Genomic DNA, 72,089 nt, shown 5'->3' with positions numbered 1-72,089 from the left:
ATCCCCATGAATTCAGATGTGAGAGGGGGTGGCGCCAGCATCCTTCGGAGCCCCCAGGCATACGTGTCTGCTGGGGACATGAGGCCGTAGGGGAACTAGTCACATGGTGATCGTGGCAGGGACAATGGGGTCCCTCCAGAGAATCAGTGAAATATAGTAAATAGCGAGTAAATAACAAAGCATATGTTCTCATAGTTGGGATTGAGCCTTGCGTGGGCTCAGAGCAAAGCACAGGCGCCTCATCATTGAAGTCGCCGGGTGTCCCAGAGCTGATGGAGGGTGCCCCTCTGGTGGGCATCGGAATGCGTGCCTCCTTGCGGAGGTGAAGCATGCCGAGCCGATTGGTGATGAAGTCCCGGCTTCCAAAGAGGAAGGCCTAAGATGGCTCAAAGACAGGTGGAACCAACATCCCAATAGGTGGGTGTGGGAAACTCTAGTGAGCCGAAGTGAGTCGTATCGCTCGAGCCCACCATGGCAAAGGTGGCAGAAAGGTTGGCCATCCGATGACCAAAAGCATGAACATACGGTGTCCTCCCCACGGACGGCGCCAACTGTCGGTGCAGAAAGTGACCAACACATAAATATTTGTAGTTTTGCTATACATTGTGATCGGATGTGGCCTAGTACTCAATGACATAGGGTTTATACTAGTTCAGGCAATGTGCCCTATGTCTAGTTTGAGTTGGTAGGTGACTTTATTCCTGAGCCCAGGTGCTTGAAGTTTGCTATGGGGTTACAAATGAGAGGGAGAAAGATGGGGGGTGCAAGAGGCCCGATCAGACTCTGGGCCGAAGGGCCAAGTGAGACGGGAGCTCCTATGTGTGCTAAGTATTTGAGCGTGTGCTCTTGTTGGAGTTGTCATCTGTGTATCTATGAGATTGATCCTCTTCTATTGAGAGAGAGCGCATCCCCTTTTATAGATGAAGGGGACAACCTTACAAGCGAGAGAGAGTACATCTACTAAGTCTTGTTGCCCACGCCGTTGGGTATGAGATGATGATAGGCGCCCATAATACTATTTATGTCAGACGCATGTGGGAGGTTTTTACCGCATTCACCATGTATGGCAAATGATGGTGCCCATAAAACTATTGATGCCCAGAGGCATGTGGGAGGTCGTACCGTGTTTGCCTGGTATGGGGATTGATGGCACCCATAACACTGTAGGGTAAAACGTCAGTGCCCACAACACTATTTGGGTCCTGACATGCCTAGAAGGTTGGAGGCACCCTTCTGACATGTCCTATCAGTACTACAGGTGTACATGGTACAGTCCTTGGTATTGTGGTTGACTTGAGCGCCCTACCTTACTTGCTCCATCTATTTCCTAGGTCCTCACCGAGCAGGCATCCTCGATCGGTTGGTCCCAGTTAGCTCCAACTATGCTAGTTGGAGAAGAGCTATAAGTAGAGGTTCGGTGCATCCTCGGTCGGAGAGGCGGGTCAGAGTCAAAAGCGGTGTTTGGCCAGGCCTTCTAGTCAGAGAGGTGGGTTAGAGTCAGAAGTGAGTGACGTTTCTCCTTGGCCAGGCCTTTCGGTCAGAGAGGCGGTCGGAGTCAGAAGCGAGCGCTGTTCCTTCTTGGCTAGGCCTTCCATTCATAGAGGTGGGCCAGAGTCAGAAGCAGGTGCTGATCCTCTTGGCCAGGCCTTCTAGTTGGAGATTGGATCGCCCTTCTGGCCTATCATTAGGTATTTAGGATGGCCCAAGAGTTGTGCGTCATTCACAACATCGTCTGCTAGACCGAGCTTTTGCTGGGAAGCAGGTCCATGAGGGACCCTAGGTTTATGAACCCAATAGGGTGGATATCCCATACCTAGGGCATTTTCCTCTCATGCTGGATCCCACCATCCGCATCATACGGTTCAAGAAGGTCCTCATCAACATTGGGAGTGCCCTCAATCTCCTCTTCGCTAGAGCTGTAACTGAGTTAGGCCTCACAAAGGACGATTTCAACCCTATTGATTCTCCATTCTAGGGGATTGTACCTAGCAGAGCATCCCAACCTTTGGGGTAGATCACCTTGCTAGTCCAGTTTGGCACCACCGACCACTTCCGTACTAAGTACGTGAACTTCTTCATGGCAGATTTCGACACCACCTACCATGCCATCCTTGGCCAACCAGCTCTCACAAAGTTCATGGCCGTGCCTCATCATGTCTACCTGGTGTTGAAGATCCTAAAGGAACATGGCATTCTCACCCTACGTGCCAATGTCTCCACTGCCTATGACTGTGAAAGAGGACTCGCCATCGTTGATGTGATGGATCTCTTGGCTAGAATGGAGGCTTGCATCACCAACTCCAAGAAGGTCCTAGCGGAGGAGCGGGTGATCCCGACTTAGGAGCCACCTCGGTCTACGACTAAGTCCAAAGACACAAAGGAGGTTGAGCTCAAGATCAGTGACAAAAGCAAGATAGCTCGAATTGGGGCCCATCTCGACCCCAAATAGGAAGACTTGCTCATCAGCTTCCTCCATAGAAACATCAATGTGTTTGCATGGAAACCTGCTGACATGCCTAGCGTTCCTTGGGACCTGATCGAGCACTTCTTAAATGTCTCGCCGACCGCCAAACCAATCAAGCAAAAGCTTCGATGATTCATGCAAGACAAAAAGGAGGCTATTAGGGTAGAAATAACTTGGCTATTAGCAGTTAGCTTTATTGAAGAGGTGTATCACCCAGAGTGCCTCACCAATCTGGTCCTTGTACAAAAAAAGAATAATAAATGGAGAATGTGCGTTGATTACACTGATCTCAACAAACACTGCCCTAAAGACCCCTTTGGCTTACCTCATGTTAACGAGGTCATAGATTCAACAGCCGGTTGTGATCTCTTGTGCTTTCTCGATTACTATTCTGGTTATCACCAGATCTCCTTAAAGGAGGAAGACCAGATCAAAATTTCGTTCATCACACCCTTCGGTGCCTATTGCTACACCACCATGTCCTTTGGGCTAAAAAAACACTAGCGCCACCTACTAGAGGGCTATCCAGCGATGCCTCTAGGACCAAATCAGGAAGAATATCGAGGTCTACATTGACGATGTGGTAGTTAAGTCTAAGACTACCGACAACCTCATCGCCGACCTCGAAGAAATTTTCTAAAACCCGAAGAAATTCCAATGGAAGCTGAATCCCACTAAGTGCATATTTGGTGTTCCATCTGGTATACTCCTAGGCAACATCATTAGTAGCCATGGCATCGAAGCAAACCCAAAGAAGATAGAAGCGGTTACCAAGATGAAACCGCCGACCTGCGTGAAGGATATCCTAAAGCTAATGGGATGCATGGTGGCTTTAAGTTGTTTCATATCCCGATTAGGCGAAAAGGGTTTGCCATTCTTCAAGCTACTCAAAGCTTTGGAGAAGTTTACCTAGATGCCTAAAGCCAACAAGGCCTTTGCCAAGCTCTAGCAATTCCTCACAATGCCTCCAGTCATGGTGGCACCACAAGCTGGTGAAACTTTATTGATCTACATTACTGCAACCAACCGTATCATCAGTACTGCCATCGTCGTTGAATGAGAAGAAGCCAGGCACGCCTATAAAGTTCAATGCCCTATCTACTTCATTAGCAAAGTCCTCAACAAGTCTAAGGCTCAGTATCCTCAGGTCTAGAAGTTGTTGTATGCTATCCTTATTATGTCCAGGAAGCTCCGTCATTACTTTGAGACATATCAAGTAGCTATGATTACTGAGTATCCACTGGGCGACATCCTCCATAATAAGGAAGCCAATGGCCACATCATTGAATGGGCGGTAGATCTTGGCATGTACTCCATTGATTTCAGGGGCCGCCAGATGATAAAGTCTCAAGTGCTCGTCGATTTCATCGTCGAATGGACCAGCATGCAAGCTCCTATCTCAGCCAACTAACCTAAGCACTAGGTCATGTACTTCGATAGCTCCCTCAACCTTGAAGTTGCTAGGGCAAGTATCTTTTTTATTTCTCCATTAGGGGATTACCTCTGATATATCCTCCGAATTCATTTTCTAGCATCCAATAACACCGCCGAGTACGAAGCTTGTCTCCATGGTCTCCGTATTGCCATCGAACTTGGCGTTAAATGCCTCTTGGTATATGGTGACTTCGCACTAGTCATTAATCAGGTCAACAAAGATTGGTCTTGTACCAGTGACAACATGGATGCTTATTGCTTGGAAATCAGAAAGTTGGAGGACAAATTCTATGGTATTGAATACCACCACATCGTATGAGATCAGAACCAAGCAATCGATCAGCTATCCAAGCTAGGGTCAACCAGAGCCGAGGTCCTGGCTAGTGCCTTCATCTAGGATCTTCAAACACCATCCATTAAGTAGGAGCAAGAAGTTCATGAATCTTCCCCTGTTGAGCAATTGGTCCTGGCAATTCCCGCGCTGAGCAGTGATTGGCGAGAGCCTTTTATCAAGTACTTAACACTGTAGATGTATCGGCTAACTAGACCGAGATGGAACGCCTAATTCACCGCAGCAAGCATTATGTGCTAGTCGATGGCAAGCTAATGCAGAAGAATACAAAGGAGGAATTGCTTTAGAAGTGCATATCTCAGGAAGAAGGAGTGGCATTGCTTCAAGAAATCCATGCTGTATCCTATGGCAACCACGTAACCTCTAGAAGTCTGGTCGGCAAAGCTTTCCAAGAAGGTTTCTATTGGCCATAAGCAGTCTCAGATGCCGAAACGCTTGTCCGACAGTGTGAGGGATGCCAATTTTTCACCAAACAGATCCACATTCTAGCTCAGGCTCTACAGACGATTCCCACCTCTTGGCCATTCACATGCTAGGGACTGGACATGATTGGGCCATTCAAGAACGCCCCTGGTAGATTCCAATGGGTTTATGTCGCTATTGACAAATTCTCCAAGTGGATCGAGTACATGCCGCTCGTCCAGTCTACAGCAAAGAAAGCAGCGGAGCTCTTCAACGACATCATCCATAGGTTTGGGCTACCAAACAGTATCATCACTGACCTTAGTTCTACATTTACTGATAGTGACTTCTAGGATTTCTACGAGGATCAGTGCATATCCATTAAGTATATATTTGTCATGCACCCTAGGGCTAATGGCCAGGTTGAGCGAGCGAACGACATGATTTTAGACGCCCTAAAGAAGAGGTTATATGAGAAGGATCAGAAACATCTAGGCAATTGGCTCAAAGAACTACCAGCTGTGGTCTAGGGACTATGGACCCAACCTAGTCGCAACACTGGAGTCTCCCCCTATTTCTTGGTGTTCAGATCAGAGGCCATGTTACTCGCTGATGTCGCTTTCCGAGCACCAAGGATAGAGAACTATGATGAAGAGAACAACGATCACGCATGACAAGATGATGTCGACCAACTTGAGGAAGAATGCTTGGTCACATGTGTTTGGATGGCCAAGTACCTAGACAATCTGCGTAAATACTTCAACCGCAATATCCAGGAGCGATCCTTCGTGATCGACGACATGGTACTTCGTAGGAAATAGAAGACCGATGGGATGCACAAGCTATCTTCACCTTGGGAGGGTCCATACATTGTCAAGGCTGTGACCCGACGTAGATCCTATAGACTCTACGATCAAGATGGCATAGACATCCCTAACTCCTAGCACATCGAACACCTCAGACATTTCTATCCTTGAGATGTCCTACTAAGATATGTACCCCTTATGTATTTATGTATTTCAATAATGATTTTCTCCATGATGTTTTCTCCATTTATTGTTTTCTCCATAATTTTCCTCCAATTATCTTTTGTTTTTCTCCATGCCAAACATATTTAAGATGATGCTTTGTATCACCATTCGATTCACCGACCAGCCATGTTCTCATTCGCGTTATCCAGAAGTTGTCCTGTTCTCGATTTAGCACCTAAACATGCATGGGCAGTAGCGCTCTATGTCATGGGCGGTCGGTAGTGGCTCCTCAGTGATGCCTATATTCCTAAGTGTGCACAGGAGCTAAGCTCTTTACACCATGGGGTGTGGGACAACCGGGGCTGATAACAAGATAAAGGACTAATAATGCATCGTTAATATTAAATATTAACACTTTATACATACTAAACACTAAAGTTTCATTTATAACTGCTCAGCATAATGCCGACAAACTTGTTACATTCTAAGTTTTCATGGTTCATTGCCAGCATCATCGAACAGATCCATGTCATCTGCCAATTTGATTGCCGAATCAGACACCTCCTCCTCCAGCGTGGTGATTTGCTCGTCGCTCAGATTTTGGGCAAAGCCACCATCGATTTGTTTGAGCTTCACCAAGGGGTAGACTAACCGGACAACCGCCAGTGCATGGACCATGGTAGAACAAGCAACGCCATAAGCATAGTGCTTAAAGTTCTCCAGCTCTGACTTGCACCTCTCCACGATGATGTCCGACCGTGGCGCTCTGTTGGGCTCCGACACTTCTTGGTCGATGAGATCCAGCACAGATTTTATCCTGTTGGAGATGGTCTTCAACTTTTCTTTACTTGCCACCAGCTAGAGCTTGAAGTCATGAAACTGCGCCTGACTATTGGTTTGGATCACTACAGACAAGGGCAACCATCTTAAACACGTTTCTCATAGCAAGAGGGCTATTGACATAAGGAATAACTTATGGTTCAGTTCTTCGACGAGTTGTTCTTTCGCTATCAGAGCTTCATCTCTTTCTTTCTCTGCTAGCACTTTGGCTTCATGTGGTAGCAGAGCTTAGGTCTCTGCCTCCACCTTGGCATCACGTGCCAGGCATGCTTTGGTCTCTGCCAGCTTCTTTGCTTCATCAAGCTCTACACCAATGAAAGATTACTACCAGCATGGGAGAATTGAGGATATGAAAGCAATACACCATGGGGCTTAAGGCCTTACTTTTCTCCTGGTCTATGCCATCACCTAGCTGATTCATTAGCTCCTAGTTCTCTGCCTCCAGTCCCATCTTTTCTGCTTGCAACTTATCCCGATCGGCGTACGCTTCAGCCAACATCTTCTCTAGAGTCTCCATAGACTCACACAACCTTTGGTTCTCAGCAATTGACGAAGCTACCCGCTTCAGCTAGCGTGCGTGGTTCTCAAAGATCTTCATTAGCTCCTGCAACAAACAATAGTTAACTGGTGTAATCTCCAACTTCAATTGGTCGTGCAGACTAACTTACTTCAATCCGGCTAGACACTAATGCTAGTGCCGCCCTGAGCTCCTTCACTTGCTCGCTCGCCTCCTCGTCCTCCACCACCACAATCGTATCTCCGTGGCACATGAAGGTCCATAAAAGTTGAGGAGGAGGATACCGGGTATTTGGCGCTTCACGCTCAATTTCTTCAATCACCTCGGGGGACTCCCTCACCTACCTTAGCGCCCGGTCAGCTTGTGGTCGGACACAGGGGCCAAGATCTATTACTGGCGTCTAAGCCTAGGGACTGGCCCTTGGCTCTGGGTGACTGGTTGGCTCAGTGTTTGGGGACTTCGGCTCGGGGACTAGACTGGTTTTTGAGTATTTCTTGTGTTTCTTCTGGCTGTCCTGCCCCAGCACCCTAAGCACCAGCAGTCATGGCACTTGACTTAGCATCCTACTGAGCCTCACCGATGTCGATTGGGTGAAGTTCCTCGGTCGACGCTTCCCTACAACATGATGTCGTATCATCAATACTTCCACTTTGGTTATGCTTGGACTAAGTCTGGGGTAGAGACACTTACTCGTTGGATCGCCTGCATGTAACTCTGAATGGCCAGAGCCTATTGGAGCTCCCCTGTCCTTCAGTTGCCGACACGAATCTTGAGAACACCAGAGGCAGCTAGTTCACCTCCAGCGCATCTGACCTTGCTGCGGTGGTTCTCTCGGCCGAAGCCCCTCATCTAGGCATGGGGACTTCGCCTCGAGTGGATCTCTAGTTGGCTACGCCTTGGGCTAGCCAGTTGGAGGCTCTGGTGGTCAGTGTTGGGGTGGTCATCCATGTAGCTCGTTGCTGCAGTATCTCGCCTATGTCTTCATCATCATCCGACCAGTCCGCGATGACTTGTTGGCGTGCTAAAGGATCTCAAATCGAGATTCCACCCCTCTTGCGTGGTGGCGGAGTGTTCAGTTTTTTCTTCTTCTTCACCGGCTCTGCTCGGGCTAGTTGTTTCCTGTGTGATGGTTGCCAATGCCTAGGAGTTTCCATCACCATGTCTTTGGATGAGGACGACGAGATGTTCTCTGAAGGAGGACCGAACGAAGCTTGGGTTGCATGAGCATCTACGCCCTTCGGCCAGGTCCCATCCGGCATGTCGGAGACATACATAGCACGGTCCTATCCACAAGTTTTCAAGAAGACATTTCAACATCAACAAGATTTGACATTACAAGGACTGCCAATGGTATACTCTTACCAGTGGCGGTGGATTCGTGATGTTGTATGCCACTTGTTGCCCCGTGTTGCTTAGTTTGGTGTTACTTGAAAAGAGCTCTAGGAGGCGAATATAGGTGTTGCCCTTATTTATCTTCTTAGGGGCTTTCCGAGCGGTATCTTCATCACCTATATATTCATACGTGGGGTGGAACCTCTCCTTGCTCGGCTGGATCCGGTGTACGATGAAGTCGATGGCTACACCAACTCCATCAAGATTGTTACGCATCTGACCTAGAATTTGCAGAAGCTCATCAACCTGGGTAATCACTGAACTGGTTGGTCTTGCCAACCAGTTTGTGCTTGGCACTGCTAAATGGTCTATGTCGGCCGGCAGGCTCGGTTCAGCATTTTGAATATAGAACCACTTAGCATTCCATCCCTTCAATGACGTGTTGAGAGGCACTTTATGTATTCCTTCACCATGCCATCCCTCAGCTACAGATAAACTCTACCGACAACTTTGGGGGACCCAGATCCAAGGAAGGGTTTGAGGTAGAAGAAATAGCCAAAGAGGTTGAACTGCGAAGCGATTCCGATGAATGCTTCGCATAGATTGATGAAGATGGAGATATGAAGAATGCTATTGGGATGGAGATGGCAAAGGTTAATGTCGTAATAGCCAAGAAGCTTCTGCAGGAAAGGATACACAAGAATCCCAAATCCATGAAAGAAATAAGCCTTGAATACAACAAGTTCATTGGTATCAGGGGTTGGGAACGGTTCACCTGCAGCTAGGCACTATCCTACGGTTACTTGATCATGAAGGATGCCTTCGAACACCATTTTTTCTAGGGTCTCCCGAGTGATGGTAGATCTGACCCACTCTTGGTCATGGCAGACCTCGCTGGTACTCTCCGCCGCCTCCCTCCCAGACTTCTTTGGGCTTGAGAGGCTATATTTCTTCCCACCCTTTGCCACGGATCAGATCTGATTTGATTGAGGAGGCGCTGCAGTTGTAATGTGACTGTAGCAGGTGTGCGAAGGTGAAGCGCCAAGTATTTTATGGTTGCAAGGAAGAGGATACACTAGGAGGAATGAGGGAAGTGCGCCGTGGTGGGTGGATTCATATGGTTTGACCCCGACCCTTCACCTTCAGGGTTTTTGGGAAACCGTGCTAACTTTGCCGCGTCGTTCACACCCCTCCAACTTCTCCATCAATGGTTATTAGGCCGGTTTAATGGGTCTCCAGGCATACTGAACGACTGAGCCTGTTTTGTTGGTCTACTTCTTCAATTTTGCCCTAATATAGTGCTAAGCACTCTCCAAATTTTGTCACAGTTAAGTGCTAAGTACTTCCCATGTTCGCCACGGTATAGTGCTAAACACTCTCTATTTTCTCCACGGTTTAAGTGCTAAACACTCTCCATGTTCACCATGGTATAGTGCTAAGCACTCTCTAAATTTCACCACGGTTAAGTGCTAAGCACTCTCCAAATTTTGCCACGGTTAAGTGCTAAGCACTCTCAATGTTCGCCATGGTATAGTGCTAAGCACTCTCTATGTTCTCCAATGGTAAAAGTGCTAAGAACTCTTCATTTTTTTCTCTATTTTTAAATGCTCAGCACTCTCCAAATTTTACTCCAATGTCCAGTGCTAAGCATGGGGATTTTGTCCTTTTCACTTGTTTCTTTGATCCTGCTACAAGATATTGCTCTATCTTACAGCAGGTTCGGGGACTAAGTGTGTACACTTCACCTAGCAGTGAGTGTACTGTTTTTCCTCTTACTGGTCTTCAGCTAAGCTGGGGGTTGGTTGTGTGCTCGGCTAAGCTGGGACTCAATTATTCTAAATAACTAATCATTGTACTTCTTTGATCCTGGCACCAGGTGCATTCTTCACCTATTGTCAAGCTCGGGGACTATAATGTATACATTGCACCTTGCAGTGCTTGTATCAAATTTAACGGTTGGTTAAGTTCTTGTTTTTTCCTCAGTCATTGATATTCTTTGATCCTGATACCAGGTGTCTTCTTCACCTACTGTCAGGCTCGGAGACTACAATGTATACATTGGACCTTGCGGCACATGTATCAATACTAGCATCCTCTTTGACTAAGTCATGGATGATGATCATCTGACTTCATCAACGAAGCCTAAGTGTGTACACTTCACCTAAGGTGGAGAATTTTTTAAATTTTAAACTTGAGCTCCTTACATCCTTCTAGCAAGCCTTACTTGAGTATGTTCGAGGCCTGTTGACCAGTTAAACTGGTCGGCACTTCATTTTGTTGATCGGATTACCAGTTCAACTGGTCGGATTACCAATCAAACTGGTCGACACTTCATTTTATTGATTGAATTACCAGTTAAACTAGTTGGATTACCAGTCAAACTGGTTGGCACTTCATTTTGTTGATTGGATTACCAGTTAAACTGGTCAGATTGCTAGATTAACTGTCTAACTCCAAGTTAAACTGCTCGGACCTGCTTAAGACGGTGTTGCTCAGCGGATACAAGGCGCTCGGGGACTAGTTGTGGGGGTATAACCCTAGGTACCCACGACAATGGACATGGGCCGCACCACCAGGGGAGGTCCCACCCATAAGATCAAGGCCTATGGTGCTCGGCTCTGGTCGGCATGCACCATAAGGCAATCAGAAGATATCTTGGCGATGAAGGAAGATCTGTTCGGATATGATAGATATTGTATTCCTTGTAAATACTTACCATATAACCGAATAGAAACAATGGAGTAAAGATTATTGAATATCAAAGGAGTATCTATCAGTCAACATACCATCATAGCTGGAGCAAGGGGTAAAGGTAATGATAGGAATTAAGCAAAATGACACTCAGGGGATAGATCACTAAGATATTGTGAACTAGTTAACTCAAGAAAACAACGGGTAAGATAGATTCCTATGATATTCTTATTACAGGATCAAAGTATATATATATACCCGACTATTGCTAAGACTAACTCTACTCTTATGCACTTTGGGACACCGCTAGACGGTAGAGCACCACAAAGGATAACTCTACTGAAGCAACAACGGTCCTACAATTTAAGAACCTACTCACATGGGGTGGATTACAGAGGATAGATGGGGCTGTCACCTCCCGCTGCAACCACGCGATTAGGGAATATGGTGCACTCACAGGCAAGCATCGTATAAGCACCATGCTTACACGAGGCTCGGCTACTTAGCCTAACCGGTAAACTAGTAGACTAAGCGCTCTACAAACCCATACACAAAAGTAATGATAATCTTAACTAAGTGAGATATATATTCAAAGTAAGCATAGCCATGTAGATAAGAATATGATAAATTGATAATAAGTCTTACAAGATGTAAAAGTGAAGATACAAGGCTTTGTCGAGTCTCCAAGACTAGATCCGGAATTTGAGCATGAGCCCAAATCGACCCTTACTCCCGAGATACTAATCTACTACATTGAAGAGTTTTAGACCTATTCCTCCTGATGTGTGTTGATTTGAATGAGAGATGAATTAGGGTTTCCAAGATGGCCTCAGGGAGGGGGGGTAGGGGCTGCTATATATAGCAGCAACCATTAATTCTGAGCCCTTGGATCAAACCGACTTAAAACAACAGTGTAGATTTGATCTTTAAGGCGGTGGAGAACCGACGTACGAAGGAGAGGCTGACAGGCGGGATCTATAGGCCGGCCGACCTAGGGCTTGGGCTGGCTGGCCCACTACCTACACCATTTGTCCCAATCTTCGGTGAGTTGTCTTTTGGATGCTTCTAGAGTCTTCCTAAGTCGGTTTCGTCGTAGATAAACGTGATTTGATTTGACGATTGGGTCCACCTTGCTCATTTTCTGTATAAATCCTCCTGCGTTCTCAGATTCACAAAAACTTGTGGAATTTATTAGTTTAAACCCCTAGACCTATGTTTGATGATGAAATTAAATATATATGCAGGTTATATTGATAGTTTATAATTGATGTTAATGACCGTCAACACAAACTTTTTCATTTCAATTCAATTAGGGTCTTAAATTTGTATTACAATATTTACTAGTGAATATAAAAGGAATGTATGTGGTTGTTAATCACAACTGACTTTGAGGTGCAGTGGTTAAGGAAGAAACGTGCGAGGCCTGAGATCGTGAGTTTGATTCTGGCAACCGCACGTGCGCGAAAAATCATGGTGCCCGAGGTTATGAGTTCGATCCCGGCAACCACATGCCTGCAAAAAATGGCAAACTTATGTTTTGCGATCATAGGTTGGCTAGCGGGTCTCTTCTGGATTTTCCTTTTGCTATTTTCAGAGCCGATTTACAAATTTTGGAAAATGTGTTACAATGACGATTTGTATAAGCATGGTGTCAGTTTAGATCGATTTACACTGGCAGTGTCTTTAAGGAAACCACTAGTTACACGAGCAGTTCTTAAGTGATACCAGTGGAATGCGCTGATTTTTAGTTGCCTTTCACACTAGCGGTTCGAAAAACACCGGTACAAACCGAAAAATACCGCACTAGAAACCTTTTTTTTACTGGTGATCCATATAATTCATAGAATATCTTCTTAATAGGAAATGAAATGCGAACACTCATAAATCGTGAGTATGCATTTATTGGGCAGGCAAATCCCTTTTGTTAATAAGCAATAGTTACTTTGGGTGGTATTCAAAAGTGTATTTGGGTTGACTACGTAAGAGCATCTCCAAGGGTAACATATTTTTTCTTCCTAAAACCATGATATTTTCTAACTCCTAAAAAAGTATTGGGAGGAATAAAGACAGTCATCTTCAAGAGTTTCTAATATTCCACTTCCAAAAAATCAAAAGCTCGGTCCCAGGAGTTGTGATGTTTTGCATTAGGAATCCTAAATTTGTTTCTATGGTCCTGTTCGGCTTACTGAATCTTGACTGAAATTGGCTGAAAAACACTGCTCTGGCTGAAATGTTGTGAGAGAAAAAATACTGTTCCGGCTGAAAAAAGAAGCCGAACAAGCCGAATATAGGGTAAGCCAATCAGGGCCTATATCTATTTAAGCTCTCTCACCAGATCTTTCTCTCTTGCGATTTGCTCACCTGGAACCCTGTATTTCCTCCTTTTCCTGTCCCCATGTGGAGACCACGGGAGAAAATGACGGCGCAAAAGGAGCGCGCCACGGGGAGGGCGGATACGCGCAACGGGCCGTCCGCGTATCTTTACGCGCATCGGGCCTTTTTTCTCAAGTGCTAAAAGATTAGGAGGTCATTTTAGGAGTTGTTGAAGATGTGTTTTTTTCATTCTTCCTAAAAAAAACAAAGATTGAGAAGGATTATCGGGTACTCTTGGAAATGCTCTAAGGCAACATATCAAACAATCCCCATATACGGGCGACGGTTAGTATCCATGTGCTTTCAGGTATATATTTACAATATATGCAGGCACATTCATTTTTGGTAAGACCATAATTCACAAGAAATGTTAGTATTAACTATTACTAAAGATATACCCGAAATACCATGATATAGTCAATTTCCTTTTATAAGACGTATTAGGATTCCGGGGTATCTTTACAAGCACACTTTTACGCACCAGTTCACACGCATCAAATTGTTACATTGAAATCAGTCTGTACTAAGATATACTCCTACGTGGAATGTGTAATCTATTGATATTACAATGATGTACTAATAACTATACATATGTATAATTTTAGTAATTATAGTTTAAATTTTACGGAGTTTGACCTTTCCAAATCATAATACGCTATGGATTTTGAAAGAGATGGAGTATTAGGCATGTCTAGAAGTACGTAAGGCAACAGTTCAAACAATAACCCTCGAAATGGGAAGCCAAGATCTTGAGCATATATCTCTCCAGACCATTTTCAATTTTTTGCTGCCGAGTGATTTATTGCATCCACTACTACAGGAATCAATTTGCGCAGCGTGGCCAAAATGGGCTCCGTGGCGGGCACCTCTTTTGCCCGCCACGGTTAACCGGTGGCCGGCCAGCGAGGCCGGCCACCGAGGCGCCCGCTACGGGAAAATGATTTACCGTGGCGGGCCACTTAATTGCCCGCCGCAGGAAATCGTTATTTACCGCGGCGGGCAGTATGAATCGTTCACCGCGGTTAATACGATTTACCGTGGCGGGCTCTTTAAACTGCCCGCCGCGGTAAAGAGTTGATTTACCGAGGCGGACGCTTTATCTTGCCCGCTGCGGTAAAGCCTGTACAAATACACAGCACCACCCCTTCATCTTCTCCACGGGTCTTCCTCTCTCAAACTCATGTGGGGAGGCTTTGCCCTAAAATTTGAGGAAACTTTTGATTTGAGTTGAAGGGCTTGGATTTGAGGGAGGAGGACATCATAAGAGGTTCATAAAGGCTCTCCCTCTCTCCTTCCATCCTCTCTCTATTTCCATCACCTAGAGTTCTCTCTAGATCTAGATCTAGATCTAGATCAATTTTAATGGAAAAAATGATGTCATGTATTTCTTTAACTTTAGATTCATCATAGATGCATGCTTCATCTTTCACATCGTCATTTTATCTCCTTTTCATGATTTTGGACGTAAAAATCATCAATTTCTCCTAATTCTTCTTTATTTAATGTTGATTGTGACGGATAATGTTCGCAGGTATGATGGATAGGTCAGAATGGATGTACCGGATCGATAGAGTGAATGATCCACGGTACCTCTTTGAATTAAGGAAGTTTATTGCTGCTGGTAAAGCTCACCGTGAGAGACTGAAGCGGATGACAACCATATGTTCATGTTCTCGTTGCAAGAACATGAAAGCCCACCGAGACAGCGAGGTGCAAACTCATTTGATCATGTATGGTTTCGTCGAGGGCTACACAGTCTAGACATTTCACGGCGAAAGAGTTGGTGCGAGTGGCGGTGCATCTGGAATGAGCTCTTCGACGCCGACGACGACAGCACCACCGGTGAATAAAGATCCTTCGGCAGCAGCTGCGCCAGCCGACAGTGACAACAATTGTCGTGATTACATCACGGTGGATGATCTAATGCAAGACATGGCCGACAAAGCCGGCGACGGTGGGGATGGTCAGGATACTGTGAGCCAACCCGAGGATGTGCAGCTTGTTGAAGATCTAGTCAAACACTTCGATGAAGACGACGTTGTGTTGGGTTGCCCAAAGTGGTTGGAGAATTTCAGAGAGTTGAAGCAGGCGGCAGTTGATCCTCTCTATAAGGACGGCGGCGATTGTCCGAAGGAGTGCACGGCGCTCCGTTTTAACCTCCATATGTTGATGTTGAAGGCTCGTCATGGTTGGTCTGACACTAGCTTCAATGAGTTGTTAAGCTACCTTGCCACCACGTACCCAACGGCTAACAAGGTGCCCACCAATACTTATCGGGCCAAGAAGCTGATCCGGCCAGTGGCGATGAAGCTTAGAAAGTTTGATGCATGCCCTAACCACTGCATCCTGTATCAGGGCAATGAGTATGAGAATTTGACGAGTTGTCCGCACTGCGGCTTTAGTCGGTACAAGAAAAATGCTGGTTGTCGCGTGGATGCAGAAGACGAGGGAGGCTTGCGGGGTGGTCGAAAGAAGAACAAGAAGGGGGCAAAGAAGAGCAGTGCGGCCAAACAGATCTCGGCTCAGCAGGACGATGAAGAAGAGGGTTACACGCACAGGAAAAGTCCAGCACCATCGGTGTGGTACCTGCCCGTGACCGATCGCCTACGTGCAATATTTGGGAACCCAGACAATGCCAAGCTCATGTCCTCGCATGCATCAGCTGACCGCCTAAAAGACGATGGCAAGCTACGGCACCCATCCGATGGCAAGCAGTGGAAGGATTTCGACGAGGCCTACCTAGAGTTTGGCAAGGAGCCCAGGCATGTTAGGTTCGCGCTGAGTATCGACGGGATGAACCCGTTCGATGAGCTTAGCAGCTCGCACAGCACTTGGCCCATCGTGCTCACCATGTACAACCTACCTCCCCATCTATGTTAGAAGCGTAGGTACCTTATGCTGACCATGCTTATCTCCGGACCGAAGCAGCCCGACAACGATATAGATGTGTTCCTGGAGCCGTTCATGGAGGAAATGAAGATACTATTTGATGTTGGGGTCCAGATGGTGGATGCATCCCACAAGGAGAAGTTCACACTAAAAGCAATCATCTTTGTCACCATCACCGATTACCCCGGTCTCTTCTCACTGTCGGGGCAGATCAAAGGGAAGACCGGCTGCGTAATTTGCATCGACGGGACCTGCTACACTTACCTTAAGGGATCCAATAAGATGGTGTACACAAGGCACAGACGGTTCCTCACCAAAAATCACAGGTATAGAAGAAGTATTATGAACAAATACTTTGACAATCAGGACGAGCCATAGCATGATCAACCGACGTAGATTAGTTGGGGGACAAAGGTGTATGAGATGGTCAAGGACATGGATCAGGTGGAGTTTGGAAAGAAGCAGCTGCTGCTTGATGAGGGGCCCAAGCAGACAAGGAAGCAAAAGTGGGACCATACGGAGGAAGTCCCTGCCGCCGTTCCTTTCAAGAAGAAGTCAATTTTCTTCAAGTACCTGTCGTATTGGAAAACACTGAGTACACCCCATGCCATCGACTGCATGCACCTAGAGAAAAATGTCTTCGAAAGCACGATCAGTGTCCTGCTGGACATCAAGGGCAAGACAAAGGATGGTATCAAGTCACGGACGGATCTTGTCAATCTGGGCATCAGGCTGGACCTTCACCCGGGACCACCTCAGAACGGTAAAGTCGATATCCCGGGTGCGGCCTGCAACCTAACGCAAGACGAGAGGACAACTTTTCTTAAGTTGCTTAGGGGTATCAAGGTGTCGACTGGTTTCTCTTCCAACATCAAGAGCCTGGTCTCCATGAAAGACCTCATAATGACCGGCTACAACTCACACGACTGCCACGTCATGCTGATGGTGTTCCTACCAATTGCGATTAGGGCTATCCGTCTAGAGTATGTGAAGATGGTCATCACACGAATGTCATACTTCTTTAACCGCATCACCTAGAAGGTCATTGATAAGGCTGAGCTGCCTGCCCTAAAGGAGTTCATCGCGGAGACCCTTTGCTAGCTCGAGATGTGCTTTCCACCATCTTACTTTGATATTATGCCACACCTAATGATGCATATGGTCGATCAGATCCATCAACTGGGCCCTATGTACCTACACCAGATGTGGACGTACGAGCGGTTCATGTCCGCCCTCAACAGATACGTCCATAACCACGCTTACCCGGAGGGCTCTATGATCGAGGCATACACAACGGAGGAGGTCATGAACTGGTGTATGAGGTACATAAAAGATGGGAGGGTGATTGGACTACCTATCCATCACCATGAAGGCAAAACCTCAGGGGTGGGGTGCACAGGCCAAAAAGTACGCACCGATGTGGCAAACCGAACGGTGCAAGAAGCTCATTACAACATCCTTCATCAGTTAGTGAGCATGGAGAAATACATTGAAAAGCACCTGGAAGAGATCCACGCCGCTAATGATGGACATCGCACGGAGGCATGGGTCCAGAACCATCACAAGAGCAATTTCATAGAGTGGCTCAAAGAGCAACACATACCCCTTGAAGGATGCCCTAATGAAGATACAGAGATCGTTAAGAGGCTTGTGTTAGGCCCATCCAGCCAAATCACCACGTGGCAAGGGTATGATGTCCAGGGCTACATGTTCCACATGAAAGACAAGGACAAGAAGAGCTCAGCATAGAACTGCGGTGTTCGATACGAGGGCGCAGAAGAGTCCATGGGCCAGAGGAGGCAATACTATGGGCAAGTCGAAGAAATATGGGAACTTGACTACGGCCAAAACCTACGCATAACCGTCTTCCGTTGCCAGTTGTGTGTTGTACCACATTGTACCTTCTCTAATTTTCATAGGTTGTGTACACCTTAGCTATGTAGATGATTTGAGTAATGTTATTATAACTGTTAACTTGATGTAATTGTCTATGTTCAATAAAAATGATTTTTATGAAAAAAAATAGATAAATAAAAAGACCTATGTCATTAGGAGATTAGTAGGGTTAAATTTATTCAGAGGTCAAGTGGACAAATCGGTTTGTTTGGAGTTGATCTATTTGAAATATGGCCAGCCCAATAGGAAAGTGGCCTAGACTTCTGATTCGACGGGCTAGGACGATGGATTAAAAGTAGGCCGCTTTTCTGAGCCCAGTAGATCTCATAGTCATGTCCTATCGGACGAATGCGGCCTCGATCACTGGCCGGATAGCAAGCACGAGGGTTTCTATTGTGGCGGGGTTGTCTACTGATTATGGCCCGACTCAATTCCAGTTGTGCGAGTAGTTGCTACTTCGATGCGCCTATGTTCGTGAGCGTAGTTAGTGTGCACAAATTGAAATTCTGCTGTCTTTTTAACAATCCCCTTTACAGGCTTATCTCCAACAGGGTTGAGTTGTTTCCATATTTAGCTGGAATTTGTGACCTATTTATACAGGGTTGTCTCCAACAGCATCGAATCTCAACATCATTGTCTACAAGAATAAAATTTGTAATTACATGCTGCCTATGATGCCAAAGAAATTTGTGACAAAATTCTGAGCATATGCCACTGCCTATGATGCACCTTGCCTTTAAACTAATCACATGCTAAATTTGTGAGAATTTTGAGATGAATTGGTCACTCTGCTGCAATTTCTAGTAGTATACTACTACTACTGCCTACTACTTTCTCTACTTAATCTATTCCTATACTGTCTGCTACTACTGTCCTCCTATACTACTCCTATACTACTGCTATACTACTGTTGTACACTACTACTAGTATACTACTACTAGTATACTACTTTCTAGTAGTATACTACTACTACTGCCTACTACTTTCTAGTAGTATACTACTACTACTGCCTACTACTTTCTAGTAGTATACTACTACTAGTATACTACTACTACTACTTCCTACTACTACTCCCTCCTCCTCTACTCCCTCCTCTACTGCCTACTCCTCTACTCCCTCCTCCTCTACTGCCTACTCCTCTACTCCCTCCTCCTCTACTGCCTACTCCTCTACTATGCTCTTGCTGACTAAATTGAGTAGTTCCTCTACTACCTACTCCTCTACTGCCCACTCCTCTACTATGCTCCTTTGGGGCCAAATTTTGAAACTATCTTGATGGCTTTTGTTTGGTATTTGCAATGATGATTCTACTCCCTCCTCCTCTACTGCCTACTCCTCTACTCCCTCCTCCTCTACTGCCTACTCCTCTACTCCCTCCTCCTCTACAAACAAAGAACAACAGAAGAAGCAAAGGCAAAGAGCGCTAAGTTCAGCGCACTCACAAAGAAGAACCTGCACCCCCACCACTTGGGCATGACTGGGTTTGCTAGTAAGAGGCCCTAGTGGCGGGAGGAAGAAAGGGCTAGAGCTATCACCGGGCTTCCTGATCCGTACGATGGTGTAGACTTGAGGGCTAAGGACTTCATCTATGCCCGCAAGCCGAAGAAGCTCAAGGAGGGCGCGAGCAAGTTCAATGAGGCCAAGTTCGAGGAGGTGGAGAGGGCTGTCATCGAGGTCGCTAAATCTAAGGACAACTTTGAGGTTCGCAGGGGCCAGGACTTGTCGACCCTGGCGCTAGGAACCCCTGAGCACCATGGCCGCATCCGTGGCATGTCGTCGAAGATGAGCTGGAACTCAGTGGAGTCATGGCAATCCGACGCTGCCACATACCGGTCAAGGTAGAGGTACAAGGAGGGCATCTTTTAGAAGGGCTATGATCAAGGCATGGCTGAAATGATCAGCCGGTCCATAAAAGAAGCCTTCACAAGCAATGACCCAGATATGGTGTTGATGAGGTCACTGATGCTTCGCCAGGCTGGCGTGGCCATGCCTCAAGTTCCACAAGGGCAGACACAAGGGCAACCACTACCAATGATTGAGGATCACCCAACGCACCCCGTCAACGACATCTGGGAACCCATGCGCGTCCACCTCACGATCCCATTCGGCAGGGCGAAAAAGTTGACCATGGGTGAGGGTTACATGCACCCCAAAGAAGATATCAAAGATTTCAACCAAGACCAGATCCCTGCCAACTATGCTGCCATGATACTTACATGGTATGCGACTGAATACGAAGAATTTGAAATGGAATATCCAACTGCAGAAGGGGTAATGATCCTTGGAGCTGCCTTGGGTTCCGAAGTCCTGTGGAATAAGGATGACATAGAGATCATTCTCTCGATGCCGACTTCTACGCTGATGACAACACTAGCATCACAACCATCCATTGCCGGATCTTGTCCCCCCGATGATCCGGATCATGGCGACGGCGATGACGAAGGCAATGGCGGGGATGACAAGGGAAGGAACTCACCTCGAGGCACAAGCCCTCACCCTTGTTCTCCTCCTCCAACAACAAGTCCACCTCCACCTCCTGGCAGTCCGTCTAAGGGCACGAGCAAAGGACCAGGAGGCACAAGCCCTCACCCTCGTTCTCCTCCTCGAACAACAAGTCCACCTCCACCTCCCGGCAGTTCGTCTAAGGGCATGAGCAAAGGACCGGGAGGCATGGAGGAACCGGGGGCAAAGACACCGCCTGCTGCTATTGCGAGCACAAGCCACTGTCCTCCACCGCCGGTGAAGACTAAAGGTGACCAAGGGCAGCTCACATACTCACTTGAGTTCGAAAGGTATGGTAGCGGCGAGCATAATTTGCTAATAACTTTTCTTTGCCATAATATGGTACTAACATTTCTATCCTAGGCCGAGATCACCTTTCCATCTATTTCCTAAATCAAATGACTGCCCCGGCCATTACGAGCATGGGAAGTTCATGATAACCAAGGCCCAACTCATCGACGAGGAAAGGTGGGAGACAAGGAGGTTTCATCTCTGGTACATGGAAGCGGCAAAAGCTGGCCTGCATGGTTTTCTAGTCAAGGTTGTGGCGGAGTACTTCCACTTGTCCAGCAACGATGTAGAACTCCCCATGGACTTCCACAACATGTATAGACTACTGTGGGAACAAGACCTTGACATCGCCCAAGTCACCTTGTTCTCTATGTAAGTGCTGAATTGTGAGTTTCACATATCACCTGCCTTTGAATCGGTCAAGACTACTTATATATACCACGATGGCTTGTCCTTGTAGGTTGATGGCCTATATATCCAAGGAACTAAAACTTGATGTTATCTATCTATCTCCAATGCATATTGCTCAAAGAATCATCATTGGTTACCACCTAGATGACAATCATCCAACCATGAAAGACTTAACCAAGCGATAGAGAGAGGCGCACAGGAAGAAACTGATGGACAATGAGAAGTTGAACATTTCAAGATACATACTAGGAGCAATGAAGAAGATCAGGGGAAATGGGTGTATCCTAGCTGCCTACCACTTTGGGTAAGTCGAAGACATGCCTGTAGATATAAGTGGGTAGCTAGCTAGTATTATTATTTCTTGTCGTAACCTGTATTTTGTTTCAATGGCGTAGCCAAGGCCTCAAGGGTCACTGGGTTGCATTTATCATCTACCCTCAGGATGGCAGGGCCTACGTATTTGATTCGTTGACAGTGCCAAACTTAAAAGGGTACAAGGCCTTTGAAGATTGCCTCAGAGTGTAAGTGATTGAACTGTCTTCTCATATGCGTTCTAATGCCCTGCCTAATACTAGTACATTTCGTATAGCGCTTATAAGGAGTACGTGAAGGATCCTGAATGCTATGATCGAAGAACAGAGAAATTTAAGGCTAAGCATAAGAACCACATCAAAATCAGACGCAACTTTCCGATAAGTATTTGAAAGGTTTAATTGTGCTTTCCGTTCATATGCGTTCTAATGCCTGTGTTGTAATGCTTGTGTATCAATCATGCAGTGTGCCAAACAACTGGTAGGATCACGAACCTATGGCTTCTACGCCTATGAGTTCCTGAGGGTGTGCAAGCAGTACAGTAGCAGTTGGAGGGTGCTCAAGAATGGATTGAACTAGTCGAGAGACATGCAGAGCACCCAACACAGCTTCAAGCAGACAAAGGCAGACATATGTAAGTTTATCTTAGACAAATGCGTGCTTGAAGGGGGCATGTTCTTCAATGAGAACAGCCCGCTAGCGATTTTACTGGAGTACGAGAGGCTGAGGAAATGGCCCACGATGATGCGTCCGCAGGATTACACCTTAGCGCATGTATAACGACTTTAATATATAAATATAATGAATTAACGATGACAAGAACTACTAAGTGAATGTATATATATGTATATTATCTCATGTGTAATGCCTGCATACTTTTTAAGTTTAATCTGTGAAATCTGGATGTGATTTGAATTTGAATTTATATGCCTGCTGTATTTTTTTTAATTCAGGAAATAATTTACTGAGGCGGGCAAATAATAAAGCCCGCCACGGCTAATGAACATAACCGCGGTGGGCCACAAAAGGTGTCTGCCACGGTAAAATAATTTTCCATGGCGAGCGGTGTAACGTGCCCACCGTGGTAAAAGTATATTTACCGCAGTGGGCACATTACACCGCCCGCCGTGGTAAATCGGTTAACTGCGGCGGGCAAAGCTGTCCGCCGTGGTTAAGCCACGATTTACCGTGGCCTCTAGGCCGTGGCGGATGACTTTGCCCGCCGCGGGAAACCAAAAACGCCTACCTCCAGTAAAGTTTGTATAGTAGTGATCCCTTAATTATACCATTGGCGATCCTCGATCACGTACATCTTCTAGTATAAATTGCTAGTAGGAGCTCACATCTGGAACGCAGCACAAGAACCTAAACTCATCTTCTTTCGCCGTCCCCTCCTGCCTAGACTCCACGATTGTCCATACTTGTTAGTGTTAATGTGTTCATCAAGAAGATGAGATGCGGGGTGCCATCCTCCTCATTTTCGTTGTCCTCCTGCTCAACTCCCCGGTGGGTTTGTGCAGCTATTTCAAGCGCATCTTCAGCTTTGGAGGCTCCATCATTGACACAGGCAACTTCATCAGCATAGTCGCTTTGACCCCGATAAAGGAGCTCCCATATGGCATGACCTACTTCAACCGCCCCACCGGCCGTGTCATAATCGACTTCTACGGTGAGTGTAATGCATCATATCCGTATGTCCATTACGCATGAACCTACACTGTTGCATTGGCTAGCTGCATGTGCATTGTTGATCTCAATCGCTGTGTTCATTATGTACACAAATGTGCATGCATGTGTCGTCATCTCAGCGCAAGCGCTGGGTGTGCCGCTGGTCCCGTCGAGCATACCGGAGGAGCACTACACCAGATTTGCACATCACTGTCGGCATCATCACTACTGGATTTATGAGAACCGGCAGTGATGTACTTTCATTGTCGGTTATGAGCTTGAAAATAAAAAAATGATTGGGGCTAGGCTAAAATCAGCAGTGAAGGACCACATCACTGCCGGTTTGTGGCTTGAACTGACAGTGTTTTGACGGGCACTCATCACTGCTGGTTTAAGCCAAGAGCCGACAGTGATTAGGCTTCATCACTGTCGGTTCTAGCCAAGAACCGACGGTGATAAGCCTACAACACAAAAAGGCTGTAGCCATCCTCTCCTTCCTCCTCTCTTCCACCCCGAGAACAGAGGCGCGCGTTTGGACCCTTTCCTCCATTGTTGCAGCTGCTCTTCACCATGAAGCTAGTGCTTAGATTTTGAAGAATGGCTTGATCTTTTTGCTTTAAGGTTAGTAACAAACATCCACTCCTTTGATTTTGTTGCTTAATTAGCTTCGTTTTGATGGCTACATTGCTTGATTCTCATTCTAGTTCTTTCTCCATTCTAGAGAGCACTTTTTCAATTGGACATTTGTGCAAGGCTTAAATTATGGTGAATCCATCATCTAAAAGGTTGGTGTCTATGAACATATTTAAATTCCTAGCTCATTATTCTATGGTGGTCAAGATCATCATTGTTAGTATGTGATGCTATAATTAGTTCTTAAAAGTATAGTAGAATAGTTGTTCTTCAATATTGTGCAATAATTGTTTTTTTTACTATGATTTTCAATTTACAGAGTCGGGGCTACCAATTTCAATTTTCCAATAATTAGTGTAAAATAATGTTTTCCAAAAATGGTACTTTCGAGCTGCAATTGTTGTTCATGAAGCTCGATTTCTTATTAATTCTTTGTAATTACTGTCTCAATATTTTTTTTGTGCAGAGATGGATCGAGAGTGGATGCATCTGTCCCAAACGGACAAGCGGTACATGCATGGCGTCAGCTAGTTTATCACTGATGCCAAAGCCTATGCTGGGAATGGGAACCCTATGTTCTGCCCATGCAAAGATTGCAAGAATCAAAGTAACTTTCGTCAAATTGAGCCTATACGATCGCACTTGATTACCAGGGGGTTCATGCCATACTATATGATATGGACTATGCATGGCGAGGTTGGTGTGAATGTTCTACAGGAAAACGATGATGATGTGGACATGCCTGACATAGCCATCCACGATGCTGACGAGGAACCTGGTGTCAACACGGAACCTATGGCCACAGTTAATAATGTGTTTAGGAACACGCTAGCTGATGACACTGAGGATAACGACGGCATTTCTCAGCTGCTACATAATGTAGAGACCAGATGTCTTAGTGAAAGACAGCTGAGAAAGCTAGAGAAAATGAGACAAGATGGCAAAACACCATTGTATAGGAATTGTCTAATGAGCAAATTGGAAGCCGACATCATGCTGTTAGAGTTCAAATCGACAAACGGATTGAGCAATAAAGGCTTTGATCAGTTGTTAGGTATAATAAGGAAAATGCTCCCAGAAAAAAATGAGTTGCCAGAAAAGATATACTTGGCCAAGCAAATGATCTGCCCCATTGGCCTTGAGGTTGAAAAAATCCACGCATGTTCTAATGATTGCATATTATACCGTGAAGAAAAATACAAAGACTTGGACAAGTGCCCCAAGTGTGAAGCTCCACGGTACAAGGAAGAGCCGTCAGATGAGGGTACCAAGACCAGAGGAGGTCCCGTAAAGGTCATTTGGTATTTCCCTATAGCTACCCGGGTGCATAGGTTTTTTGCATGTGCAAAGTCAGCCAAGTTGTTGCGCTGGCATGGCGAAGAGCGTAAGAAAGATAGAATGATGAGGCACCCCGCCGATGAGTATAACTAGAGGACTATCAATACTATGTTCTATAAGGACATCGGTGGAGAGGTAAGGCACATTTGGTTTGCTTTGAGCACAGATGGGATGAATCCTTTCGACCAGGTTAGAAGCAATTATAGCACCTGACCAGTGATGCTCTGTATATACAACCTTCCACCTTGGGTCTGTATGAAGCGGTCGTACATCCAGATGCCACTACTGATCCAAGGGCCAAGACAACTTGGGAATGACATTGATGTGTTTCTAGAACCAGTAATCGATGAACTAGTGGAGATGAACTAGTGGAGATGTGTGCTAGATATTTGGGACGAGTACAAAAAGGAGCATGTCACGATCAAGGGAGTACTTATCGCTACAATCACCAACCTGCTAGGTCGAGGTTCGTTGTTTGGAGAGAAGACAAAAGGCTATACTAGATGTGTCGAGTGCTTGGACGACACCGATGCGGTAAATCTACCAAATAACTCAAAGATAGTTTATATGGGACACCGTAGGTTCCTACCTAAGGATCACCCTTACCGTAGGAACATAAAAGATTTCAACGATACTATTGAGAAACGCTTAGCTCCAAAATATCGAGACGGGCCTACGATACTTCAAGAACTCAACAAACTAGAGGTTGTCCTTGGTAAGGGGGACAATGTAGTAGCAGCGCCTGATGAGAGCGTTTGGAAGAAAAAATTGGTTTTCTAGAAACTACCTTACTGGCCATTTCTGAGTGTACGCCACTGTCTTGATCCCATGCACATCACTAAAAACGTGTGCGCTAACACTCTTAAGACCTTGATGGACACCAGGGGGACATTGAAGGATTCACTAGCCACATGCCTGGACATGCAACACTTAGGAATCAGGAAGGAGCTGCATCCCATGGAGCTAGAGAATGGCCAATTTGAACTTCTGGTTGCGTCATGGACATTGAAGAAGGAAGGAAAGCGTGCGCTTATTTCTTTCTTCAATGAACTCAAAGTCCCAATGGGCTACTGTGCGAACCCAAAGAGGCTAGTGAACATGAGAGAACTCAAGTTCAACTATGGCCCTATGAAAGCCCATGACTATCATGTCATTATGACTCAGCTGCTCCCTATTGCCTTGTGTGGTATCCTCCCCCCAAAGGTTCGCGCCCCAATTATAAAGCTTTGCTTGTTCTTCAACGCGATCTCAAAAAAGGTCATTGATGTGTCCACGCTAGAGCAGCTGTAGCGGGACATAGCTGAAACTCTCGTTAGGCTTGAGATGCATTTCCCACCGACTTACTTTGATATCTCATTGCATCTGCTCATTCATCTTGTTGACCAAATTAGAGCCTTTGGCCCAATGTACTTACATCAGATGTTCCCTTTCGAAAGATTGATGAAAGTTTTCAGGAGGTATGTTAGGAACAAAATTTGGCTAGAAGGGGGCATGGTTGAAGGATGGTCAACGGAGGAGGCCATTGAGTTCTGCACATATTATCTGGACATCAAAAGAGTCGGAGTTCTAGAATCTCGGCATGAGGGAAGACTACGTGGCAAAGGAACAATCGGGGAGAAATCTGTTACAGTAGATGACCCTGTTTATTTCAGACAGACATAGTTCGCTGTTCTCCAGCAAGCAGAGGGTGTGATGCCATACATTGATGAGCACAGGCAATTGCTGCAAACTCTGTATTCAAGCAGGTCACAAGCTTGGCTGGATAAAAAACATAAGGAGAAATTTGTCAGCTGGTTATGACGTCGCTTGCTTAGAATAAAGTTGGGTAATCAACTGGATGCCTTAGCCAAGGGGCCTTCAAGTACATATCTTAAGTACCAAGGGTATGAGATCAATGGATTCACATTTTACACAAAAAAGCAAGATGGAAAGAGCACATACCAAAATTATGGTGTTCGTTTTGATGCTCACGACGAAAACAACAACGTGTAGGCAACATACTATGGTTTCATAGAGGAGATATGGGAGCTAGCCTACAGTCCATTGAAGGCAGCTCTTTTTCGCTGCTAGTGGGTCTGGCTCGAGGAAATAAACATTGATAATAAAGGGTTCACTACCATTGATATCACTAAGACCGCATACAGAGACGACTCCTTCGTCCTTGCAAGAGATGTTATGCAAGTCTTCTATGCAACGGACAACAAGACAAAATGAAGGCTAAAAGTAGTCCTAGAAGGGAAAAGGAAGATTGTTGGTATCGATGGAGTCACGGACGAAGAAGACTACAGAGGCTATTAGGAAATGCATCTATTCAGGGCGAACGTACCCCTACCTATCCTTCAAGAGGGTGACGAATCTGCTTATGTACGAATTGATCACAATGAGGCCCTTATTGTTGATGCACCTAAAGATAGTTAGATTATTGTTAACTATGTAATCATTATGCAGACGTTGTATCAGTAATTCGCACTGAATATTTAATTTATATTTTGTGCGCATCCCTATAATTTAATTATTAACTATGTAATCAAATATTAAGATGATGTTCACAAACACTATTATTTGATAATTATAGACCATTAATTAATTATCATAGAATTAAATAATCAAGACACAAATTTTTGTGTTATTTTAGAATATAAACTAACTACATTATTTCTATTAATAAATAAATAAAGAAAAGCAAACTAACCGAATTCCCTATCTAGCTCAACGGTTAAGGCCGCACACTCTGTCCTCTGAGACCCGCGCTTGAATCCCAGACGGGCCAAACTTTTTTTATTTTGCATTTATTATTTAGTAGTGCATTACAATGGGATAAGAGAAAAAAAATAAAACCATTCTAACCGAACTCCCTATCCTAACTTAGCGGTTAAGACCGCGCACTCTCGACCCCGCGACCCGCGCTTGAATCTTAGGCAGGCTAAACTTTTTTATATTTTTTACTAAAAGATGGCGGTAGGGCCCTTCACTGCTAGTTTTGGTTTTAAAACCGGCAATGATAGCTTCTATCATAGTCGGTTGCTCAAACCGATACAGAAGTCACAATTCACTGTCGGTTTTTAAACTAAAACCGACAGTAATGTGTAGATGCTCCTCACATGCCAATAGTGCTCCCATGACCACTGCTCCCACCTACCCCGACAACTTTAGTTTAGAAATAAAAATGTACCACGACTGCTAGCCCCTATAAAATTGCCCTCGGCCAGGAACTAGCCTCTCCATGCATGTTGGTTTTAGCCAGGCCTTATCAGCCATGATATGATGTTTTCCTCTCACAACAAACCCGCAATGATGTCCATGTCCCCCTATATAAAACAAATTGCCGACCACATACATCTATCCCACCCACCCACGAACTCTCTCGGTCTCATTTCTCACGTTCCACTCTCACTTCTCAAGACATCCACTCTCTCTCTACGAGATTTGGTCATGGCTCCTGCATTTTTCAATGGTATTGATATGTTGTCTTCTCTAATATTCTATCTATATTCATTTGATCTATATTTATATTCATGTTTCTTTGCATTCTACATTTATATATATTCTTATTCCTTGCATTCGATCTATATTTAATTATGTAGCCACATTTTACTTAGAAGAATTTTTTATGCATATATTTTATGTTCATATTTTTTTTGCATTTTATCGATCAGGTGGTATGAACAACGGACCTCCTCCAGCACAAGAACCAGGTTTTCACCCTGGCGATGAGCCATTCGCTCCTAATGTGGCCATTCCACGGTTCTCTATTCCAGCTATTGTATGAAATATTTTCCAACATCTTTTATTTTTTATGCTAACAAATAAGTATAATTAATTTAATATTATTGTTGCATGCATATATATCATAGACTAAATCCCCAATAGATTGGCTGTGAACAGCATTTAGCTGGTTCTTTATCTCGGACATCGTTGAGAACACGACATCTAATGCAAGTGGTCGGCTATGGACGTGTGAACTCAGTTTTTCCATCCCTGTGAGGGGTTCAAATAATTGGAACCATATCCACGGGACGGGAATACAAAGCTCGGATGTGATAAGCGCCCAATTAAGTGCCGTGCGCATCTGTTTAGAGGCACTTCGACGTATTTGCTATAATGTGCCTGATTTCTCGCATTTCAAGGCACTTGCTTTGAATGCTGGTGATATCTCCGTCCCGCAAGCAAGCGGATGGTTTGCAAGCTACAACCATGCGGATGTGGTAAAATGATCACTTATACCAGAGTCGTGGTTATTTGTTGTTTATTATTGTAATAACATTCTCTAATTTTTTTTCTTTTTTCCCACATGCAGATTGCGCTCCAAGACCTTACCTATGCTGCATGTGGCTTGTGGGTCGTTCTAGACCAAGCTACGGAGCAACTCGGGTACGATTGGGACTTCTGCAATGGAAACCTCGGCCAGCTCACTATAGAAGGACGCCAATACTGCATAAGGATTACTAATAGGGGCAGTGGTCGTTCAGTAGGTTACATCTATGGCCGACCATTCTTTCGGTATTGTGAGGCATGAGGGAGTGCACTCATACGGGCATTGGACTTCATCGATACAAGCGGATACATAATCCGTGACATCAATTACCATATATGGCTACATAGGCATGTTAGTGTGCGTGGCTCGATCGATCCCGACAGAGATTCTGATAGTAATTAATATTTATTTAGCTAGGTTTTCAAGGTCATAGTTTAATTGGGTTCTAATTTTAATATGTACGGCTTTATGTGTTTAATTATTGTCATGCATGTAATTCGTGTAACATTTGTTGGGCAACTAGAAATATACATTCTGGTATCATATTGGTCTCAAAATTATTCTCAGGATTGCACATGCCACATGTGAAGGAAACACCAAGTTTGGGATTTTTCGGAGATTGATTGCTACTTTATGAGGTTTAATTGAATTTCCGCGCGACGACACCGTTTAATTATAGGTTGAACTGAGTCTACCCACGAAAAGATCCAGAGTGGTGCCAAACTTTTACACATGCTCTAATGTGCCCTAGGGATAAGAATTTTGTGGAGGTGGATGAAAAAATCTACTGGGTCCAAGATGAAATTCACCCTCGTTTGTCTCATTCGGCACAGAGAAAAATATAATAAATAAAAAAAAGATCAGAAAAACCTCAGATCCTATGTGGGGTCTTAATTTGGGTGTATATGCTTGTCAAAAAAAATTCAAGCCATTTTGACATAGGCAGAGTATACATACTTCACAGAGGTACACGTGCCCTTTCATCGAACCATGACTATACATATACGTTATCAAGGTTTCTGTGGAGAAAGTATAGACCAAGAGTGGTTATATCTTCTTGGCCTTTAAGATTCCTTTGAAATAAATAGTCAATAATTCATTATAAGGCTTAAATATTAATATCTCCTTGATATTAGTTTTGCTACCCATCCTGGATCTTTCTTCAAGCTCTACCACTAATCTTAAGCAACATAGTGCAGGTTTTGAATGATTATTTACACCATCATAACACTTAAGAATGTAGTCAATGAACTAACGTTCTTATTTTCAAAAAATAAAAAAAGTGTTAAAAAAGATACAATAAAAGCAAGAGTTTCAACTTAATTAACTTGAGCATAAAAAATTTGTAGGAATCAATAAAACTAATATTTGAAAATCAAAATTTAGATTAATGACATCAGCTACAACAAGCTAAGAGCTACCATAGTTTAAGCTAAGGTTTTAAATCATATTGAAGGTGAACTAAGGATATGAATGAAAAAGCTTATTGATCAACAATTGATATGTTTATCAACTTATAATTTAATATAAGTAATTTTTTATTAGTCGAATGTATTAAATAATGGCTAATGCTTAGGTATTCTAGCCCATGTGAGAGCAAAGGTTGATAGACTAGCGTGAAGATTAGTGTAGAAGTTCCAAAAAAAAATATCTCATTTAGTAATAGTAAGATATTGCTTGTTCCAAATCTATCCATAACATATCCCACTCCAAAAAAGGACGCCATAGCATATCTTGTTAATCTTTCCGAATATTTAAGTCCCTCTCCTTCTAGGCCAATTCAATTTCTCAGCCTGGATACCAACATCCAAATAGAACCTTACTGATTTTCTTTCTTAAACAAGGATTTACAGTCATTTAATTGTAGAGAGAGACCCACTGCGATATATACTAAATACCTACTCCCTCCATCCCAAAATAAATGCACATCTCGCTTTTCGATGAGTCAAATTTTTTTAATAAGTTTAACTATAAAATTATAGAAAATACCATCAATATTTGTATCTCTAAATAAATTTATTATCAAAAATATAATTCATGCTCAATCTAATGATACTTATCATACATCATAAATATTAGTGCATTTTTGTAGATATTAGATCAAAGTTAGAAGGTTTGACTTACTAGAAAGCGAAATGTGCATTTATTTTGGATCAAAGTTAGAAGGACAAAGTCACCGCTCAAGACTTCTATAGAAGGTCTCGCAAAAAAAAAAAAAAAGACTTCTATAGAAGGTGGTCCAACGAAGCCATCTGGAGAACCCTGCAGAACGAGCGAGAGAAGGACCAGTAGTGTTCAGAGATGATGGGTTTCAGCTGCCGACACCGTTCCGTCTCCCTGCTCATCTTCCTCATCTTCGTTGTCCTCCTGCTCAACGCTCCAGCCGGGCGTTGCGGCTGCTACAAGCGCATTTTCAGCTTCGGTGACTCCCTCATCGACACCGGCAACTTCGCGCGCAGCGGCCCGATAGTGGAGTACCCATTTGGCATGACCTACTTCCACCATCCCACCGGCCGCATCAGCGACGGCCGCGTCCTCATCGATTTCTACGGTGAGTACTGCAACGATCAGCCTGTGCATATATACATGATGAACACGTACAATGCCAATGCATGCGTGTTAACCCTCGATCACCCACTGACCTACCACCATGCATTCTTTCAGCTCAAGCGTTCCAGCTGCCACTGATACCACCAAATCTGCCGCAGAAGGACACGGGGCTGTTCCCGACTGGCGCTAACTTCGCTGTGTTTGGCTCCACGGCGATGCCCCCCGAGTACTTCCGCAGGTGGAGCCACGACGTAAGCTGGGCCTGTTGCCTGGGCGTGCAGATGGGATGGTTCAAAGAAATGCTGCAACGAATTGCTCCCTGGGATGGTAAGTATACGTTCATTAGAGAATAATTCGTTCATGTGCCCAATCGATTGGTTTTCCTTTGCACAAATCATTCCGTCAGGCGCCAAGAGGCAGATCCTGAGCGAGTCTCTCATCGTGCTGGGAGAGATCGGCGGCAACGACTACAACTTTTGGTTCGCCGCCCGCAGGCCTCGCGAGCAAGCCAACCAGTTCATCCCAGACATCGTCGCGACAATTGGCTCTGCTGCCAAGGTGTGCCCGCTGTTGCTTGGACTTCGTCTCGTCGTCGTCGTCGTCGTACAAATCTTGATCAGATCGAGTGCATGCGCATTTGTTTTTCTAGTCATTCTTAAGGGAGCTTGCATTATTGCATGCGTGCATTTTTGCATGCAGGAGCTCATCGGTATGGGCGCGAAGGCGATCGTGATCCCGAACAACTTCCCCATCGGGTGTGTACCGGCGTACCTGAGCGGGTACAAGAGCAACAACCGCGCGGACTACGACGAGCACGGGTGCCTCCGGTGGTTCAACGACTTCTCCCAGAGGCACAACCAGGCGCTGCGCGGCGAGGTCGGCCGGCTCAGGGCGCAGCACCCCGACGTGAAGCTCATCTACGCCGACTACTATGGTGCCGCCATGGAGTTCATCAGGGACCCGCACAGGTTCGGCATCGGCGACCCCCTGACGGCGTGCTGCGGTGGCGACGACCAGCCGTACCACATCAGCAGACCGTGCAACAGAATGGCCAGGCTCTGGGGCAACCCGAGCGGCTTCGCCAGCTGGGACGGCATGCACATGACGGAGAAGGCGTACGATGTCATCTCCCATGGAGTGCTCAACGGACCGTTCGCCGACCCACCATTGCTGAGGAGCTGTTAGTTTTAATTTGGTGTTAACAGTGAAATAGGATTGGTTCGTTGTCTCACATGAGAGCTTAAAGCACCTCCAAGAGTCTTTTAAAAACTTACCCTCTAAAAAACCATTATTTAGAGAGTTAAAAATCGCAAAGATAAAATTAAAAAAGCTGTTGGAGAGTATTGTTTTTTATTGAAACCTCTATTCTATCGATTAGAAAGGATAAAAAAATTCTTAGAGTTGCTCTTAGAGCATCTCCACCAGATATATCCTATATATCCAAGCTCCTATAATAGAAAAATATATTTTAGGAGATACAAATCGCATATCTCATCTTCTATGCATGTACTTCCTCCATCCCAAAAACAAGTGTGTCTCTGATATTCATGCTTGTCAAACTTTCATAAGTTTGACTAGGTTTATAAAAAATATTAGCAACATTTAAAAAAGTTTATTATGAAAATATATTCAATATGATCTATCTAATTATACTAATTATATACTATAAATATTAATATTTTCTTATATATATTTGATCAAAGTTTAAAGCGTTTCACTTCTCGGGAAGCGAGAACAACACTTATTTTGGGATGAAGGGAGTAATTTTTAAGAGATCTCGTTCCCTTTCTCCTAAATAAAGAAGACAAACCTCCTCTCCTGTATCCCTAAAGAAATATAGGAGATATGTTTTAGGTAATCTGCTAGGCTTCCTTATAGCTAAATTGCTTTTAAGTACTATCCTAAAACAATTTAAGAAGATGCAAGATATAGTAGAGATGCTCTTATTTGTCTTTAGATTTGTTAGGCATTTGACATTAAAGAAATTAAAAGTTAGTGATTTTTATTGCCAATAGTAGAGGGGGGCATTTTGCTCAGTGCAATTTCTTGGGGAAAATCATATTTACACCTTTGCTGACCCACCATTGCTGAGGTGCTGTTAGTTCGTGAAAGGGGATTGGTTCTTTGTCTCACCTGAGAGCTTAGAGCATCACCTAAGAGTTTTTTTAAACTCATTTTCTATATTATCATTCTAAAAGCCATTTTTTATATCTTTTCATCTTCCAACAGTTTTTCTATATCCTATACACACTCTAGAATCATCCCTCCTCTCTATCTTTGCCTAGCGAAATATTCAAAATAGAGAAATATCATATTTGAAGATATAATTAAAGAAGTTGTCGGAGAGTATCGTTTTCACAAAAACCTCTATTTCTATCAATTAGGAAAGGTATAAAGATATTCTTAGAGTTGCTCTTAGAGCACCCACCAAATATCTTATCCAAGTTTCTAATACTAAAAAGTAGTATTTTATCTCATATGCTATCCCTATGATTTTTAAGAAACCTCCTAAAAGAAGCATCCTTTCTCCTAAACAAAGAAGACAACCTCATCTCTCCGTCCCTAAAGAAATGTAGGAGACAAGTTTTAGGTAATCTGCTAGTGTTCTCTTATAGCTAAATTGATTTTAAGTACTATATTATCCTAAAATAATTTATAGAAGATGTAATTAAGAGATCTGGTAGAGATGCTCTTAATCATCTTTAGATTTGTTAGGCGTTTGGCATTACATAAATTAAAAATTAGTTATTTTTGTTGCAAATAGGTAGCATTTTGCTCTGTGCTTTATGGGTTATGATGGCCCCACCTCCCTGACATCATAACAAAGTGTAGCACCACATGTTGGAGCTTGGGAAGTTTGACCATAATGTGTTGTTGAGGCGTGCAACCATGTGGTCATCAACCACAACAACAAAGCTAATATCGCAGTGGAAGTGATGGAAGAGGCAGTTGGTATTTGGATGGAGGGAGCATGGGTTAAAGGAGAGGTGACGATGCAATGTGGTTTCCAAGATTTTGTTGTCTTTTATGTTTATATTATTATTTGATTAATTAGTATATGACATGATGGTTAGGCTATGCTACCGGACAGGGTGCTTAGGCTACACTATCGTCCATTGATCGCACTTAACCCGAACCCAACCCATTTGGTCATTCCAGTGTACTACTACTACCCATATAGCATGCATCTATTCAGCCTTCATCCAGGATCAGTTGCAAAAGACAAGGTGCCACATGATTCACCACAAGTTCACATCACATTAAACAAATGTACTACTTAAGTTTACAACACATTGTTCCCAAAATTAGTTCATAATAACACAACACACATCAGAGTCTAAGCGAAAGTCTTTAACATATGACAATTTTTGATACACGTCCATGGTCCATGCCACAACCATGAACCTACGCCTCAAAAGGAGGGCCTCTAATACTCCTAGTCCATGGTGGACTCAAGCACATAGAAGAACCCATAAGCGGGGGCAACCTCACCTGCAAAAACTCAACAAGTAGTATCATGAGTACACAATTATAATAGGACTTACCCATAATTAAATAAACAAGGATCATGCACTAAGCTCTAGAAAGGAAAATATTTGGTTTCACATAATGGTGTTTTGTTCATAAAGTAAAGTGGTCTACTTGACTAAGCAAGCATTGCATGGTTGATCATGTCAGAGCGATAAGCAGCATATTGGAGCTTGACCTTCCATGAGTCCTTTTGATCAACACATCTGAATCTAGAAGAGATAAACAAGGATAGGATTCAAAACTCTATTGAGGGGGTACAAGTTTACCCAACCAAAGACAACAGTTACAACCCATACGACCTGTTGGTACGTAAGGAGTAAGTTGAGCCTCAACCTTTCTCGAGCTCGGCCAAACTGCCCATGAACGGTTAGATAGTGAGATGAGGTAATAGCTCTTCTAGCTTCCCTGCGCTACACCTCACGCTGAATCCATGGGACACCCGGTTGCAACAAGGTACTAAGCCTACTATACCCATAACATTGCAAGTGGTATATAGAGTTTTATGTTCAAAACTTACTATGATGGATACATGGTCCTTAACCGCTCCAACGAGCTATGACATTCAAGATCTCCCCATCTTGCCATGACCCAACTCCTTGCCATCCTAAAGTCAAATTTTAACATACGGACAAGTTTTAGACCATTGCTCATGTTTAATGTTGATTAGTGGTTAAACATTTCCTACAACACACGAGTAATGAGAAACCCATCACCATCTCAACTTCTACAGCATCTAAGCATGCAAGCATAGAGTATGTTCTAACAAAAGCAAAACATTTATGTTACAAGGTACAATGGAGACAATACAAGGTTACAAGCTCAAATAGGTAAAGTGGGTTTCTAGTCATATGGCAACATAAATGTAACAGATAACATATTCAAGTTAATGCAATTGTAAATAGTAGAAGAATGCTTAGATGTGTGCCTTCGTACTTAGCGGGTGGAACAACGACTTTGAGTTCAGGCTCAACATTGTTCTCATGGTTCGCCTCCTTGTGTACTTCCTCCCCCATACGATGCATGACATGAATGAGTGAATGCAATGCTTATATTGATATGAAATGCTTGAATAGATACATGATCATGTATAAAAACACATGGTAACCAACTAGGCTGATAGTGTACAAGTACTTAAACTTGTGAAGGATAGGTGTTGTTAGCCCACTGATAGACTATCCGTTAACACGTGACAGACTATTTATCGAAGTTCCACGGACTGTTGAATAGGTGATAGTAGATCATCCATGGGACTCAAAACAAAATGTGCTAAGTGTAAGGATTGATGGACTACTCGACAATGATGGACAAACTGTTTGTCTAGTCATGCACCAAAATGATCTCTTTGGACTGGAGAGGGAAAATTCAACGGACCGTCTATCATAGAAGGATGGACTATCCGTCCAACCTTGTGTTCTATGAGTGAAAATGACTAAGTGTGGGTTTTGACAGACCGTCCAACATTGATTGATGGATTGTTCATGGGATTGGCACTTCTAGCGAGGGTGCTCTAGAACCTCTCGATGAACCATCCGTGAATGCACGATGGATTGTCCGTCAGTGCATAGTTCTTGTGCACTAAGTGATCTTGTGGATGCTAAGTGTGGGAGTGGTATGTGCATGTGCAAGGGGTCTTACAGGTGTGTTTATAAGGTCTCAAAGAACACATCTACCAAAGTACATTGGTCATAACAAGCCTAGGTTAAGATTAAGCTATTCGAAAGAGTTATGTGTCAATAACTAGCTAAACCTTGGTCTCTATGATTCAAAAGAAGGCTTTGTTCTAGATTCAACCTACCAAGGTATGGAGAAGAGGTAAAGATGGATCTTGAGGACTTGGATTCACCACTTCGACCTCGTACTCAGCCTCCTCCTTGTTCCTCCTCCTTGAAGCCTCCTCTTGCAAGGGGGGAATGAACCTCTCCTTGCTCAACTCCTAGCAAGGGCTGGTTGGGGATGATCTTGATGATCTCCTTGGCCTTCCTTGATGCTTCTCTTGCTTGTTGCCCACTCTTTCTTCCTTCTCCTTGCTTGAGAGATGACCAAAGGGGTGGTTGAAGCAAGAACTAGAGAGAGTGGAAAAGAGAGAAGGAGAGTGAGATAGGGGAAATAGAGATAGCTCCTGGTGGTCATTGGGTCATGGAGAGCTGCCAGGTATGACTTACAAGTGGGTCCAAGGGTGAATAGAGCTTGGTAGTTCAAAATTCATGCATGGTTGTGTACTGACGAATTGTTCATCGGTGCTCCATGGCTGTTGACTAACAACAGAGCCTAGAACATATAATTTTTTCTATACAAGTTTCAAAATATGAACTTTAGTGCAATGCTAATGCTCTATCATGGGTGTCTATTCTGCGTCAGTCAGTCCGGACGTGGCTAGCTGGGCGGACCGGTCCATAGGCTTGCTCCCCTCATCGGCATACACGATTTCTCCAAAAAATAAAAAAAATAAAAGAGAGCGACATCTTTCTTATCTTCTCCATTCGCATCGGTTCCACCGCACCGCCCGCCCTTCAGTCATGTTTGCACGAGCTTTGCTAGCGCCCACGTCCACACGAGTGCCACCACCGTCTGCATATGCATGAGCATTGAGCGCCGCCGCTAGCCGCGTATGCATGAGCTCCACTAGCCGTGCTGCGCTGCCCGCTCGTGGTAAGGGAGACCACTTGTAGGATCACTAGTACGCCTAGAGGAGGAGTGAATAGGCCTGCAAAAATTCAACTCGAACAAACGTCAAATGCAGGCGTGGTAGTGCTACTCTGGGAGCTGCTCTAACTAACAACCGAGACTATAAATCCAAATGTAAGCAATGGAAATTAGATCGAGTAATTTACTAAGGTTCCTAGGGTAGGGTAGAGCCTATTTCACCACGTGAATGTTGATGGAAGTGCATAAACAAGTAGATCGGGACCAAACAAGCAGATCGGGACCAAACCTTAGAATCACCGCAAACACAAATATAACAAAGCAAATAACAAGAACACAGGTGAGACACCGATTTATCCCATGGTTTAGCTCACCACTAAGGCTTGCCTAAGTTCAGGTTATCGAGGAAGCCACAAAGGCTTGGGTTTCACAGAATCCTGTCCTCGTTCTCAAGTCAAGAGAGTGAACTTTTGAGATGAGGGTGTTTCCACTAGATGAATGGGGTGATTACAAACCTCCCGGGACTACCACACAAGTTGGCAAGCTCCACGGGTGATGCTCTAGCCAGCCAAGATCAAGCTCCAAGAGTAACGAACACAATCCACCGGCTTGAATGCGAACCAAGTGCTTTAGGCGATGAAGAACAAGTTGGAGAGCTTTCTTTCTCAGTTTAGAGACTCAATCTCTCAAGGAATCAGAAGGGAATCGATGAGAGAAGCTTGAGGAGCTCTAATGGAGTGAGAGAGAGGAAGAGAGTTGCTCTAGTTGAGTTTGGAAGCAAATGGACGAATGTGACCGTTGGGAGAGAAGGGAAGTAAAGGAACTACTCCCTTCTCCAACGGTCATAAAGCAAGTCACGGCGCGGCACTGCCGCTCTACCCTGATAGCCAAAGAATGAAGAGTGAAAATGTGTTGTCATGGCTATGTGTGTGTGGACATTTTGGTGGGTAATTTTAGCACTAAGTTGCACGTTGAAGCTTGTGCATTGTATCCCCCTTTGTAGTACGGCTTTTTTCTAAACTCAATTTTAAAATATAAATGAATTATAAACGCCTTTTGAGTTGGATGCCATGTCCTTTTGTAATTCAGGACTCCACCATCATGTGTTTAATCCTTCTTCTCATTTTATCTGCTTGTCATCTCTATAAATCTCATTAGTACCCTAATTGTGTGGTCATTATCACTAAAACCCACATTAGGGCTTTATTGCACTTACACCGCTGCCGCCTCCACCATAGGGGCCGAACGCCTAGTCAGAGACCAGGAAGACCTTTGCCTCCACCTATCCAGCTCGCTATGGTCGGTTGTGGAGCTCGCCCGCGTGAAACTCACAGCAGCCTGGACGGAGCCCGCCCATGCACATCTCGCACCCGCCTACCTAGTTCGCTGTGGCTAGGGTGGAACTCGCCCGCGTGTAGCCCACGACGGCCAAGATAGAACTCCACACGCCGAGACGAGGATCCATTCTCCCAAACAACAAGGAGATGTTGCGTTGGAACTGCATATTGCAATCGTCTATTTCAAGTGTTTCAAATATTTTAGATGTATGTTGCAAGTGTTTATATCGATGTTGCAAAAGTAGATCAGGATGTTGCACATGTTGCAATGGTGTTTTCAAGTGTATGTCCCAAATGTTTCATCTGTTTCAGACGTATGCTGCAAGTGTTTCATCTAGATATTCCAAAAGTAGATCTAAAAGTTGCATATACATGCATGTTGCAAGCATATATTTTAAATATTTCAGGTGTTTTAAACACATGTTGCAAGTGTTTTATCTGCATATTGCATATGTTTTGCAATGGCTACAAACACGTTTTTCTAGTGTTTTCAGACGTATGTTGTAAGTGTTCAAATTGTTTCAGACGTATGCTGCGAGTGTTTCATATAGATGTTGCAAAAATAGATCTTGGTGTTGCATATGTTGCAGTGGGCCCCATCTGCAGTAGCCATCTGTCGTAGCTGCTGGGCCCGCCTACATGTGCGTGGGTGTGCATGGGACGCCACGGTGCGGGCGCGGGACACAAAGCGTGCGCAAGCCACGGTGCGGGCACGGGACATGAAATGGCGCGGGCCAGCCACTGTGCGGGAGCGGGACACGAAACGGCGTGGGCCATGGTGCAAGCACGGGACATGGTGCGGTGTGGGTGCGGGACATAGAGCGGCATGAGCCCCCACATGAAGCCGGCAGCAGTAGGTGCGGGGTGTTTGGACGCTAGCCACGTCCGAACGTCCGGGCGCTAGACGTTCCGCCAGTGCAAACTATGATCGTGATGTGCATGCTAAACTTAAATGCAGCACTGGATCATCACGGTATAGTTGCCAAGTCATATGTCTACTCAATAAAACCACTCACACGTTAACGCCACGTCAGTGCAAAGTCACCATCCGATATGGCAGCTGGGCAGGGGTGTTACTTTTTTTTAAAAAACTAGGGCAGGGATGTTACTTTGCATTGCTTTACATTGCAAATTGCAATGACTTTTCCTTTCTTCTTTTTCTTTGTCGATGAGAACAAATAAAGGCTTTGTTGGGCTGAGTTCTAGGTCGGCTTGTGAAGCAACGGCCGAAATATGCCGGGCCAGGCTCCCTGCCATTGAAATTACACCATTTACATTAGCCCAGGCCCAGTTCAAGGGCGAAAATATTTCAACCCGCGCGACTCGTGCCCTTCCACTGGCCACTGCACAGGCTGTCACCAGCAATGCCCGCGCCGCTGCCGCTGCCTGCCGTCGCGCGCGAGCTGTCAGAGCTCCTCGTCGCCCTCTCCGCCGCCCGCGCGCTCCCCAAAGGACAGCAGCTCCACGGCCACCTCCTCAAGGCTGGACACGTCCCCGCCACCGCCTCCTCCCACACGCTGCTCGGGCATCACCTCCTTACCTTCTACGCGCGCTGCGCGCTCCCGGACCTCTCCCTCCGCGCCTTCCTCGACCTCCCCGCGCCGCCCTCTCCCGCGGCATGGTCCTCCCTCATCTCCTCCTTCGCTTAGAACGGCCTCGCCGCCGCCGCCTTCGACACGTTCCGCCGCATGCTCACGGCGGGCGTCCCCGCCACCGACCGCAACATCCCTTCGGCTGCGAAGGCCGTCGCCGCTGCCGAGACCTTGTCGCGCCCTCCGTTCGCCCCTCACGCGCTCCACGGCCTCGCCGCCAGGACTCCGTTCGCAGGCGACGTGTTTGTTGGGTCGGCGATTCTCGACATGGACGGTTATTCGATGAAATGCCGGAACGGAATGTTGTCTCCTGGTCCGCACTCATCTGTGGGTAAGCTGACGCGGGGATGCATCCTGCAGCGATGGGAATCTTCCGCTTGGCACTTGAGGAGGCCGTGCCGGTGAATGACTACACAGTTTCTTGCATCATCCGAGTATGTGCTGCAGTGACACTCTTTGAGCTTGGAGCCCAGGTGCATGCCAGGGCAACAAAGACAGCGCTTCATACATCACCTTTTGTGGGTAGCTCACTTGTTTCGGTTTACTCAAAGTGTGGGCTTGTAGAGTGTGCTTACCGGGTGTTCAATGAAGCACCTGAGAAGAACCTTGGCATTTGGAATGCAGTGCTCATTGCATCTGCTCAGCATGGACATACTGCTGGAGCATTTGAGCGATTTATAGAGATGCAGAACGCTGGATTCCAGACCAATCACATAACCTTCCTGTGCTTGCTCACTGCTTGTAGCCATGCTGGCCTTGTTGATGAGGGGAAGCGATATTTTTCTCTCATGAAAGATTATGGCATTGAACGACAGGCTGAACATTATGCTTCAATGGTTGACCTACTTGGTCGTGTAGGGTCTCGTAGCTCTGGGGCACATATGCTTTTGTCAAGCACATATGCAGCTGCAGGAAGGCATATTGATGCAGCTCTTGCTAGGAAAGCAATGCGCGATGCAGGTGTACGGAAAGAAACAGGACTTAGCTGGTTGGAAGCTGCAGGGGAGGTGCATACCTTTGTATCGAACTGCAGGAGACACCAACAAAGTGAGGAAATTTACAAGGTGCTAGAGAAAGTTGGTGAGAAGATGGAGGCAGCTGGTTATGTGGCAGACACTAGTGCAGTGGTTAAGGATGTGGATGGGGATGAGAAGCGAGCAACAGTGAGGTATCACAGTGAAAGGCTAGCAATAGGGTTAGGTCTTTTGATTGTTCCACAAGGTGTGCCAATCTGAGTTATGAAGAATTTGCGTGTGTGTGATGATTGCCACAATGCAATTAAGTATCTAACTAAGTGCACTGGTAGAGTTGTGGTTCTTAGGGATAATCATCAGTTCCACTGATTTGAAGATGGGGTGTGCTCTTGTGGGGATTTCTGGTAAGGGACCAATATATTCTCTCTGATGTGTTCTTGATTTTTTTTCTCTATATGGATTCATCTAGAAGGGAAACTTATGTTTCCTCAGTAAATAAACCTATTTCAGTTTAGTGGTGATATGATAATAAAGGAGTACTGATATATGAGTTTCACATAATTGAAAAAGACCAAATTTTTTATTTCTTTGGAAACTGCAACAGTTCAGAGTATTTTGGAAAAGTATTATCCTTGCACATAGGATGCAATCTTGTACCTGAGGGTCCACAGGGCATTGAGACTTCTGCTCAATGTCCTAGAACATGCATTTGGACAGTAACAGGTGCAGTATCGTCAAACAAGATTTCGAGTGTAGCTGCCTGAAAATCTGTAACTTATGGTATTATCTTATGGCTCCAATTAATGGTGCATGTTTTACAATCATGCACTCATCGCATTACATCTCTCTCAGTTCACTTGTTAGTGTGTCATGATGAGCCCATTCTGTTTAGCGACAAGGTTAAAGCAGGTTAAAAAAAAAGCACTAAACTGAACCGAGAATAGAACTACCTGCTTACAGTTTAGGTAAAACTACAAAAATATTGTTTCCTTTGGATTGAAGGTCCTCACCTTTAATGCAGAATTGCAGGGATCATATGGTCATGTAATACTAGTGCCCAGGCAGGATATTATATGTTTATTATCAAGCTCAGTCTAATGAGCAAAGCATCGTGTAATACTTGAGACTGTTCTGTTACTTTCTTCAAATGTTTGATGTCTCAGGGAAGTACTTGCAAGTTTCTCTGCACAGATTTGAGAAGCACTGATGAAGTGACCTTTCAATTTGTTTGTGTTGTTATCCTTAATTTATATTGCAATAGTTGGGACTCACATAAAAATTTAAAAAGGAAAAACAGAGTTGTTACTTTGAATGCATGATGGTTCCTTTAGTTCTTAGGTGTATTGAATTGAATTAATTGATTTTGAGGTACTAAATTGTGTGCGTTTGATCAAGGCTTGATATTTGATGCTGATATACCAACAAAACATACTCCCTCTGCCCCAAAAAACTTAATGTTCTAGGATTGTCCTAAGTCTAATATCCAAAGTTTGACTAAATTTATACATAAAAGTATCAACACTTATGACACCAATTGGTAATGGTATTGCTACTTACTTCCTCCATTCCAAATTATAAGTCGCTTTGACTTTTTTAGTTCATCCATTTTGCTATGTATCTAGACATTATGTTTAGATGCATAGCAAGATTGATGTATCAAAAAAAGTCAAAGAGATTTATAATTTGGAACGGAGGGAGTATTAATATCAATTGGTCAAACTTACAATGGTTTGACTTAGGACAATCCTAGAACATCAAGTTTGATGGAGGGAGTACTTTGAAAGTGACAGGTAGGTTAATGAGGTGTATCTATGTTATTATCAACCCCTGTTACCAAATACTTGACACTTTTCACCACTTTATTTGCTTCCGAATACTTGGCACTTGCTCCTATAAAAGTACTATGTAAGTATTCAAGATAACTTTACGAGGGCATTTTGGTCATTGGTCAAAGTATCCAAGTATTTGGAAACTGAGGTTGGTAAATATTTTTACATTTGTACAGTAAGGCTCTCTAGAAAGGAAACTGCTGAAACCAAAAACAACCAACTAGATCTGTCTTAACCTGAAAAAGGACAAAATCTTTGTTGGGATGGAGTGAAACCTAAGCTAATCATGCTACTCCTTACCAAGTTATCGTGATTAGTGCTTTAGGGCAACTTTCCTGTGCGTAGTATGTACTCTATGTATGTTGTTTATAGAAGAGACTCCTGCGTTGGTTGCATCCATCCTTTGCATACAGAATTGCTAATTTTTTATATGTTCGTTGTTTGCAATTTTCTTTTGGTGATGACAAACATATACAACAACAACAAAGCCTTGATGACAAACATATCATTGTACATATATACTTAAAAAAGCATGATTAGTAAAGATTTTCACTGTCAAATGCTTTAGCTTCCTGCATGATTTGATTGATGCATCTAGTTTGGATGATGGTCCGGAGGCTGCAAACTGTATTTTACCTTTACACTAGGCCTGTTGGCTGGAGAGCAGCAGAAGGTTCAAGTTGGTCCACTGCTGCCTACTGGTCATAGAAGGTAGTTCTCTATCTCTACAACCTAAACATTCATAACTATTCCGTCTACAGGTGCGACACCAAAAAGCTCCATGCGATCAGATCAGAAAGGCAACGCGCACTCGCTCCATGCGATCAGCTCAATCCTCGTAACCGCCGCAGCAAATCAGGAAGACAAAAAAAGGAAAGAAAATCAAACGTTGCTAGCAAACAAAAGAATAATAAAAAGGAAAGAAAATCAAGCATGAATTGCATCAACGATTTCCACAAGAGATTACGGAAACGAAATCAACTCCGAGTCTAAACGTCTGACGCGGACGGACGTGCGGGCGTGGAGGCCGTAGACTGCTGAGGCCAGGGGGTGCCGTTGCCGCTGGAACAAATGACGCAGGACGAGGAGGCCAGCGAGGGCAGGGGCACGAGGCCAGCGCGGGGATGGAGTGGTGTCTGTTGCGGTACGCGGAGGAGTATCCCATGCTCGAGATGGCGTCCCGGTCCCGTGTGGTTAGGAGATGCCAGAGAAGCGTCCCACGACAGCCGATGTGGATATAGGATACAGGAGAGAGAGAATAAGAAAAAAAAAAGGAATAAAAAATAAAACAGAAAAAGGCGTTATAGACATTTCATATGAAATCTAGAAACTTAACAAGCCGGATCTACGGAGGTAAATAACAATGATCACAGAGGTCACTCGTCCGTGTGAGGTTTAGTCAAAAAAATTATGGCTCCGGTGCAACGCACGGGCATGTATCTAGTGCTTATCTTGAGAGGGATGCAAAGATACGGAAGGCTGCACATTATTTGCCTTCCTACTTTGTCTGGTTAGTACAGCTGGCATACAGATAAATGGTCCATTTCTCTTTAGGTCCTTATTTGATCCGTGCAAGCTTCTTTATGCTTTGAAATCCAGGATGCATGCCCAAGTTGGCCGGCAGATTGATAAGCTGAAAGAATGACAGGGGAGCTTCTATTCTTCATGCATACTGAACTGAAAATTTGATGGACAAGCTACCACCTATCATACCTATATATGTGCAGGTGGAACATGAAGTTCTGGTTTCTTGTAGCATGTAGAAAACCAAGCAAGAGAAAGAGAGGCACACACTGCAAAGATGAGTCTTATAAGAGGGATGGGGAACGTTGCCAAAAGATGGAAGGAACTCAATGGCTTGAATCATTGGAAAGGCCTAATTGATCCTCTCGACCTCGACTTTCGTAGGCATATCATCAACTATGGTGAGCTCTCCCAGGCAGCCTATACCGGGCTAAACAGAGAGAGAAGATCAAGGTATGCTGGGTCTTGCCTCTTCAACCGCAGAGACTTCCTCAGTAGGGTGGATGTATCAAACCCAAATTTGTATGAGATTACAAAGTTCATATATGCAATGTGTACTGTCAGCTTACCTGATGGATTCATGGTTAAGTCTCTTTCAAAGGCTGCATGGAGCAGGCAGTCAAATTGGATGGGATTTGTTGCAGTAGCTACAGATGAGGGTAAGGAAGTGCTTGGGAGGCGGGATGTGGTGGTGGCATGGCGTGGCACAATACGGATGGTAGAGTGGATGGATGATCTTGATATTTCCTTGGTGCCTGCTTCAGACATAGTTCTTCCAGGCAGCGCAACTAACCCCTGTGTGCATGGAGGGTGGCTTTCAGTCTACACAAGTGCTGATCCAGGCTCACAATACAACAAAGAGAGTGCAAGAAATCAGGTAACTCATTCAAATTCTAGAATATTCATTAAACAATACAAAATTTTCCGATCTGAAGAAAATAATACCAATCTGTGAACAAGTTAAACAGCAAGGTCTAGACTCTAGAGTGTATTGTATGCTTTCTAATCATGTATATGCTTGAAGTGAAAGTGTTCCTTCATTAGAGTTCAAGCAAAGGAAAGAACAACATGGTATCTGTAAAGAGCATTACCTAATTAAAACAGCATGATTTGTGGGCACTATATCTAAGTGTCAAGCACTGCTTTGCCTTTTGAACTAGGCAGGTGTTCTCTAGTTGAGTAGTAGTGCTTGAGAAGTGCCGTTCAGGTCACTCAGAAATGAGCACAAGACTATTTTACTTTTTGAAATGGATGACCCACCCAGGCTGCACCTTTGGGATTGGACCAGGGTGGTGTAGAGCTCTTCACCATTGGGAACTCATCAAGGTGTCAATGAATAAATCCCCTGCAACAATGCACAGTTTTTAGGTGGTTTGACAGGTAATGTTCAAGGTTAGTCTGCCATCTTAGAAAAACAAATTTCTGATTCCCACCAGTGGGAACATTGGCCAGGTCGTGGGGAGGCTATTTAACCTCCCACCAGCCTAGGTCGAGAACCTGAGGCCAATTTAGGTGCCTTTCCCTTTAGGGCTCGTTCGGTTACTCCGGAATCAGCCTCTGGAACGATTCCCGGCTGGAATGGTTCACAAATTTGTATAAAGTTGATGAACAGGAATAGTTCCGGGCTCCATTCCTGACTAACCGAAGGGGCCCTTAGTGAATACCAGAACTCGTAGCTAGTTTCAAAAAAGGAATGAAGAAAAGATTCTACCCTTGGGTATTTTTCTTTTGATCCATCTCAGCACTAGGGAAACATCATGATGATTTCAGGTGGCCAACCGAAGCTTACTCTGCAAAAACACAAATATGGTACAAGCCACACAACTAGTGTACTGTATGTCTGTATTCTAAGATAAAGAGTTTTTTTTTTGAGAAGTCAAGAGGGGTCCCCCCAGACTAATTTTTCATTCATACCGGCGAGGCCGGGAATGGAGGGCGCTAGGTGCGAGCAAGAAAAGAACATGAACACGAACAACATACAAAAAAAATTGTGGTTGTGTCTTCAAAAAGTTTGAATTCATTTTTACAAACAGGACCTTGAATAATGCTATCCCAAGTCCCAACATGCATCATTGTCTCCTTGATTGTGCATATTTGATGTAGCTCCTTCATTTGTTAAAAATATAATAAACATGTGTTAATCAAACTATCAAAAATTAGCAGGTGTTAAACGAGGTCAAAAGGATACAGGATTTGTACAAGACAGAGGAGACGAGCATCTCCATAACAGGTCACAGCCTAGGAGCAGCACTTGCCACCATCAACGCAATTGACATTGTCTCCAATTGCTACAACAGGAGCTGCCCTGTGTCCGCGTTTGTATTTGGAAGCCCGAGAGTCGGTAACCCTGATTTTCAGAAAGCATTTGACAGTGCAGCAGATCTGAGATTGCTCCGAGTCCGGAACTCTCCTGATGTGGTCCCAAAATGGCCAAAGCTCGGATACAGTGATGTCGGTACAGAGCTAATGATCGACACAGGGGAATCACCCTACCTGAAGGCCCCTGGAAACCCCTTAACATGGCATGACATGGAGTGCTACATGCACGGGGTTGCAGGGGCTCAGGGGAGCAGTGGAGGGTTCGAGTTGTTGGTTGATCGAGACATTGCTTTGGTGAACAAACATGAAGATGCACTGAAAGATGAGTTTTCTATCCCATCATCATGGTGGGTGGTACAGAACAAAGGTATGGTGAAAGGCAAGGATGGCCGGTGGCATCTGGCCGACCATGAGGATGATGACTGATGTAGCCTGGCAACTCATCTTTTACAAGTTTGTTACCAGAACACATGTGTCGCTGTGTTTAAAATTGTACTTGGCTAATTTTCTGTATTCAAATAATGAGTTTCATTGACTTTTATCGATTGTAATAAAGTCTAAATTTGTTCAGCAGTGGATCTTTGAGGGGAAAAAAATACAGTTTGGATGTTTTTCACCATCTTTGTTATTCCCTTTTATTTTTGATTGAAAGTACACATGCTTGGATAGTTGGATTACTTATTACGAAACAGCTTTTCCATTTATATAGTGCGGCAAAAGTATGACTTACTAAATTTTGATGAAGACAACTCATTATGTCTTTAACGATACAGTTATGGTTATGTATTTCTATATCGATTTTAAGATACTGAATTTGTGGAAAACATAAAAACTCCATAAGAGGAAAACTTGACTACATACAGATGGACCACGGGCGACAACACCTTCCCTTGTCAAGATGCTCGATCAGGAGAGGTGGTTTTGACATGCCGCCCGCCATTTCTCACCCCCACCAAATTGCTCAGTTTCTTCCAAAGCAGAGGTGTCACCTCTGAGGTGATACTCTTATTTTTCTTTCCCTCAACACAGTTGATCGGATTAGGCATAATGTTGTGCTGTGCTGTGCGATTGTTTTGCCTATATTATTTCAGCATGCAGCTTTTTGCGATAAAAAAGGGTGCCCAACAGCCCATGGATCCATGGATCTCATTTCCTTTCGTCTTCCCGTAGTGCAGTTGTTGGTCTGATAGATCCAGAGCTGTTTTTTAATCCTCTCTTTTTGAAAAGCAAAAGTGTTATCTAATATGCCGCGTCATTGTGGTCGTAGACTGTAACTTAGTCCAGAAATGGGATCCAAAGGCTATGCGAATGTCTAATTATCAATTCAAGCATTCCACTGAAGACCAATGCATAGCGCATAATAATGTCAGATAAATCAGTTCTAGTAGCTGGCAACCTATTCAAAGCATTTTATACATCGACAGATTCAGATGGTCTTGGTTCCCTCTGGGCTCTGGCCTCTGGATCCTTGAATTCTTTCCATGCTGCGCGCTGTCATGTGCCATGTGAGCAAAAGAATGCTCCACTTGTGCACGCCTAGCTAGCTCCGAGGTCAACTTATAACCTTGCAGTTGCAGTACCACACAGATTGGCAAAGGGGAGGCAGAGGACCACAACCTCCAGAACTCAGATCGATAGCCAAACGCCCATACTACTAGAGTAACAAATGTTCTCCGGCGACATGGCCGGGCGGTGGAGGGAGCTGCACGGCAGCAACCACTGGGAGGGCCTGCTGGACCCGCTCGACGTGGACCTCCGGCGTTGCCTCATCACCCACGGCGAGATGATCATGGCCACGTACGAGGCGTTCATCGGAGAGAGCCGGTCCCCGAACGCCGGGATGTGCCGGTACCGCCGCGCCGACCTGTTCCGGCGCGTGGACGTGTCCCGCCCGGGGTGGTACGAGGCCACGCGGTACCTCTACGCCACGGCCAGCGCCGAGGTGCGTGGGAAGGTGCTCCTCCGGCCGCTCTGCCGGCAGGGCCGCGCCAGGGAGTGCAACTGGATGGGGTACGTCGCCGTGGCCACGGACCAGGGCGCCGCCGCGCTCGGGCGAAGGGACATCGTCGTGGCGTGGCGCGGCACGCAGCGCGCGCTCGAGTGGGTGGCCGACCTCAAGCTCGCGCTCGCCTCGGCGGCGGGTATCCTGGGTCCAGAGGGCGCCAGCGGCTCCGACCCGTCGGTGCACCGTGGATACCTGTCGCTTTACACGTCGGCCGACGAAGGTTCCAACCTGAGCAAGCAGAGCGCCAGAATGCAGGTGTGTGCTCTGCCGCTTCTTTTTGAAGTTTGAACTCTTGCAGTCCAGTTGATGTGTTGCAGTACTATTACATCCTGTTTTCGTTGCAGGTCATATCATTTTAAGCCTAATAAATCCTTAGGAGGGTTATAGTTTTCTAAACTTAGAGCAACTCCAAGAGACTCTATATCCTTCCTAGATGCTAGGAATAGAGATTTTGATGGAAAATTACTCTCCAACATCTTGTCTAAATGGTTATATAAATATAGCCATCTTCTATTCCGGATTTTTCGCTAGCCAAAAATAGAATACGAGAATGGCTCTATAAGAGCATCTCCAAGAGCCTTTCTAAATCTTACTCTCTAAATCATCATTTAGAGAGTCATTTGCATAAAAATTGTTTTCTATATTATTTCTCTCTCCAATAGTTTTTCTATATGTCGTGCTCACTCTGGAGAGTCATTCTCGTCTTCTATTTTTAGCTAGCGAGAAATTCGGAATAAAAGATGTTTATATTTGGATAACCATTTAGATAAGTTGTTGGAGGATAGTTTTTCACCAAAATCTCTATTCCTAGCATTTAGGAAGTAATTTAGAGAGTCTATAGGAGTTGCTCTAAAGTGCGCGCGAGATATAGAAAAGCTGTGTAAAAATATAGAAAGCGATTTTTATGAAAATGACTCTCCAAATGATGATTTAGATAATGAAATTTAGAAAGACTCTTAGAGATGCTCTTATCCTTTTATTCGGGGGTGGGGGATCCAAATTACTCCTCACAAGTTTGACCAATGTCCACGTAACCAAATAAACTAATGTTTGGTTCAATTTACTTCCTGATTATTTCATTTGGTCCATTTTAGCCCTAATAACAAGATTTGCCTTTTTTTTATTCTCCTGTACGAGTTTAGTTTTAATTTTAAAATGTGAGGGTGATAGCGGGCGTCATAATTTATGTTAAACCATAGATTATGAATTTTCATCATTATGTTTCATATAATTTTGTATTTCTAGTGCTATTTTTTTAATTAAATTTCATGATCTCTCGAAATAATGATGAAAATGTATAATATAATTTTAACATAAATTATGATGTCAGCTACACCTCACAAAATTTTAAACAAAAATTCAACCTGTATGCGGAGAACTAAAAAGACAAATTTTGTTAAGGGTAAAGTGGACCAATTCAAATAGTTAGGAAGTAAATCAAACTAAATATCAGTTTAAGGATTATTTGGACCTTGGAAACTTGAGGTGAGTAGTTTCGGTTTTTCCTTTTTTATTATATATATCTAGTTTTTTTTAGAATTACACAGTACAACGTAGACGCCCACAACACGCACTCACACTCACCCCTATGAACACACGTACGCAAACCCTACCCCTATGAGGTACCTTCGAAGGACTGAGTCGGCAGATCTCGAAATTCACGAAGTCACCACTGGCGCCTCGCTGTCGACGGGGACGTCGCCTACCACTAAAAGCATAGCGCCAGTTAAATCCAGTTGGCTCTATTTGAATGTTGTAGTATTAAGAAATAGTGATATTAATTAAGAAACTTCAGTTTTAGAACATGTAGACATGCAGAACCATGGTTTAGAAAATAAATTTAGAGTGGAGTTTTCAAAGTTCTAAAAAGACTACATTTGTAATATTATGGTTTTCAATACTATAAAGTTTATTGCATCTAAGAATATCATGGTTTTTCAAAGCCAAAGTATTTTACAAAATTATAATATTTTTCTAAAACTCCAAAAGTTCTTTGCATCAAAACAGGGACTAAAATGCTTTCTTTCCTCAAAGACAGTAACTGCCTTCTTTTACAATCATCAATTTGGAGACTCCTTTTGAGTCTCCACATTAATTCTTACTAGACACACTTGGAAAAAATACAAATGAGAGAATTTGAACTATTGACATATCAAACACAGACGGAGGAGCGATGCTAAGGTGAGCAAAAAAATATGAATAGAGGTGGAAAATATACAATAATTTGTAACTAAAATCTATCACTATTGGATAAAAACTAAGTATGTACATGAGTACTACCTTAGAATATATATGGACAAATAAGGGAGAGCAAATGTAAGCAATTTGATTAGCGCTGTGACCCCAAATTTATCCATGGATCTCTAATCTTTATGTCTCTTAGAACTAATAATCCGTGCAACATCACTGATTGATGGGCTAGTTTGTAAGAAAAGCAAAACAAGTAGTGTTGTCCTTATGCTTGTTGAGTTCATTACAACAAAATGTATTGCCGTTTCAATTTAAGAGGAGAGGAGAAAATTGCGACATACATATTGCTATTGTCTTAACCCAGTGACAATTTACAATTCACCAAGCTGGGTCGCAAAACATCTCCAGGTGATGAAGTTGGTCATATATACTACCTGACCTTAAAAGCATGGTGCCCTATATATGTTCTTATCACTTATGGCACTTCTACACCTTGGAAGCTATCCTCATCATGACGCATGACATGGATTTTGCTTGCCTCATGAAGGTTGCGTGAAGATAAGGTGTTGTCTAGTTTTCTCCTGAAGATGTGACTGTCGATCGGAGTGTCAAGTGGATTGTTGTTGGTATGGTTGCATCAGGTCCTAGTTGAGTAGTAAATGTGATTCATGCTTTGTCTTTAAGTACAAGTTCAGCAATAAATATAACTGATGAAAACATCAATCAAATACTACCTGAGAAGTTAGTTAGCGCATCAGGTGTCTAGGCAAAGCAATCTTATGACTGCAAACAATTGAATAAATTATTAGAAGTATTTGAGGAATTCTTGGCAAATTATCGTTTCTTATATATTGCAACTTGCTTTCTTCCACAAAATCAACATCAATCATTATTCTAAGAAATATATAGTGTTCATCCTAGTCCCTAGATCACAGATCACTCAATGCAGAAATCAGAATACATGCACATTGATAATTATAAGAATTGCATGCTATGTATACAAGGAGCCGGGTATTGGAGCGGTTTTGCTGCCAGGATATGGGCCTCATACAAGCCCTTAAAATTCAGGCAATGCAATTGCAGCTCCGGAAGATTCATATTTCACAACGCTACAATGACATACAATCTGCAACTGGAACTGAACACTGTTTGCTCTTCTTTTAACCCTTTTCTTACGAAGTGCATTGCCTGGAATTAAAAACGAGAAAATAACTAGATAGTTTTGGTATAAAGATAATTGGGAAATATGTGCTGATACTACTTACTTGGGAGCTTAGATGAAATGCTACAGTACACTAGCAAAGTAGTCAAGAGTACATACAGATAATGCCATGATTTTGGTAGGGCCAGCAGTGAGTATCATTGGCCGTCCAATAATGGCCCTTCTACAGATGTACTGTTGCTGTAGCAAACTCTAGTAGTTGTACAACGGCAACCCCAGCCCCCAGGGGATCCCCATTCTGTATGGACACTACAGAATCTGAAAATTTTCAGACCAGCAATAGTCCCTCGATTAGTACTACTTTGAGGTAAGTGTCACTGTGTCCAGAGAAGGAGGAGGGCATTGTGTGATATGAAGATGTAGCAAAAAAAAAAGTTTGACGACAGCTGTGCTGAAGGATGGAAAACAAAAAAGAGATGCTATTCACTATTGAGGAAGGGACAACGATTGTCAATCTTACGGTGCCCAAAGAAACAGGCAAGATCGATCAGCAATGCTATAACAACAGTACTATGATTAACGATGTTTGAAGCGATGGATGATTGAGAAAGGTGGCAGCGGAGTCAGTTTAAAGGAGATTGAAGAAGCTGGAATGTGTGTGCATTTATATGTTTTTTTTTATAATTGTGTGTTTTAATACTCAGTGAACATCGATTTAGATGTACTCTAACTATAGAGATTATTAGATTATCTCCCAGCATTTTTAGAAATAAGATTATCTCCTAGCTTCCATTTTTTTGTGTGCATACACTTAACAAGTTATTAATTGTGCGAGCATGCAGGTGTTGACAGAGATCGCAAGGCTAATGGACAAATACAAGGACGAGGAAACGAGCATCACCGTGGTTGGCCACAGCCTCGGCGCGACCATGGCCACCCTGAACGCCGTCGACATCGTCGCCAATGCCTACAACAAGACCCCGGGCTACGACAGCCGCCGTGCTCCGGTCACAGCCATCGTGTTCGGCAGCCCACGCACGGGGGACCGCGACTTCCGGGACGTCTTCCACCGCCTCCCGGACCTCCGGATGCTCCGCGTCCGGAACAGGCCGGACCGCATCCCGCACTACCCGCCCGTGGGCTACGCCGACGTGGGCGTCGAGCTGCTCATCGACACGCGCCGGTCGCCGTTCCTCAAGCCCCACGGCAATGAGTCACAGTCGCACGACCTCGAGGTCCACCTGCACGGCGTCGCCGGCTGGCAGGGCGACCGCGGCGGGTTCGAGCTGGTGGTGGACCGGGACGTTGCGCTGGTGAACAAGTTCGAAGACTGCCTCGCCGATGAGTACCCCGTGCCTGTGGGCTGGAAGGTGCACCACAACAAGAGCATGGTGAAGGGGCCCGATGGGAGGTGGGTCTTGGAGGACCATGAGCCAGACTACGAAAACGAGGATGACAACGTCGACTTGTAGTGCAACAGAAACAGCATGATTTGGACGTCGTCCAGTCCCGCCAGGCGAAGCCAGCCAATTGTGTTTTGTGTTGCTACTATTGATCTTATCCCGATGTTTTGAAAGGCCTTGGGAGCATTGAATAGCGAGGTGAATTATATGCCTAATAAAAATTTAAAATATAAACTTCGAGCTCAAATAAAACTATCACAAAAAAACTAATAAACTAGTTCTACCATGACGTGCACCTAAGATTTTTCTAGCGTGCTCTAACTTATCATTTAACAAAAAAAGAGTTTAGCAACTTAGATTTAAACATACCTCCTTCGTCCTAAATTACAAGATATCCAAATAATTTTAGGACTAAATAAAGTGTTTGGCAAAAAAAAAAAAACTAACTTGCCATCACTAATTAATTAGTTCGGTTAAGTTGTCAACTTACTTAATTTTCTAGTAATGCCTAGTTTGAAAGGCACACATACATATTATTGATTTCGACTACCGATTATAAGATTCATTTTGCATAAAATGGTGTTTAAAGTCTTGAGTCTTTGATACCTTGTGTTTTAGTATTTAGGACAGAGGGAAGTATCAAATAGCCAAAACTAATATAGAAATATAAGTATCTCATAAAACATGCACAAATGGAAGTAACAAATGTGATAAGTAAAGAGCAACAGTTAAAGAGACAATTTATCCTGTGTTATTAGTTGCCAAAAACACAACCCATAACCTATGTTGGAGCTCTACCAGTGTATGCTCCTGCTCGCCCAACCTTTCTCTCGGTCATGGTGTTGGGCTCCAACCAAGATGAGCTCCACGATGAAAATATTTTGTAATCTATCTTATCTCTTTTTTTTTATTTCATCTTGTGTTTCTTGTTTATAGTTTTGTCATTATAACTCGTATCATTAATACACATGTATTAACGTATAGGGCAACCCTTCCTGTTTCATTTACAAGAATCTCATAATCCACCGCACAACAATAGTTCAAATATGTTTTTTATCCACTAGCAGCTTGCAAATCCACTTGTCATCCTGGGAACTTCCAGATCTTGAAAAATTTTAATACAAATTTAATCATGTAAGAGCATTTCTAAATCTCACTCTCTAAATCATTATTTAGAGAGTCATTTACATAAAAACCAGTTTTCTATATTTTTTTCATTCTCCAACAGTTCTTCTATATCTCATGCGCACTCTAGAGAGCCATTATCGTCTTCTATTTTTGGCTAGTGAAAAATCCGGAATGGAAGATGGCCATATTTGGATAACCATTTAGAGAAGCTGTTGGAGGGTAGTTTTTCACCAAAATCTTTATTCCTAGCATTTAGGAAGGATATAGAGAGTCTCTTAGAGATGCTCTAAAAAGAAATGAGCTAGTTCCTACCTAGATCGCCGTGGGAGGAAATGCAGGGCCGTCTCAACAATTTCATGGGTCCTTGGACAAGCAAGCGGCAAGGACCTAGCAATCTAATCTTTTAGTGCGTGTTTGGCATGGCTCTAGCTCTAGCTCTGGCATCAGTTTCTGCAGAGGAGCCAAAGACATTGTACCAACCACTTTAGGAGGAGGATCCGTTTTGTGGTGATAGTAGAGGAGTTTGAGTTGTTTTTTGGGTTAGAGAAGCAGCTGCAATTTATAGCTCATCCTCAAGTACCCTGACTCCTCCAGAGGAGCACTAAAGAGGAGTCATGCCAAACAAGTCTTTAATATGACAATTAAAGTGTATATTACTACTAACAAGAGTTAACTTGCAACATATTTTGCAAGTGCTCGGGAATAGCTGAATAGTGAAATAGGAAGCGATCACAAACTAATTTCTGATTGCCTGTACTAAGTATATATATTGGCCTTTAAATTTTTCATTTTAATGGTCAAATACATATACCAAGTACTAGATACATGCGTATACTCGTGGGTCCTCTCGTGGCATGGGCTGTCGCACCTGCTGCCTACCCCTAAGACAATCCTGAGGAAATGGGAGAGATAGGGAGAGAGGAAGGGGTCTGATCACCGCCACTGCACCTCCAACCGTGCAGCAAACAAGCAGAGGCGGATGGCCGGACTTCGGTATGAGTTATGCACGTATTTTAGACTTTAGTACCATTTTAGTTGTGTTATTATGCATTTTTATATACATGTGCTACTCAACGACTAACTTCAATCTCATTTTTGCAAAGGTATGTCTCAGTTTTTGTGCATGTTAATATTTTAGAAGAAATACAACGAGTACGCTATCACTACTACACAAAAACTTAACCAAGGCGTTTGGTTTTGTGGCTCAGAGGCGGGCGGGCTGGTTGCCCGCCTCCATTATTTGATGGCCGGGCAGCCAGTCCAGCAACCGCCTCGGTTAATAATTTACCGAGGCGGGCAAGCTAAAACGTCCGCCTCGGTTAATATCTATTAATCGAGACGGTTGTGTTGTTCTAACGCAACCGTCTCCGTTAATATATCAATCGAGGCGGTCGTCTTAAAACAACCGTCTCGGTTAATATCTAACCGAGACGGACGTTTAAGGTTGCCCGCCTCAGTAAATTTATTTTTCGAGGTGGGCACATTATAAGGCCCGCCTCCAAAAAGGCCGAGGCCCAGACAAGGCCCGATAACTGTCTTCGAGTATAAACACAAGAAGTTAGGGTTTCTCATTCACTCCTCTCTCATGCCTCACCAACTCCCTCTCGCTCTCTGAGACCAAGTGGTGCCCCCTCCCTCCTCGCAACTTCCCGAGCGGCGCCCCCTCCCTCCTTGCAACCTCCCGAGCGGCGCCCCTTCTTGCGACCTCCCTCTCCCTCCAAGACCGAGCCTCACCAGTGCCCTTCCTCCCTCCTCCATCTCTCGACGACACGCTCTAGCACTGGGGTTCGCGCACCCTGGCATGGGTGCTACGTGCTCCAGCGGCGGGGGGGCCTGTAGCGGGCACCGCGCCCCCCGGCGGCGTTCTCCGCGAGCTTCGGACGGTGAATCGAGGCAATATGAGGCACATAGAGGCGGATTGAGGCACATCGAGGCGTATGCGGCATCGTGTGGCCGGATCCCTCCTTCCTTGGCCAGATCCGGTTGGGGTGGTGGTGCTCCCCTCCTTCCCCAACCAGATCCGGCATGGAAGCGAGAGAGGAGGGGGCCAGCATGGAGGCAAGCAGCGGGCGGATCCTTCGTAGAGGAGAGCAGTGGGCGGACCACAGCACGGCGGCGCCCCTCCCTCCCCTCTCCCTCTTCCTCGTAGGCGAGCAGTGCCCAGATCTAGCGAGCGGGCGTCCCCTGCTTCGTCCACGCCCAAATTCAGCGTGGAGGTGAGGAGGAGGCCGGCGTGGAGACGAGCAGCGGGCGGATCCCGAGCTAGGGGGTAGGGGCCACCGAATCCAGCGAGGAGATGAAGAGGAGGCCGGCGTGGAGGCGACATACGATGTCCTATGTCGCCGGATTTGGCTAGTGGGCTCAAGAATGGGCTCGACGGCGGGCTTGGGAATGGGCTCGACTGGCGGGCTTGGGAACGGGCTCACCGGTGGGATCAGGATTTTTTTGTTTTTTTATCGATTAACCAAGGCGGGCGTTGTAAGTAGCTAGCCACGGTTAATCGATTAACCAAGACGGGCAAGGCAACCGCCTCCGTTATTCACAGGTTAACTGTGACCTTTCGATGGAGGCGGTTGCCTTTGCCCGCCTCTGATAATGAAAAACACCCGCCTCGGTTAAGTTTAGTGTAGTAGTGTATTCTTGACAAGAAGAAATACACAAAGGGATTGAGAACCCAAGGCGAGCAACTCAACTCACTGAAAATGCATGCTAAGAGCATCTTCAGCAATACTACCTATGGCAGAACCGCCTAATCTAATGCCTCCCAGGACCAGGAGTACTTCTCTTCCATTAGACACTAAGAACTCAAGAGAGGACACTAAACTACGTAGTTTCGTCGAGCACACCCCAAGGGAGAACTCAAAAATCCATATTTTCCATCAGGATAATAAATGAGAGAATAAAGCTTACAACATTCTTAAGTCATTTCTTACATCACTTTATTACAGTAGTAGAATATTACCTTAATTGATTATAATAGCAGAATCTAACAATGTTATCAGAGTTACAGAGGAAGTAGGATTAATTTAACGACATGGTGGAGCATTAACATAGTGTACATTTTTATACAAGAGATGCTAACAGATTTTACATCTTTTCTTATAAAAACTATTCGTGAGGGTTATAGATAAACACTATAGTCGTAGCATGAAATGAATCCTCTCTCCGCCCACCAGGAGGTTTCCACACATAAGAGTCAGCTCTAGGTATCCTTCGATCACCTGCAACAGGGGAATAAAACCTTGAGTACTCGATTGTATTCAGCAAGACTTACCCAACAGGAGAAAAATAAAAGACTCCAAGGATATGCAAGGCTATCTGGCTTGAGGGTTATTGCATCTATGGAAGCATTACTAAACATGCATCCTTATATTCCATTTTATTAGCAGTCATCATTAGTTCATTAACTAACCATTCTATGTAAGCTCCTATGCTACTTTCAAGCAGGTGGTGAGCAATCAGAATCATTTTATCACCTTTCAAGTTCTAGTTCTTACTACGGTGCTAGATCATAGCCAAGTCGTACCGACTCACAGGAACACTATTCATGAACCAATATATCCCAGCTAGGTACCCCGAAACACACGCCCCATTTGTACCCCCAGCACAAACAAGATCAACCCATTCCACTCCTATGACGGTGTCTAGATCCCCGTCCAAACTTGTACTCCAAGACCCCACACTTGAGACCCGGTCTCAGTAGGGTGCTTAGACCTTCATCTTTCTCCGCCTCAAATCAGTCGGTCCAGAAAGAGTCAGAATCCACGACAAGAGCGTAACAAGCCTTCCCGCTCCCATAAGCAAGTATGTTCTCCGGATAATAAGTCTATGACCTAACTACCATCCATAGCAACGGATGGTCCTCAATCAACACAAGTGGAACAAGTGCAATCCGAGCCTCGCTCGAATGCCTAACCAAGTCCAGATTCAAAGTATCATTTCGCCCGGTCTCCAATTATCCTCCATATATATTCCATGTGATAGTAATATAATAACAACAATAATAGCTTTTCTATATCTCGCGAGTGACAGGTAATCACTCGACTTGTACCAGGTCCTATAGCAGAGCAAGCTACACGATCTTGATATACTAGTATGACTCATAGGATAAGGATATATATATGCAAGTGGGTTTCATTCAACTCCTTAAAACTTAATGCACAAGCATAAGATAAAGTACAGAATAATAGGGGTTATGCACCGGGGTTTACCTGGATAAGATATAACCAAAAGTTAACATTTCATCATAGTGACACGATCATCAAGGCATCATCTTTTCCGCTACTTCAGTCGACTCTATGATCCATCGTTGTTCCTATTATGATATACGTGGATGCAATGCAGAAAACGTAATTAACCAACGACAACCGTAACTCTTAAATATACGATTACGCCTCACAAGCTATTGAGATAGCTCTAACGTGCTAGGCTATGTGTGTTTCAGCATTTTATTGATTAAATATATATTTTTGAACTAGGCTCATTTAGCTACCTTAGCAAACTAATTATTATGGAGCTACAAAAATTACAGTGAGCAACTAATAATGTTAAAAATTTACTGTGAAAATTTCAGAGTCGACACTGTCACCGATTTATCACAAAAATCCCTTCAAATTTATATCTTAACAATGTTAAGTATCTTAAATTAATTAGATAACTCTTGAAAATATTATAAAACGATGCGAACAAAGTATACTAGCAGATAGATCACGAATTTAGGAACCTAACAAAATTGATTTCACAATTTTTGGCCAACTACATAAATTTATATTGAATTTACAAGTTTACTTTAGAAAATAAAATAGAAAATACTTAGAAAAGGAAAAGGGTCGGCAGCAACCCCATCTGGCCTGGTAGCCTAGCGCGGCGCGGCTGCGCGCGCATCGCAGTGGCCCAGTACGGCCCAAGGCCAAGGGCGCCCGCTCGGCATGCTCATTTTGCAAAATAGGACTCACATTTTTAGGCAATTAAGCGGCCAGCGAAACACTATTATAATAGATTCGAGTTATGCACTTAGGACCCTAGAATGTGTTGCCTTCGCAACGGAGTGGTCCCCAGCGTCCTCGCGCACGACGGCACGGCTTTGGCCGGCACAGCACGGCCATGCCGGCCTACCGAGGGCCAAATCGACGCGTCCATTAGACCTACTAGGACCCATGGGCCAACACGCAATGGTTAGAGGCAGCGAAAAGTTTAACGGTGTGCTACTCAACCATAGCCTCGACGACGGTGGATCTGTACAATGATACGAGCGTTCCAGTGAGCCTACGCCCTCATGAAAAGGTAGTAATGGTGGAGAAACATCAGTAGCTCACCGGGATTCGTTCTACGGTGACGGCTGAGGCAAGGAAAAGCTGAGGTGGTCTAGCCACGTGCGCCTGGGCACGGTAGCGATACCCCAAGCCGGACACCGACACATCACCACGTCGCCGACGAGTTCCCTAGGCAAAACAGTGCGAGCACCGGATAGAGAGAGTCAAGGTGAGTTCAAGGTTACGAGTAATCAAACTGCCACCACTCCTACATGCCTTACCACCCAACCTACCGATCCGACAGCGCCCATGACCGGCGATGAGCAAAAGGCTAAATTGTCGGTCGGTAGTGATCGGCTGTGCTTGAGGAGCATAGGGCACATTGCTGACTACCTACGCCACCCACTGATGCAGGGAATTGAGCTGCGAAGCCTGAGTTGGTGATTTTGAAAGGAAGGAATGGTCTCCTGCCACTGCTATGTTGTGGACAGCGTCCTCGACTTAACGCGGACCGACCAAGACATGATGAGAGCACAACCATGTGGGGACATGACCGTGGAGGCGGTAACAGAGGCGCATCGGTGAATGAGGGAATAACGACGGAAATGGAACAAGCAAGAGCGCCAGGCGCAGCGCACCAAGGCGACAACAACGCGTAAGCGGTAGGGCAGTGGGGGCGAGATCGTAGCGCTACAATATAGCTGAGGTAGGCAATGACTCAGTGGGTAGGTGAATTAAGCGGTGAGGCGAGCACCATGACAGCCAGACTGTGACTGCCATAGCGTCAGCTTGGCCCCACATGTAGCCAAGCTGGCAGCACGCACACGACAGAGGTAGTGCCATCAGACAGGGCCAAGCAGCGGCACATGTTTGCAGAGAGCGCGAACACGACGGTGATGCGATGGCGCTGGCAGCAGGGACACACCCACACGCCTGATAGAGAAAGGGCAACAGCAGCACCATAGCGCGAGGCGGGAAAGGTGACAGCAGGGTAGTAACGTGGTGGCTAGTCGCTACAGGGCCATGACAGCGGCCCCCCAGGGCTGGTCACGGCCACCCATGGCCAGACAGGCCGGCCGGGCTCGACACCACAGCACGCGGAACACGGCCAGCCGTGCGACGCCGAGCAGCTGCGCGAGGTGACCGCGTGCTCGGGTCAAACATATGACTTGCATGAATTTTAAAGTGAAGCAAAGGATGCCGATCATCTCAACCGAAGTTCAACCAATCCTACTAACCTAAAGTCGACACTACCATCTAGCTAGCGAAGCAATCACCATGACCCGAGAGGAACCAGAGCAGGAGATAAAAAGGATGCCAACTTGGGTTCATCGCTGGAGTATCGGTTCACGAATAGAGCACCAATGAACATGGTTACAACGCGTTCCAACAAAGTTTGGACAATTTTTACAAGAGCTACGTGACCTCCAAAACAACTTCGACCTATGCCATGCTCAAGCACTCACTTTGGTGCAATCAATAATACCAAAACATGCAGCTAGTGTTTAAACATTTTTGTTAGAATTTAACTCCAAAATAGCATTGTCCAACACTCTTTTCTGACTTAGAAAAGACAAGGGTTCAATTTGGACATAACATCCATGAACACTTGTTGCCACAATTTTTAAGAGGTCCATACCTTAGTAACTTCAACCAAGAAATACTACATGTGATAGCCCATACTTCATACTAGACCATAGGAACAAAATACTTAAGCACTATTTAACTATTTTGTTCAATATAATTTGCTAAAAATGGCATTTTAAACAATAGTTCAAGTGTTTGTCGACTTAACGAAAAGAGCTTAGCTTAACTTCAAATTTGATTTTGAACTCCCAAAACACTAGTTAACAACTGAAAGGATCAAGATGCCCAAGAGGGAGGGTGAATTGGGCTAATTCTAAAATTCTTTGCAATAATTAAACCCTATGCTTAGCCCACCTCACCCCTTGTGCCTAGAATGTGTTCCTATTGTTATACCGTACAAAAGTTTTGCACCCTATGTTCCAATCCTACTCTAGCATGACAATTCTAAGAATGTAAAGACAAGAAATGAATTGCTCAAATGTAAATGCTTAAAGTAAAGAGAGGAGAAGGAACGCGGCAATGTTTTGCCGAGGTATCGGAGAGTCACCATTCCCCACTAGTCCTCATTGGAGCACCCATGCAAGGGTGTAGCTCCCCCTTGATCCGCACAAGGATTAAGTGCTCTCTATGGGCTGATTCTTCGACACTCCATCATGGTGAATCGCCCACAACCGCTCACAACTTGAGTTGGGTCATCCACAAGCTCCATCGGATGATCACCAAACTCCAAATCACCACCGAGCCGTCTAGGTAGGGATAAAAATGGTATGGATATTTTCCGACCATATTCGAAACTGAATCCGTTTAGAGGGGTTGAGATCTGTCCATATCCGAGTCCAGATATCCAACATCCGATACCATATCCGTATCCGAATACTCAAATCGCATATTTATGATGTTGATATTCCAATCGTATCCTATCCGACATAGTTGACACTATCCGTATTTGAATTCAGAATCTAGACAGAAATATGAAAACAAATGTAATATCAGGTGATATCCATTCGTATCCGATCTGTTTTCATCTCTACGTCTAGGTGACTGACGATCACCTAGAGTAACAAGCACGAACTCTCACTTGACCACAACAAGCCTAATGAGAAAGGTGGATGCACACTTGCTACTCTCCTTGCACTAATGAGGCCTTAATCTTGGATGCTCAAATCTCAATCACCTCACTAGGCTCTTGCTCTCCTTTGCACTCTCAAGCAGTGTTTCACAGCTGAACAAATGGGCAAGAGACCTCCCTTGGATGAATAGAGGAAGTATTTATACCCCCTCATTCAAAACGAACTGTTAGGAGGTTGAGTCAGCACTCTGCGGGGTGACCGGACGCTCCGGTCAAGGTGATCGGACGCTCTAGTCAGTTATCCCCGCCACAGAGCCGTTAAGTTGTGACCGGACTCTGACCTGTGTCTGGTCAGCACTGACCGGATGCGTCCGATCACGAAAACTGCTCTCTAGAATCTTACTGATGTTGACTGGACACTGGCACCCAGAGTCCGGTCACTTCGATGTTCAGTGTCTGGTTAGTAACCGGATCCTGACCAGCGTCCGGTCAGTCAGGAAACTCCCTCTCTGGAACCTCTCTAGAGTTGACCGGACGCAAGAACCCAGCGTCCGGTCACTTTTCACTCAGCATTCAGTCACAACCAGATGGCTCCAATTGATCAAATGAACTGACCGGACTCACCCTTCAGTGTTCGGTCAGTCATTTGACCCTCCATTCACTTCCAACTCAAAATCATATGTGAATGAAGTTTGCTCCAATTGATCTTAGGGCTACTCCTGAGCCACCTAGTGCTAGATTTGATGTGTGAACCACACCTAACCCACTAGACTCACCTAGGTTAAGCTACTAGTCCATACCCCCCTTAATAGTATGGCCAAAGGAAAAAACAAAGTCCTAAACTACACTAAGTGTCTCTTCAACACCAAACGACACTTAGAACTAGTCCATCCCTTGAAACCGAAACTGATTTCCATCGTAGGGGCATGACAACCATGATTACCCAATCAATTGCCATTACCATGACCTAACTTAATTGCCTCTACAAAACACATGTTAGTCATAGTAATCTCGTATTGTCATTAATCATCGAAACCCAACTAGGGGCCTAGATGCTTTCAATCTCTCCCTTTTTGGTGATTGATGACAATACAACCTTGAGTATGTGTAAGAGATGAGGTTTTCAACATGCTTGGTTCATATAAGCTTTTGATAATAAGAGCAAAGGAGTTAGACATGCTTATATGACCCAAGCCAACATGGTGTACTCAATAGATATGAAATAAGCATGAGTACAAGAAATAAAGCTCATTTGAATTAGAGTAAAACGTGGAAGCAAAGCAAATGAGCATAATGAAGTGACATGACATATATATAGATCAAAGTAGAGAGCACACATGTCACATATCACATAAGTATCACAATCACACGTATGTAGTTCAATGCATGAAAGTAAACGTGAATGCATAAAAATGTATCACACATAAAAAGCCAAAAGTAATAAATCATAAGCTCCCCCTAGATATAGCGCTCCCCCTAGATCTAACATACTCGATCCCTCTCCCCCTTTGGCATCAAGCACCAAAACCTAAGGGTCGGTCGGCGAGGCAGGAGTAGACGAGTCAGGGCGCTAAGGTGCGGTGAGCGATCTAAAACTATGTAGCATCATCCTCTGATCCAGGACCTCTAAGCTGTCTGAACCCTCTATTCGCTGGAAGTGAAGCTGAAGCGGTATGGATCTGCTCTGGGACTAGTGCGGCCTGTGTGATGAGGACATCACTCCTTCAGATATACCCACTGATCCTCCAACCTGTCATGCAAGGTCCAATGACCCAGGCTCGAATACGTCAACTCAATTTAGAGGTGAGCTCGTTCTTAAGCGATCATTTTTATACTTTTGAGAATAGACTACTACCTAATGATGTTATCTTGCTTAGAAACATTGGAGAGGGTCATGAAGGACTTAGAGGACGTGGTGGGGGCGAAGATGACCAGCAAGGACGTCCAACAGGAACCAAAGGCCCAGGTCCAACATGATTTCGAGTCTGCCTCGGCCTCCAGGACCAGTCTGTCCTAAAACTGGTCACCCAGGACGCATCCGGACTCTGTTTTCGATGATCCACATATGGATGGAAAGCTAATTTGATAAGGAAGCCAATCTAAGTGGTCTCATGTCAAAAGACCTTCAGAATAAATAGGAATCAGTCAAAACAAGTTAGCATCCAGAATCTGCCAGGGTGCTACGACACCGTCTTTTGGTCCGTTGGACCGTGTATCGTGTTTGGGCCCATTAGGGGCAGCGTCTAGGGTAGGCGCCACCCCTAAGACCTTTATAATCATACGCTACCGCTGTCATTAGGTTTGGGGTTTTACTTAGATTATTCTGTCAAGAATAGTTTCGCCGTTTATCGGTTTGTGAGACCCCAACTTTGAGAGATTAATCATTCATCTATAATTTGGTTGTATTCTTTCTTGTTCTTGCTTGTGTTCTTCATTGCGTAGGCAGGGATTAGCCTTCTTGGCGAGGTCAACCTGGTCCGAGACTCGGTTGATAACCAGAGGAGCTATGGTGCTAAGATTGCAGGGTTTGATCTTTTGATCTGAAGCCGGATCAGTGTGTCATTCTCTGCCACAACGATAGTTACCACCACCTGACGGAAGATCGGGATCCCCATTTCCATTAAGTGGTAATTAGAGCTAAGGTATACCATCAGGTTCACATTTATTCCCTAGTTTGAGTGTTTCGCATTCGTCCCATAGTCTAGTGCCATACTCATTTTTCCTGTCCTAGAACCTTCCGCGCCATAGCCTTTGCATATTTCAGTTTCAGAGTCCGTCAGTGTTGAGTTTGTGTCCTAATCAAAGGTCTTAGTTGCTGGTTAAGGTCATGTTAGAGTCCTAGTTTGTGTGTTTTCCCCCATCATTTCCATCAAATATTTGCTGCTGTGACCAATTTTGCGCACATTGTTCCCGTTTTGTATCCTCTAATTCGGAGCCAATTCTTAAAACTGGTCTAGTTTTCGCATACGAACTCCGATTTCGACGTTCCATATATCAAAATCGATCAGAAAAAAAATTTTGGATCCTGTCCATCCCGCGCGTTGTCAGGGTCAGAAATTTTTAAATTGGTCAAAAAGTGGTCACAAGATCCTCTTTTCGTGGTCACAAGGTTTGTGTCGATTTTGAGCAAGTTTTCTGAATTTTCTACAGGCCACGTCTTTCACTTGTTTAAGCTCATATTTTTTGTGGTTACTTATTTTATGCTCCTAAGTAAAGGAAAAATATAAAATAAAATAAAATAAGAAAGTCAAAATTTCCCAAAAAAACAACGACAGCCCAAAAAATAGAGAAAAAGAGAGGGACAAAAGAGGAACAATATCTAGAGGAGCACATAGAGAAGACCAAAGTGAGCTGTGTTTGCGTGTGTTGTCTGGTTCCTTGTTTGTGTTACTGTTTCCATCCATCATACTTGTTTTTTCACAAACCTGTCATCTTGCTATCCACCATACTTTTGTCACACACCTGGATACTTGGAACTATTTTAGACCAGCAACGAGAACAAGGTACTTTAGACTATAATTCAGCATTACTTTCTGTTACTGACTTGTGTGCCAGATATACATATTACTCTTTGTGTGCCTTCCAAGCTCCACAAACTCTTCAGATCAGTACTAGAAAAAGGGCCTGGCAATCTTCGGTACCACTACCTCACAGGTATCACGAACCTAGCCATCGGTTGTACCGCCCACTGCTTGCGTTGGTAAGAACTTTGTAAGAGCTTGGTAAGACGTTTCCACTTGCTATGAAAAGTAACACCACTACAACCATGTAGTCATTTGGTAGGGATAACTTTCACCGTTTAGTTTCTGTTTTTGTGTTTACAATGGCAGGAGGTGATCAGACTGGAGATAACAATCCTAAGAGTTTTAGCGAGTGTGTTAGCCAAGAGCAACTACAAGCTATTGTAGAGGATGCCCAAAAAAGGATGAATGAGGCCGTCAGGAAGGCCAGTCACTGATGCACTCATTGAACTCAACATTGGCAATAGCATGGAGAGATTGGACAAATGAATTTCCACGCTAACCGACAAGGTTACTGAGTTGGAAACCTTGGTGGCGGTCAACAATAATGACAGTCTCCGGCAGCAACACCGATGGTCTCTTGCCAGAAGACACGGTGCATGATGTCGCTGGAAACATAGATCGAGCAGCCTTCTGACAAGCATGATTACGATGATGTCTTCGCTACAACACGACAGGTATGGATGGTGTCCACCACCATCAAGGTAATAATCACCAGTGTACCCTGATGATCCTTATGCTAAGATTAAGTTCATAATACCATCTTTTTTGGATCATTATGATTCTGAGGGATATCTTGATTGGGAGATGACAGTAGAACAAAAGTTTAGCGCCCACCTTGTGCCTGAGCATCATAGAGTTCGACAAGCTACTAGTGAGTTTAAGGATTTTGCCATTATTTGGTGGAATGGGCTTGCTGCACAGGATGCTTTACTTGGTACATGGGAAGAACTTAAGGTAGCTATGCGTGATCGCTTTGTTCCTCCTTCTTATCATAGAGACTTGCGTAAGAAATTGATGTGTTTAGAACAAGGAGATAAATCTGTACATGATTACTATGGTGAGCTCCAAAAGGGATTGATGCGCTGTAGTGTTGTGGAGGGAAACGAAGATGCCATTTGTCGTTTTTATTCGGGTTTGAGGCGTAAGATTCAGGACATTGTTGATTATAAAGAATTTAACACTGTCAACCAGTTGTTTCAGTTTGCTATGCTTGCAGAAAAGGAAATTGCAGGGGCGTGAATAGTAGAGCAAGAGCAAGGTCAGCACCACCACATACACGCCACGCTCGGCACCATCTTCAGGGCTGACTAAGCCAACCACTTTTTGGGTGCCTCCACCAGTGAGCAAGCGACCAACAACCTCTGGAGTTTCCACTACACCTAAGGCACCTCCCACATGACCTTCAGATTCAGGTAAAAATTCTTTGCAGCTGCCTACCAAGAGTGCCTCATTCGTTGCATCGATAGGACGCACTTCGCGCATTCAGTGCCACCGTTGCCATGGCATTGGCCATGTGCAGAAGGACTGCCCAAGTTAGCGGGCATATATTGCTACAGAAGATGGTTACATCAGCACCTCTGACATTGAGGATGAAGAAGACCAAGATGTAGATAAGGAGGACAATGAAGTCCTTGGTGATGAGGCCACGGCGTCCTATAGGAGAATCATTGTACAACGGGTGCTCAGCTCACAAGTCCAGCAACCTGAGAAGCTACAACGCCATAACTTGTTCAAGATTTTCTTCGTCATCAGTAACCGTTGAGCACGTGTCATTATTGATGGAGGTAGCTGCAACAATTTGGTGAGTTCTAATTTGGTCAAGAAGCTTGGCTTGACCACATGCCCACACCCACGTCCATACCATATTCAGTGGCTAAATAATTCTGGTAAAGCAAAGGTAACACAAACTTTGCAGAGTTTTATTTTCCATTGGTTCTTATGTTGATTCTGTTGATTGTGATGTGGTACCTATGCAAGCTTGTTCACTTTTATTGGGTCATCCTTGGGAACATGATAATGATGCTACACACCATGGTAGAAGTAATAAATATACTTTTGTTCATAAAGGAAAGAAAATTACTTTGGTACCTTTGACCCCTACTCAAATTGTACAAGCTGATAGAGAACGCACTGCTAGTTTGAATGAAGTTCAATCTGAAAATTAGCAAGTTGCTAATTCTATTTTCCCACCTAAAAAGGATAAGTCTACATCTATTTCTAAGGCTGAGGGGATTAAATTGAAGGGTGGTGTTATGCTTGCAACAAAATGTGACTTTGCTGAAATTTCTGATGATGATATTTGCTATGCTTTGGTATGCAAACGAGCTATGTTTTCGCTTGATGATATTGTTAGCTCGGTGCCTCCTACTATCACTAACCTTTTGCAAGAGTATGAGGACATTTTTCTAGCTGAGATACCCCTGGGGCTGCCACCTATGAGAGGAATAGAGCATCAAATTGATTTGATTCTGGGAGCAACCTTGCCCAACCGTGTTGCCTATCGAACTAATCCCGAGGAGACTAAGGAAATTCAGTGGCAAGTCCAAGACCTTTTGGACCATGGGTATGTACGTGAAAGCCTTAGTCCTTGTGTCGTTCCTGTACTTTTGGTTCCTAAGAAAGATGGAACTTGGCGTATGTGTGTTGATTGTAGAGCCATCAATAATATTACTATTCAGTATCGTCATCCTATTCCTAGGCTAGACGACATGCTTGATGAGTTGTGTGGTTCTATAATGTTCACTAAGATTGACTTGCGAAGTGGCTACCACCAGATTAGAATGAAACTTGGAGATGAATAGAAAACTGCGTTTAAAACCAAATTCGGGTTGTATGAGTGATTAGTTATGCCTTTTGGTTTGACAAATGCACCTAGCACTTTCATGCGCTTAATGAATGAGGTTTTAAGAGCTTTTATTGGTCATTTTGTGGTAGTTTACTTTGATGATATATTGATTTACAAGCAAGTCTTTTGATGAACATATGGATCACTTACGTGCTGTTTTTAATGCTTTACGTGATGCACGTTTATTTGGTAACCTTGAGAAGTGCATCTTTTGCACGGATCGAGTTTCTTTTCTTGGTTATCTTGTAACTCCATAGGGAATTGAGGTGGACGAGATGAAAATTGAAGCCATAAAGAGCTAGCCGGTTCCCCAAACCATCACACAGGTGAGGAGTTTTCTTGGTCTTGCATGATTCTACCGCCGCTTCGTCAAAGATTTCAGCACCATTGCTGCCCCATTGCATGAGTTGACGAAGAAAGGGGTGGTGTTTCATTGGGGAAAGGCACATGAGGAGTCCTTTGACACTTTGAAGGACAAGCTTACACACGCACCATTGCTACAACTTCCAAACTTTGGTAAGACTTTTGAGCTAGAATGTGATGCTAGTGGAGTTGGCATTAGAGGTGTTTTAATGCAAGATGGTAAACCCATGCTTACTTTAGTGAAAAAATGCATGGCCCTGTTCTTAATTATTCCACATATGATAAGGAATTGTATGCACTTGTTCGTTCTTTAGAGACGTGGTGTCATTATTTGTGGCCTAAAGAATTTGTTATTCATTCTGATCATGAATCGCTTAAGTATCTTTGTTCTCAAAATAATCTAAATCGTAGGCATGCTAAATGGGTTGAATTTATTGAATCTTTTCCTTATATTATCAAACATAAGAAAGGGAAGGATAATGTGATTGCTGATGCTTTGTCTAGAAGATATACATTGCTGTCCCAACTTGATTGTCGGATTTTTGGACTTCAATCAATAAAAGAACAATATGTGCTTGATCCTAATTTTAAGGATGTGTTGCTTAATTGTAGAGAGGGACGTGCATGGAATAAGTGTATGATCAATGATGGGTTTTTGTTTAGAGCTAACCACCTATGCATTCCAGTTGGTTCCGTTCGTCTTTTGTTGTTGCAGGAGGCACATGGAGACGGATTGATGGGACATTTTGGTGCCAAGAAGACGGAGGAGGTGCTGTCCACACACTTCTTTTGACCAAGGATGAGGTGAGATGTAGAGTGGTATGTGGCTCGGTGTGCCACATGTCAAAAAGCTAAGTCATGGTTGAACCCACATAGTTTGTATATGCCTCTTCCTGTTCCTTCTACTCCTTGGGCTGATATATCTATGGATTTTGTGTTGGGTTTGCCAAGGACTAAGAGGGGGAGAGATAGTATTTTTGTGGTGGTTGATCGTTTTTCTAAGATGGCACATTTTATTCCTTGTCATAAGAGTGACGATGCTGTTCATATTGCTGACCTTTTCTTTAAGAAATTGTTCGCTTGCATGGTATGCCTTCTACTATTGTTTCAGATCATGACGCAAAATTCTTGAGTCATTTTTGGGGCACGTTGTGGAATAAATTGGGGACCAAGCTACAGTTTTCTACAACATGTCATCCCCAAACTGATGGGCAAACTGAGGTTGTGAATCGAACATTGTCCACCATGTTGAGGGCAATTTTGAAGCGCAATTTGAAGATGTGGGAAGAGTGTTTGCCGTATGTGGAGTTTGCATATAACAGGGCGGAACATTCCACCACTAAGGTAAGTCATTTTCAGGTAGTGTATGGTTTTAACCCCCGTGCTCCTATTGATCTTTTGCCTTTACCTACCACTGAGAGAATACATAGTGATGCTAGAGAGCGTGCTGATTTTATTCGTAAGTTGCACAAAACAACTAAAGCAAAATATTGAAAGCATGAATGAAAAGTATAGAATTACTGGTAGTAATGGTAGAAAAGAGATTAAACTTGAACCGGGTGATTTGGTTTGGTTACATTTGAGAAAAGATAGATTTTTTGAGCTGCGTAAGTCTAAATTAATGCCAAGAGCAGCTGGTCCTTATAAGATAATTGAGAAAATAAATGATAATGCCTACAAACTTGAGTTGC

At 44.2% G+C, this 72,089-nt stretch overlaps 3 protein-coding genes and 1 pseudogene across 4 annotated transcripts; all 4 read left to right on the top strand.

Moving 5' to 3' along the window:
* Nucleotides 1-31,872: 31,872 nt before the first annotated feature.
* On the top strand, nt 31,873-33,306 carry LOC136450223 (GDSL esterase/lipase At1g28600-like). Its single transcript, XM_066450591.1, has 4 exons — nt 31,873-32,122; nt 32,236-32,448; nt 32,528-32,679; nt 32,821-33,306. Exons 1-4 carry the CDS (start codon nt 31,873-31,875, stop codon nt 33,304-33,306), a joined length of 1,101 nt encoding a protein of 366 aa, XP_066306688.1.
* Nucleotides 33,307-40,996: 7,690 nt separating this feature from the next.
* On the top strand, nt 40,997-42,606 carry LOC136452587 (putative pentatricopeptide repeat-containing protein At5g52630; annotated as a pseudogene).
* Nucleotides 42,607-45,793: 3,187 nt separating this feature from the next.
* On the top strand, nt 45,794-48,453 carry LOC136452588 (phospholipase A1-II 1). Of its 2 annotated transcripts, XM_066453194.1 has the most exons (3): nt 45,794-46,004; nt 46,116-46,428; nt 47,715-48,453. In XM_066453194.1, the coding sequence occupies exons 1-3, from the start codon at nt 45,829-45,831 to the stop codon at nt 48,294-48,296; spliced, it is 1,071 nt and encodes a 356-aa protein (XP_066309291.1). In that variant the 5' UTR covers nt 45,794-45,828; the 3' UTR covers nt 48,297-48,453. The 2 variants fall into 2 exon arrangements, with proteins under 2 accessions (XP_066309291.1, XP_066309289.1); XM_066453192.1 differs by having other exon boundaries at nt 45,794-46,428.
* A 1,082-nt stretch (nt 48,454-49,535) lies between these two features.
* On the top strand, nt 49,536-54,699 carry LOC136452586 (phospholipase A1-II 2-like). The gene is made up of 2 exons (XM_066453191.1): nt 49,536-50,130; nt 54,070-54,699. Exons 1-2 carry the CDS (start codon nt 49,537-49,539, stop codon nt 54,697-54,699), a joined length of 1,224 nt encoding a protein of 407 aa, XP_066309288.1. The 5' UTR covers nt 49,536.
* Nucleotides 54,700-72,089: the final 17,390 nt, after the last annotated feature.

The sequence above is a fragment of the Miscanthus floridulus genome, chromosome 5 (assembly GCF_019320115.1).
Source record: "Miscanthus floridulus cultivar M001 chromosome 5, ASM1932011v1, whole genome shotgun sequence".
In the NCBI taxonomy this organism is placed as follows: Eukaryota; Viridiplantae; Streptophyta; class Magnoliopsida; order Poales; family Poaceae; genus Miscanthus; species Miscanthus floridulus.
This window is presented reverse-complemented; position numbering and strand designations above follow the sequence as displayed.

Coding starts and splice junctions, on each gene's coding strand:
- LOC136452588 (XM_066453192.1), top strand. CDS start 45,829: ATGAGTCTTATAAGAGGGATGGGGAACGTTGCCAAAAGATGGAAGGAA. Junction 46,429..47,714: donor AAGAGAGTGCAAGAAATCAG/GTAACTCATTCA, acceptor AAAAATTAGCAG/GTGTTAAACGAGGTCAAAAG.
- LOC136450223 (XM_066450591.1), top strand. CDS start 31,873: ATGATGGGTTTCAGCTGCCGACACCGTTCCGTCTCCCTGCTCATCTTC. Junction 32,449..32,527: donor ACGAATTGCTCCCTGGGATG/GTAAGTATACGT, acceptor TCATTCCGTCAG/GCGCCAAGAGGCAGATCCTG. Junction 32,680..32,820: donor CAATTGGCTCTGCTGCCAAG/GTGTGCCCGCTG, acceptor TTTTGCATGCAG/GAGCTCATCGGTATGGGCGC.
- LOC136452586 (XM_066453191.1), top strand. CDS start 49,537: ATGTTCTCCGGCGACATGGCCGGGCGGTGGAGGGAGCTGCACGGCAGC. Junction 50,131..54,069: donor AGCAGAGCGCCAGAATGCAG/GTGTGTGCTCTG, acceptor GCGAGCATGCAG/GTGTTGACAGAGATCGCAAG.